At 54.1% G+C, this 66,571-nt stretch overlaps 16 protein-coding genes across 16 annotated transcripts in view; 12 read left to right on the top strand and 4 right to left on the bottom strand.

Moving 5' to 3' along the window:
- The window catches only part of LY79DRAFT_519274 (mRNA 3'-end-processing protein RNA14), a gene marked incomplete at both ends in the record, with an annotated part of 3,339 nt that extends 2,117 nt beyond the window's left edge, over positions 1 to 1,222 (top strand). The window contains 2 exons of the mRNA XM_060555118.1: positions 1 to 160; positions 210 to 1,222. The exon at positions 1 to 160 is cut by the window's left edge and continues 858 nt beyond it. Of these exons, the coding sequence (XP_060412208.1) occupies positions 1 to 160; positions 210 to 1,222 (1,173 nt within the window). The remainder of the gene's footprint in view (positions 161 to 209) is intronic.
- Positions 1,223 to 3,397: 2,175 nt separating this feature from the next.
- LY79DRAFT_519321 (piwi domain-containing protein) lies at positions 3,398 to 6,393 on the top strand (the record flags this gene model as incomplete). The annotated part of the gene is made up of 2 exons (XM_060555125.1): positions 3,398 to 3,843; positions 3,903 to 6,393. 2 exons carry the CDS (start codon positions 3,398 to 3,400, stop codon positions 6,391 to 6,393), a joined length of 2,937 nt encoding a protein of 978 aa, XP_060412207.1.
- A 1,242-nt stretch (positions 6,394 to 7,635) lies between these two features.
- Positions 7,636 to 11,065, bottom strand: LY79DRAFT_610710 (capsule biosynthesis phosphatase). The gene is made up of 4 exons (XM_060561940.1): positions 10,305 to 11,065; positions 10,001 to 10,194; positions 9,462 to 9,924; positions 7,636 to 9,391 (listed from the first exon to the last, which is right to left on the bottom strand). Exons 1-4 carry the CDS (start codon positions 10,647 to 10,649, stop codon positions 7,985 to 7,987), a joined length of 2,409 nt encoding a protein of 802 aa, XP_060412206.1. The 5' UTR covers positions 10,650 to 11,065; the 3' UTR covers positions 7,636 to 7,984.
- Positions 11,066 to 15,196: 4,131 nt separating this feature from the next.
- On the bottom strand, positions 15,197 to 15,682 carry LY79DRAFT_276220 (uncharacterized protein). Its single transcript, XM_060552073.1, has one exon. It carries the CDS (start codon positions 15,571 to 15,573, stop codon positions 15,250 to 15,252), a length of 324 nt encoding a protein of 107 aa, XP_060412205.1. The 5' UTR covers positions 15,574 to 15,682; the 3' UTR covers positions 15,197 to 15,249.
- Positions 15,683 to 17,635: 1,953 nt separating this feature from the next.
- Positions 17,636 to 20,505, top strand: LY79DRAFT_519355 (UDP-galactose transporter; the record flags this gene model as incomplete). Its single annotated transcript, XM_060555131.1, has 4 exons — positions 17,636 to 18,181; positions 18,242 to 18,382; positions 18,439 to 18,769; positions 18,821 to 20,505. The coding sequence occupies 4 exons, from the start codon at positions 17,636 to 17,638 to the stop codon at positions 20,503 to 20,505; spliced, it is 2,703 nt and encodes a 900-aa protein (XP_060412204.1).
- Positions 20,506 to 22,201: 1,696 nt separating this feature from the next.
- On the bottom strand, positions 22,202 to 25,135 carry LY79DRAFT_559373 (glycosyl hydrolase). The gene is made up of 2 exons (XM_060558254.1): positions 24,561 to 25,135; positions 22,202 to 24,037 (listed from the first exon to the last, which is right to left on the bottom strand). The coding sequence occupies exons 1-2, from the start codon at positions 24,835 to 24,837 to the stop codon at positions 22,482 to 22,484; spliced, it is 1,833 nt and encodes a 610-aa protein (XP_060412203.1). The 5' UTR covers positions 24,838 to 25,135; the 3' UTR covers positions 22,202 to 22,481.
- Positions 25,136 to 29,240: 4,105 nt separating this feature from the next.
- LY79DRAFT_591687 (uncharacterized protein) lies at positions 29,241 to 29,879 on the top strand (the record flags this gene model as incomplete). Its single annotated transcript, XM_060561313.1, has 2 exons — positions 29,241 to 29,482; positions 29,609 to 29,879. The coding sequence occupies 2 exons, from the start codon at positions 29,241 to 29,243 to the stop codon at positions 29,877 to 29,879; spliced, it is 513 nt and encodes a 170-aa protein (XP_060412202.1).
- A 5,030-nt stretch (positions 29,880 to 34,909) lies between these two features.
- On the top strand, positions 34,910 to 36,926 carry LY79DRAFT_671256 (H+ symporter; the record flags this gene model as incomplete). The annotated part of the gene is made up of 5 exons (XM_060563890.1): positions 34,910 to 35,167; positions 35,230 to 35,400; positions 35,461 to 35,571; positions 35,624 to 36,795; positions 36,851 to 36,926. 5 exons carry the CDS (start codon positions 34,910 to 34,912, stop codon positions 36,924 to 36,926), a joined length of 1,788 nt encoding a protein of 595 aa, XP_060412201.1.
- Positions 36,927 to 37,606: 680 nt separating this feature from the next.
- On the top strand, positions 37,607 to 40,724 carry LY79DRAFT_519305 (lethal giant larvae like, C-terminal-domain-containing protein; the record flags this gene model as incomplete). Its single annotated transcript, XM_060555122.1, has 3 exons — positions 37,607 to 37,725; positions 37,826 to 39,924; positions 39,985 to 40,724. 3 exons carry the CDS (start codon positions 37,607 to 37,609, stop codon positions 40,722 to 40,724), a joined length of 2,958 nt encoding a protein of 985 aa, XP_060412200.1.
- Positions 40,725 to 41,481: 757 nt separating this feature from the next.
- Positions 41,482 to 42,633, top strand: LY79DRAFT_276004 (uncharacterized protein). Its single transcript, XM_060552072.1, has one exon. The coding sequence runs from the start codon at positions 41,922 to 41,924 to the stop codon at positions 42,534 to 42,536; it is 615 nt and encodes a 204-aa protein (XP_060412199.1). The 5' UTR covers positions 41,482 to 41,921; the 3' UTR covers positions 42,537 to 42,633.
- A 616-nt stretch (positions 42,634 to 43,249) lies between these two features.
- Positions 43,250 to 43,552, top strand: LY79DRAFT_559350 (uncharacterized protein). Its single transcript, XM_060558253.1, has one exon. The coding sequence runs from the start codon at positions 43,301 to 43,303 to the stop codon at positions 43,535 to 43,537; it is 237 nt and encodes a 78-aa protein (XP_060412198.1). The 5' UTR covers positions 43,250 to 43,300; the 3' UTR covers positions 43,538 to 43,552.
- Positions 43,553 to 44,384: 832 nt separating this feature from the next.
- On the bottom strand, positions 44,385 to 44,966 carry LY79DRAFT_671254 (uncharacterized protein; the record flags this gene model as incomplete). The annotated part of the gene is made up of 1 exon (XM_060563889.1): positions 44,385 to 44,966. One exon carries the CDS (start codon positions 44,964 to 44,966, stop codon positions 44,385 to 44,387), a length of 582 nt encoding a protein of 193 aa, XP_060412197.1.
- Positions 44,967 to 49,682: 4,716 nt separating this feature from the next.
- On the top strand, positions 49,683 to 50,010 carry LY79DRAFT_519407 (uncharacterized protein; the record flags this gene model as incomplete). Its single annotated transcript, XM_060555136.1, has 2 exons — positions 49,683 to 49,729; positions 49,815 to 50,010. 2 exons carry the CDS (start codon positions 49,683 to 49,685, stop codon positions 50,008 to 50,010), a joined length of 243 nt encoding a protein of 80 aa, XP_060412196.1.
- A 4,907-nt stretch (positions 50,011 to 54,917) lies between these two features.
- Positions 54,918 to 55,354, top strand: LY79DRAFT_519315 (uncharacterized protein; the record flags this gene model as incomplete). Its single annotated transcript, XM_060555123.1, has 2 exons — positions 54,918 to 55,017; positions 55,212 to 55,354. Coding segments are annotated over 2 exons (243 nt in total), but the record flags the coding sequence as incomplete, so codon positions are not given.
- A 1,611-nt stretch (positions 55,355 to 56,965) lies between these two features.
- Positions 56,966 to 57,544, top strand: LY79DRAFT_559339 (uncharacterized protein). The gene has a single exon (XM_060558252.1). It carries the CDS (start codon positions 57,016 to 57,018, stop codon positions 57,514 to 57,516), a length of 501 nt encoding a protein of 166 aa, XP_060412194.1. The 5' UTR covers positions 56,966 to 57,015; the 3' UTR covers positions 57,517 to 57,544.
- Positions 57,545 to 59,076: 1,532 nt separating this feature from the next.
- On the top strand, positions 59,077 to 59,971 carry LY79DRAFT_559335 (uncharacterized protein). Its single transcript, XM_060558251.1, has 2 exons — positions 59,077 to 59,371; positions 59,568 to 59,971. Exons 1-2 carry the CDS (start codon positions 59,147 to 59,149, stop codon positions 59,835 to 59,837), a joined length of 495 nt encoding a protein of 164 aa, XP_060412193.1. The 5' UTR covers positions 59,077 to 59,146; the 3' UTR covers positions 59,838 to 59,971.
- The last annotated feature ends 6,600 nt before the right edge of the window (positions 59,972 to 66,571 follow it).

The raw sequence follows: 66,571 nt of genomic DNA, 5'->3' as shown, positions 1-66,571 counted from the left end.
ACCAGTGATGTCTATATCGCTGTTGCCAAGATGGAGGCCCTCATCTACAATGACCCTGCCGGTGGTAAGATCTTCGATCGCGGTGCCAAGCTGTTTCCGGAAGACGCTAGCTTCATGTTGGAGTATCTCAAGTTCCTGCACTCGAAGGGCGATACAACAAGTAAGTGCCAATCTTTTAATTACTTTGCTTTGTGCTAACTCTTGCTTAGACGCTCGCGTGGTGTTTGAGACATGCGTCAACCGTCTCACACAGAAGGATGACAAGAAGGATCAGGCCAAGCAGTTGTATTCCTACTTTCACAAGTACGAATCGCAATTTGGCGAGCTTTCCTCTATTTCCGAGCTTGAGAAGCGCATGTCGGAGCTCTGGCCGGCTGACCCTAAACTAACACACTTTGCGAACCGTTTCTCGGTCGAGACATTTGATCCGATTTCTTATCGCCTCATCATCTCACCGGCTGTCCAACTGCGGCCGAAGATGTTGATCCCGGCTATTGAACAACCGAATTCAGTGCGACAGACTCCAATGCCACCGCTGCCGGTCCGTCAGACGGCCAGCCCAGGTCCTCAGTACATGGGCAACACGAATTCGCCTAAGAGACCGTTCGCGGGCGATGAGTACGAAGAACTCAACCGGCCGCGAAAGCTTGCCAGAGGAGAGTCGCCCCTGAAAGGTGCCGCTGGTCGCCGTCTCGACCAGCAGAGACGGAACCAAGGAGCGCCTCTTTCTCGAGATATCACCTTTTTGCTGGGTATTCTGCCCCCGGCTCACGCTTACGCGCATTCGCCCGGCGCATTCCGCCTGAGCGCCCCCAACCTCGTCGGTCTCCTAAGAGAGACCCCTGTGCCGGACTACAGCGCCTGGAAAGCACAGCAAGAGCTCGGTGCTCGACAAAACAACGGTATGCAGCCCCCTTCCCATGGCCAGCAGGCATCTGGTGATTACGCTGGGTACGGACACGGTGGGCGAAATTCGCCTCAGAGGGCTTTTAGTTCGCTTGATGGCAGGGGTCGGCGCTTGGCGCCTTCCGGATATCGGAACTCCCCTCTACGGCCTGGTTCCAGTGGCGGAAATCCCGAAGCAGCAGCATACCGACAGGATGCGACGCAGCAGGGATACTACCCGCCAGCGGCTCCGTACGATGGAAATACCTCCTGGGCACTACAGCCTGCCGGCTACTGTGAAGCACCGGCACAGCAATATGAGAAATACCAGTATTGATTTTGAAGAGCTGACAAATGGACATTCAGGGGCCGGTTTCCGAAGGGGTTGGGCTTAAGAGTGAAGTTCGATACCAGAACTCACTGATTCCCCCTCATATACCACTTTCTTCTTCCAGTCATTTACCTTTGGGAGGCCGGTCTACAAAGCAGAGTTCAACACACTATGCTTGGCCCCATCCCTCCCAACCGAACTGTTTTCTTGTTGGGCCATTGACTTCCTCATTTTGCGTTTGCGAACTCAAGGCAGGGCACTCTTTTGGTCTCTCCCATCTCCGAACGGACATGACCGGCAGTATTCTGTATAGTATCAAAAGTTAGGGGGTTCCGCATAGATGGGGCGTTTAGGTCGGGGGAAACTTTACACGTGCGGCCGTCATGGCAGTAACATACTTATTTTCATCGGCAAGAACATAGAGTTGCGTCAGTAGCTCACTAGCGGCATGCAAGACGATGGAGAGTGGACGAGCAGGCGGGTGGAGGCTTGTATGGAAGGCGTCGTGTACTTGCCTAGGTTAGCCAGAGGCTTGAGTACAAGAAGCAGACGATATTGAAATAAGTGCGTTTCGTGATATTTGACGATGCAGTGCCAATGGGGTCAACTACGTATTTCAGGCTGGCAGGATGTAGCTAGGCAGCTCCTCCGCCTTTTGGTCACCTGAGAAACAAATCGATGCCAGTGAGGAGTTTAAACTCCAAAAGCGAGCGTGAGTATGTGGTTGAAGACAGAGGTAAAGTGCAGGCAAGGTTCTCTCCAATCAGCGCAAATGACCTCACAAGTCTGGTTCAAGGGCGATACATTTTCTGGCTCGGCCGGGGTTTCGCTCGAGTTTGTTTTGTAGTGACTGTCCTTACGATGTGTCGTACGATCAATAAATAGCGAAGTGACTCAGTCAACAGTCAACGCGAGCCACCATACTGGGAGATACCAACCTCACTTCTCATCTTTCAGGGGATTCGATGGCATCTTCAAGCAAGAACCACAGCTTGATGAATTGGGAACCAGATAGAGGTCACTGAAATTGCGATCGTTGAAAGATGTTTACTAATTGTGCTGGATTCTTCTTTTTGGGATTTCTTTTGCACATTGTATTGCCGTTCAAATTGGGTTGTTTTTAAAAACAAGCGTCTGCTGTATCCGATGCCACTGCCGTCTAGAAGCAATACCATAGCCGACACCATCGTGCTCATCACTGTCATTGTTTTTTCTGTATCCTTGATGTTTACGATGGTATTGCCATTATTGGATCTGCACCATCCTACCTCAACCGGCCAAAATGAGGGCGTTTGCATATAGAATGTCCTGCTGGTAGTACAGCCGACAACAGCTGTGTATATGCAACATTTAAATGATCTCCGATCAATACCCATAGTGAGGACAACAGGGTGCTCTTTTGACGGATCAGTTTTGAGTATCTTGTTAAGCTTATTATTTCCCGTTCCTGCCTTGGTGGCTCTTTCCTTCACCTGGCTTTCATACCTGCCTCACTTCCGCCCCTTCCTTTGGCATCGACGGCAAGGCCTTCAACCCATCAAACAGCCTCCTTCCTACTCTTCCCTATATAAGGGCACCTTTCTCTCCATCAAGGCCTTTTCCATTTCTTCCTCCACACATACACACACACCCTCAACCAAGTCAACCAACGTCAGTCAACCAACTTCACTCACACTCAGGTAGGTCAACCACATACCCATTAACCCGAACTACACACGCATTCCCACACCTACACATAAATGTATAACCCTCTTCCACTTGCACGCCCAATTATATTTTCCACCTTTCTCATAAATAACGAGCTATCCAACTGCACCGAAAACTTGACTCAGCAACCTTCACTCACATTTTCTGGTTCCTGGGTTAAGACTACCGTGCCTTCCCAATCTTGCTCCTTTCCTATCTCCGGCACCTCTTTCCCTCCTTTCCTCCTTCCTTCCATTCTTTCCTCTTTCTGTCACAATATCCTCCATTAAACCTACAAAAACACGCCTTCTCTTCCACAACAACCCACCTTAATCCTTTCACACCCAACCATATATTAACTTCTTCAGCAGCAACACCAGAACTTTCCGGATTCATATCCAGCGAGACCAGCAACGCGCAAGTGAGACTCAGCCGCTTCGATTTATCTACAAGATGTCTGCCAACGGTCGAACTCAACAGGCCCGTGCCTCTGGCATGAACTTGGATGGATCCAAAGACGGTGGCTCCCCCACCGGCGGTCGATCCCGCTCCGGCTCTCACGCTTCTCAGTCGAGACCTCAAAACACCTTCGGTCCGTCTATGGGTTTCGACCCGGCCAAGCCCGAGGGCGGCCCCGAGAAGGACCGCCAGAATACCCGCATTGACCCGCCCCCTGAGTCTTTTCTCAACCCGGGAATGTCTCCTTTCATTAAGAGACCCGGCTTCAACACCGCCGGCAAGCCGGTGAACCTGGAGGTCAACCAGTTCCGTGTCAAGCAGTGGAATGACAATGTGACGATCTATCAATATGATGTCACCATCTCACCTCCCCCCCTGAAGTACAACGTCGTCTTCAGAAAGTGCTGGGAGTCTCCGGCGGTTCAGCAGATGCTGAAGAAATACAAGTGTCTTTGGCTGCAAGATGGACGTAAGCTCGCTTGGTATGTTTTGTTACTTCTGATAGGTTCTTCTTCAAAACACTCTTCTAACACACTCGCAGGTCCTCTGTCCCCATCCAGCGTGGTGAAGAGCGTCTTAAAATCGATCTCGACGAGGGCAAGCCCGCTCGCCCCAACTCTAAGCCCCGAGACAATTCGTTCTTCTTCGTCATGAAAGAAACGAAGAAGATCAACCTGGCGGCTTTGGATGCCTATCTCACAGGCAAGATGGACTGGGACAATTCCGTTCTCGAATGCCTGAACTTCTTGGATCACCTGGTCCGGCAGTACCCCAGCGAGCGTCTCTTATCCATCAAGAGAAACTTCTACAATGAGCGCAACAAGAAGACCAGTGAGCTCGGTCCCTGCTTGGAGGCTGTGAAGGGTGTTTACTCTTCGGTTCGAATGAACCAGTCTGTTATGGACAAGATTGGCCGCGGACTTGGTTTGAACGTCGATGTTGCCAACACGGCATTCTGGAAGGGGAATATCCCGCTTCACATGCTTGTCCGGGACTTTCTGGGCACCTGTGACCGCAGATGGCAGGGCATGAAGCCCAATGATATCGCCGATCTTCTCAAGCCGGTTCGACAGAAGGACCAGACCGGCCGCACCGTCTTCGCCATGTCGGAGGCCTTCAAACATCTTCGCAAGCTGGTCAAGCTTCATTTCTCCCCCAAGCATCGTGGCAAGGAGAGTTGGGACAAGACGTACACCATCAAGTCCTTCGCTTTCGGTCAGCAGTACGGTGAGAAGGGTGCTACCGCAGACAACTTTAGATTCACCAACAATGGCGAGGAGATGACCATCACCCAGTACTTTCAAAAGACGTACGGTGTCCAGGTCATGTTCCCCAATTGGCCTGTTGTTGAGACTGCAAAGTCCGGCTTTTTCCCCATGGAGGTTTGTATCGTCAAGGCCATGCAGCGCTACCTCTATAAGCTTGATCCCGATCAGACTTCGGCCATGATCAAGGCCGCCGTCACTCGGCCCAACCAGCGCAAGGCTGATATCATTGATGCGAAGAATCAGCTGGCGTGGAAGGAGGACCCGTACCTTCGTCAGTACGGTGTTGTCTTCGATGATCAGATGGCTCGGACACAGGGCTCCCTGCTCGAGCCTCCCAAGATCCAGTTTGCAAACAACATCACAAGCCCTATGTTCGCTGGTCGCTGGGACTTGCGCGGCAAGAAGTTCTGGATCCCTAATCGTCAACCTCTTCAATCTTGGGGTCTTCTGATTCTAGAGAACGCATGCTCCAGGGCCACTGCCCAAGCTTTTGCGCAGACCTTCAAGCAAACATACACTGGCCATGGAGGCAAGGTGGCCAAGGACGCCATCATCATCGACAGTGAAGCCCGGAACCCCAATGTTGCCGATGCCGTCGCGAAGGCCTATGCACAAATCAAGGCCCAGACAAGGGCCATCCCTCAGCTTCTCTTCTGTGTGTTGAGATTCAACAACGCTGGCTCCTATGAACGCGTCAAGAAGTCAGGCGACTGCCGCTTTGGTCTGTTGACTCAGTGCGTTCTTGCACGTCATGTGGAAAAGAATCAGGGACAGTACCACTCTAATGTGGCCATGAAGGTCAACGCCAAGCTCGGGGGTATTACCTGTCGTATTCCCCACCCCTCCGGCCCTGCCACGAAGGCTCCGGCCTTTTTCAAGGAAGTCACCATGATGATTGGCGTCGATGTGTCTCACGCCACGCCCGGTATCGATGCGCCTTCCACGGCCTCGATGACCATGTCTATGGATCAGGACGCGACGTTCTACTCAGCAGCCGTCGAGACCAATGGCTACCGCGTTGAAATGCTGTCTCCTATCAACGCCAAAAACTTCCTTGCCCGCCTGATGCCCACCTGGCACAAGCGCATGAACCACCCGGCGCCGCCGCCGCATATAATTTACCTCCGTGACGGTGTATCCGAGGGGCAATACGCCCAAGTCCTTGAGTATGAGGTTGGGACGATGAAGCGTCTGATGGAGCAAAAGTACCAGGGACAGAAGCAGCCCAAGTGGACTGTCATTGTGGCTACCAAGCGTCATCATGTTCGCTTCTTCCCTCAGCAGGGCGACAAGAATGGCAATCCGTTGCCTGGTACTCTCCTGGAGCGGGAGGTCTGTCACCCGTTCTGGTGGGACTTCTACCTCTGCTCCCACGTCGCCATTCAGGGCACTGCTCGCCCTGTTCACTACACTGTTTTGATTGACGAGGCCAATATGAAGCCCAACGACCTTCAGCGCATGCTCTACGGTCAGTGCTACTCGTACGCCCGCTCAACTACTCCAGTCTCGCTCCATCCCGCTATCTACTACGCGGATCTTGCTTGTGGTCGCGCTCGTGCGCACGAGAACATTGCTACGTCCCAAGGCTTCCGTTCTGGCCCCAAGGCTGCAGAAATGGTCGAGGAGTACGGTGCTCGCGGCCAGTCCATGTTCGAGAATGACCGACCGACCGAGGCTATGCAGCTCCTGCCTTTGGGCGGTGGTGGCCCTGATTCCGATCCTCTGGCGACCGAGATGTTCAAGGGCACTATGTGGTACATCTAAGCAAGCAACGCGATGGATTATCAACGACCAAGGTATGAGGGACGAGGAACGACGTGAATGAAGCATGAGTTATGAACAGGGAGAGATGGCATTGGGAGCGAGCGAAAGAAGTGATGAGCGTGGCGATGGCGAGAGGATGACCGAGGTGAGGGAGAAGAACGATAGATCGCTCATGTCTCAGGGGGAGGATGAAAAAGGTTTACTAGTTCCGGGTCATGGTTAACAAGGCCTCAATCGTTGTAGCAAGGCGGCAGTGGCTTGGATGAGCAAAGTGGCTGCAGGCGGTCCCAATTAGATAGCGAACGTTGCCTTTCCTCCAACTGTCTTCTTCCTTCCTCCATGCAACGTGATGATTTGTGAAGTTAGAAAACAGAAGACACAACGTCGACTTCTTCTGAGGGAAATCAAGAATTTGGCTTCGTCTCAGGGAGGTCATGGTCATTTCCCAGATTTGACAACATGATGCATCCGCGCTTCTTCCAGCGACCCTTGGGATGGATGCCCGGACCATCTAGAAAGATTGTCAAATGATTATAATTGGTGTCGACATATGAAATGACTCAATAAGACACTGATTTCAAACGTTGATCTGATGGGGTTGGGATGGGTAATTGAGGTTCTCGGGAAAGAGACGAGCGCAAAAAGTTCGCCTGACGTCAAGGAGGCTCTGCTCCCGGAGCGCCCCTTGCTCTTTATAGGCCGTGCTTTGCCGTCCCCGCCGACACCGCCGCCTCTAGGTTCGCCACCCGCCGTCTGTTCTGTTGGCTTCCCGAAAGGGGGGGGGAGGAGGCGAAGGGGGCACACTCTTTAACCCTCCTTTCCCAACACACTACAAGGCCAGGTAGACCTTGTCCTCCATCCAAGAGGGGAGGACATTCGTACGTCCCGAATAGTTGCGGTAAAGACGCCCAAGAAAAAAGCCAGCTCTTGTTGTTGTTGTTGCTGCCGCTACCCATACGCATCGGACACTCCTACAAACCACGGAGTAAACGAAACATAGACCTACGGCGGGTTGACATTGGCGAGGCACCGACACAAGACCGCCCGGGACGGCAAGTGAGACACAGAAAAAGAGATTTAAAGATAAAGAGAAAAGAAAAGTCAAAGATCGCGTGGCCACGAGACTCTGCCCAGGAAAATAAAAAAGACAGACAAGGCGGTCGAGGAGGGTTGGCGAATGGCGAGTCAGCACACTTTCAGCGATACTCGCCTTCAAGCTCACCAACGGCGGCAACACATGGAATGCACTTTTCAATGTAATGTGATATCTTGGTATAGTCATACATGATACTCGTAGACTTGAGAGTAGAAAGAACCCAAGGACCGACGAAACGCTTTCATTTTTCCAACAACAAAAAAAAGAAGCACGTGAAACGTAGCAAATGATTCTCCCGTCAAGACGGACGAGTTCCGATGCGATGGGACTCCACACAAGCTCTCCGCTTTCCCTTCCGGGAGCTCTGCGCCCGTGATATCGACGCAACCCCACCCCCGCCATCGAAACCCACCTTTCCGACAGCTCGGCGCATTACGCATGCCCCGGTTACACCCCGACAATTACCTACACCTTACGACATCTCTCGCCTCTCACCTACTTCGCCGTGACGACGACATTAGGAATGGAGAGATTCTCTCCCTTGCCAGAAACGATGGGCATCTCACGGGCCTTCTCCTCTCCGCCAAAGTTGGAGCTGGCCCGCCGGCTAAGCGTAGCGCCTGCCGTGGATCGCGTGCCGGGGCCGTAGTTGATGTTGCTCGCCTTGTCAAGAGTCTCCTTGCACATGCGCAGGAAGACGGCGCCCAACTCCGGTCGGTGCAGGGGAATGAGGCTGAAGAAGAGAGAGGCGGTGATACGGAAGAGGGTCTTGCGGTGCAGGCGTACGGAGTACGTCTCTTCGAGGAAGGTGAAAAAGTGCTCTTGTAGACTCGAGAGTAGGTCCGAGTCGGCCTCGTCAAGAAGGGGCTGGTCGCTATCGAGAGCGCCGCGCAGGTCGTGGTTGTTGGCGCTCATGAAGAGGATGTGGTCGTAACCACAAAGGGACTGTAAAACCTTGCCGAGATCGTAGTGGATGTCACCCTCGGGGGTTAAGGTGTTCTCAAGCTGGCAGCGCACGTCGATGAAGCTAACAAGCTTCTCGTCCTTGGAGAGGATGGCGTTGCTGAAGACGGGGTCACCGTGGATGACTTGCGCATGAACACCCTTCTCCTCGGCCTCGTAGGTATCGAGGAACTCATTAATCCGGGCGAAAAGAGACGCGGCCAGGGGGCCAAGTGCATCGTACTTATTCTGGTTCTGGTAGTACCGACTACGCAGCTTCGAGCCGTAGTTCGCGTAAATATTGACGCGGTTGTTCGCCCGGGCAAGGGAGTGCTCTTCAAACTTCTTTTCCAGAGCACTAGGAATGTTGAGAGTGGCCTTGTCGGTGCTGGCTGTGGTGTGGACAGAGTGGAGAGCCTTCAGCAAGGAGATGAGGCGGCCCTTGGTAATTGAGCGTCCGACTAGAAGGTGAGAGAAGGTCAAGCCACGGCGGTTTTCCATGGTGATGTTGTAGGTGGTGGTGTCGGGGATGTAGTCGACGTTGTACACAGTCGGGAAGATGTGTGCGATTTCGGCGGGCATGTGGGAGTAGAAGAAGAGCTCGCCGAGGATGTTCTCCGACTTGCTTGACTTGATCACCTTATCACCAATGATCTGGATGGTGTTGAAGTCGCGAGCGGCGATCATGCCGGCCTTCTTCGCATCCTCGGCGGTGCCCGCATCTTGCCCGATCAGCGCAGCTGGGTCCTGCTCGTCCAGAAGCCAACCAATCTCCCGCATAGTATCCAAGTTGGCATTGACCGCCAGGTCATCGACGTAGACATCGGCGTAGGGCTTGCCGAAATGAATATCGTGGTAGGGAATCTCGTACTTGGCCAATTGGGCAAAGGTAACCGGACCGACATCCGCAAGGACCGAGCCCAGATTTCCGTGATGTGTCCGCATGCGACGCGCCGTTTGCTGTTGATGTCTTAGCGAGGGTATCTAGAATGCAACTGTGGTTCACGTCAGGCACCCGAACTCGACTTACAATGATAATATAGTGGCCTGCGTTATACAGCTGCTGCACGAGGCGAATGTTCTTCTCAATGGGAGGGCAGGTGGAATAGTCTCCGGCCACGGCAGGCACACCGACTAGGGTCATGTCGAGGTCGAAGCAGAAACGACGCTTCTTTAGCTTGATGGGGAGGTTGGAGGTGTCGGTCTTGAGCAGCTTCAGGAGGTCCTTGAGCTGCTCGGGCGTGCCGACAACGCTGAAGTCCTTGGTGCTGACGGGCATGCCCAGGTAGGGAACGCCGTTCTGGATCATGAGAGCGATCATCTGCGAGGTGTAGTACTCGCCCACTTCGGAGCCATCGGGCCTCTTCATGTCAAGGTTCTCGGCAGCCCACGACTTGAGCTGGGCAGCGGACGGGAAGACATACGCGCCCGTATTCGCCTTATTGGAAATAGCCTTCTTCTCCTGGATATCGATGATGCGCTCCAAGCCGTCCCTGAGGAGGTGCTCTGTTAGACATGTCGTTGGAGAAGCAGGAAGCATCCTGCGCCGCGCAGCCGAGTTTCACTCACTGGGTGGGTTCCGTCTTAATGTAAGAGAAAATGGGCTTGTCACCAATGTCGGGGAAGTAGAAGCAGCCGCCATGGCCCTTGGGCATGTTACGGATGTCCTCGAGGATGTCGGCCCAGTAAATGGTGTCGCAGTCGAGGGAGACGGTCTTGCGCTCGAGGTGCTTCTTGGTCATACTCTGGGTCACGATGAAGAGCTACGAGGGCGGAAATCCTTTAGCAACGCACACCCCATTTTGCTCCCCTACCCCTCTGTGGCCGCTCCGTGCGACAGGGAAGCTCGCGAGGGTCAGGTTCAGAGGCTTACCGTCTCACTAGCACCCTTGGTCTGGTGACGCAAGCGCAGCAGTCTGAAGTCGATCTTGGAGAAGGTCTTGCTCACGAGCTGACCGATTCTGAACTCGTCGTCGACCTCCTCGTTGATGGCCATCCATAGGGTGTCGCCAGGCTTAAGGCTAAGGTTGTCAATAAGCCACAGCAGCATAGGCCGGCCAACAATGTTGATCAGCGGCTTCGGGTAGCGGTAACCCTCCTTTGCGAAGCGAGAGCCAATGCCGCCGATGGGAATAATGACGTTGATGGGCTCGCGGTTGATGTCGCCGTTGGTAGCAGCGGCAGCAGCGCCGTTGGCGGCTGCCTTTGATGGGGCCATTGTGACAGGAAAGAGTCGACGATCGGGTTCTGTGTGAAGGTGGTGTTGGCCGTTTGCGAAAGAAGATTGGCGGGATGGGGTTGGAATGTGTTGCAGAGTCCAAGACGGGACGGGAATAGCAGATTGTCGCGAACGATGGAAATATCACTGGACCCTTGGGGTAGAAGCTGCGTGATGGCGCAGCTGTGGTTACGCGACGGATAAAGCACCGGTGACGTGCTTTCTATTTCCAGCAAAGGTTGGTGAAGATGGGCAGAATGCGACACTACGGGTTTCCGACCCAAGACTTCAAGGTAGAGAAAGAAGGGAGGCTTAAGGAGAGGATTTGTGAGTTTGAAGTGCTCAAGAGAAATGGCCCGGCTGATGAGGGGGGGTAGGTGTCCCTCTTTCCCACCTTAAGACCTTAAGGTACCCACCCACCCAAGAAAAAAGATACGTACACAGTAAGGTAAGGGACGGAAGGTGATGTTAGGATTCTAGGGTCCATATCCTGGTAGCAGCGTGGAGACACCCCTCCGACAAGCAACAGTAAGTACCTATCCGTAGTAGCGAGTGGATGCGATCTCGCCCCCTAAAGCAGTAAGCAAGCACCTCGGCCGAGTCCTCTGAAAGTCGAGATACAGTAGATACGTGGCCAAGGCGGCTCCCGTAAAGGCTGCACAGGTACGGATGGAACCCAAATACAGTCGGAATACACGGCAAGACATTCGCAAGGGAAGACAGGGACTTGGAGGACATCAGACAGTATGCGTGAGATGGAAAAATGGATAGCTGAAACCTAGAACTATAATTGATTCATAGTGGGATTCCAGGGTTACACTTGATTCAGAAAAGGGAGATGCTCATGAAGCGGTCACCATAAAGGCCGGCGTAGAATTCTTTTGTCCTTTTTTTTTGTTTTTTTTCCCTGAACTATGAACAAATGGTTGGCCGCGGTGCGGCAGTGGGCCCCCAACCCTATCCCATTAGGGGACCGACAAAGGACACACTCCGGTAGCGGTTAACAGGCAGACACATTGCGGGGCAGCACTTGAGTCATCAAAGTACCTCTTAAAGTCTCTCGCTTAATTCTGCACAGACCTACGCACAGACCAGCTTACCCTTTTCCTACAAAAGAAAAAAAGAAAACAGAGATAGCTCTATTAGCTTAAGGTGCATCTAGAATTTAGTAGCATAAATTAACTTTTTAGAGAAACTTACCCCTAGAACTACTCTCCTAAATATAGAGGATCTTAGGTATAGTATAAAAGGTGTAGTATATACTATTAAAAAGGCTTTTTTTTTCTTGTTGACTTAGTGTTAAAAATTTGAAGTTAGTGGTGTAGAGAATTTGGAGTTGGTGGTGTGGGGACAAAAGTGACTTAAGAGGAGGTGGGTCAGTACTTTGAGATAGTCTGAGATGCTAAGGTTTGACCCGCAAAGTGTCTGCCTGTTAACCGCTACCCACACTCCCACCCACTCGACGCCTCTTCTAGTGTAGGCCTGTCAGTCTCGGTTTTCTTCCCTGTCCTCGCACGCCCTGCATCCGTACCTGGACTACGGTCCCCTGCCTTGGCTAGTTTACCTCCCCAGCTTGTATTGCCAGGAAACATGCCATTTCCCTCGTCTCAGGGACCTTTTCTTCTTCCTCACGTCTATACGGTGGCATTTTTTCCTCTACTCCATCGTTGCTCCGTTCATGACTTCAAGGTAAGTGACAGCCGTGGTCCGGGTAAAAGTACCAGGTGATATGTGGTTGATGGACAGGGAGGGAGTAAGGGTCCCTTCTGTGCCGCATCACTAATAGTGGATCAACGCGGCTTAGTACAACCCGGGTTGATTGCTGAATCCGCAGGCTCTGCCAACGGTGGCGCCAGCTGTCAAATATGTACCGACCCGGGGAATACCTAGCCTTCTAGGCCGTCGTGGTGAATTGTACCGTAGTAGTGGAGCCGGTCGAGCGTCCCGACCGGAGACAGTCGGCGCAGTACGAGTTGGTACTGTGCTGCGAACCCCTGCCCAGACCAGACGCCCGAGCTACCTAGGCCACCAGGAATATCAACCCTCTTTTTCTTTTGTCTTTTTGGCGGAGGTTGGCCTCGTGGGCTTGTCCCCATGTCCCCCACACGAAGTCTACCGGTAGTCTCATCTAGATACGATGCTGAATCCCAAGTTGAATCATCAGGCCACGATCACAGCTTTTCTCGTCTCTCCCTCCATTTTATGTGCCGCTTACGACACCCTTTTCCCGTCCAGCCAATTAATGTCCGGAACGAAGCTCCTTCTCTTGCGCAGATGTGTACCGTAATCAAGAGGAGGCGAGGCGCCTCTCCGCTCAAAGAGCCACGCATCTGTCGCCAGAAAATAGATAAATAAATGATGAAGATGAAGATAGATGAATAAATGGACGGGCAGAACAAGAGATGGGTTTGGTTCATCGGCCAAGGCTGGCTGGCGGCCGTTGGCCCTCAACGGACCATTGTTTGTTTGGTCTTCTCTGCCTGGGCAAAGATGGACAAGTGTGATTGCAATCAGATTGTTGCGCAAGGAAAACGCTCTTTCCAAACAGCCCGAGCGCTATGACAAAGGACCTCACCTCTGATAGATATGACATCACCGATCGTACAAGTTCGGATAAAAAAGCCCTCGCTCTCCCTGCCGTACACTAGATAGTGAGCACGTCTCAAATTCGGGTTTCGATGCCAGACTGTGCTGTCTTACCTCTTGGTCGTGGTCTGGATACCACGGAACTCTAAGTTGTTGATGGGACAGTCCTGGGGGCAAAGGTCAAGGGGCTAGGTATGGTGACCAGCAGTGTACCTACAGATGTCTTACACTAAGGCGCCTACTGTGGTCGCTGTGGTAGGTGCTAGTAATCGGACCTGCCCAGACTTGCCCATGCTATCAGCCTTGCGTGGGATTGGTGGAGATGCAGGGGCAGGGGCAACTGACGCGGGAACAGGGATTTGTTCATGTGCGTGCACGACAAGGCTGTGGCCTTGATTGGCGGCACGTAGCGCATTCAGAGCAATGTGAATCAATCAGCGGTGCTGTGGGTGGCCGAGATTGGCGTGTGCTAATGAGCTGACAATGGATGAGCCACACGGTGTCGGCGATTGGCTGGCAGAGCTTCCGGGGCTGCTCGTTTCGGCTTGCAGCCGCTTGATAATGATAAGTAGAGATAAAAATAAAATAAAAATGAATAAATAGTGAAATACAGGACTATGTACAAGGTTTGTACGTCGAGGGTTGGTCCTTGACTTGGCCGTGGCAATCCCGTAGTAGACTTTACTGCCACTGGGGGATGAAGCAGCATGTCACGAAGTCTTGTTTGACCTTGGATACGGTACATCGCACACTAGTTGATGGGATCGATCCGCAGCCTCAAACACAATTCTAAACCACCCAAGGTACCTTCGTAAGGGGGGAGACCAAAGTCAGACTGAGAAAAAAAAAAAAAAAGAAGAAGAAGAAGAAGGATTATGATACTGTACTGTGCCTACCCGTACGCCGATGGCTATTGGCGTCTGTACGCTGCCGTTGCTGGGCGCAACTGGGCGGGAGTCTGTACGAGATGGGATAGCTGGGGGAGATGCTATGGAACGAGGACATCTCATCAGTCAGACGGGCCGGATGAGAGAAAGAGCGTGTGAGCGCGTGGTAGAGTAGCGGTAAATCGCCCACGACATTGCGTCAGATGCCGGCGTCACCGATCCTGAAACAGCGTGCTTGACTCGTCGAGGCGCGCTTGCCGATCATCGCCAAGGATACACTGACAGACGGATAGACGGATAGACTCTGTAAAATAGGAATGGGCCACCTTTGATATGTCTGATTGACCCCGGAGCTACCGAGCGAAGGGCGTCTGGTCGAGGGAAGATGCTTGGAAACCCCCGGGAGTCGTCCCTTTCAGATAAAGTTTTCTGCTGTTTCATGCCCCGAGGTTGTTCCTCCTGCCTCACTTTCCCCCCTGTCAAGGCCCGTACCACGTACAGGGACATGTTGTGCTGGATGCGCGTCGAGGGTGAGCAAGCTGATGAGTGCCGGGAGGAGACAGCGTGGCCTACAATCTGGGGCCAGGCAAGGGCCGGAGAAAAGAGAAGACGAACGAGGCGTCCGAATCTCTTCTACCTTGCGCCGAAGGAGGCTCTGTTCTGGCTGGCCGATGATGGGCGCATGCCATCGATTAGCTCAAGGACAACTGGAAACGCCATGGCATCTATGAGGTCATGCCCACACACGGCAGGGCTGTGAGCTGACGACGCGGAGTATTTTTTTTTTCTTTCTCCATGGTATCGACTCCAGTGCACTGGAACGGTTTGGTGAGGATGTCCTGAAGATTCCAGCAATCTTTTGCTTCTACGCGACAGAAGGGTGCAGGGGTGTGTGTGTGTGTGTGTGTGTGTGTGTGGCAGGGATGGCTGCGTAAGGCAACCTAGTGCCCGGATACGAGAGGGAAGCCGTCTTGAACATCCTTCGGCCGCAGATGAGCCAAGAGGTTGCAGAGCGAGAAACATTGGCACGGAAAGTATAAAATATTGGGAGCGGGAACCTACCCACTATCGGCTCACAGATTGAGAAAGTCGATAAGAGTTACGAGTTTCTACATGCAGCCCGTCAATCAGATTTGCGTCGCTGTGACACCCCTTTTCGCCACGTCCTTTTTTTGGTTGTCGCCAATCATTGCTGGACATGTCTGCCCAGCGAAACAAGAGGAGCAATTCTTCAATCGCTTGGCTACATCGAAGCTGTCTGACCTGGCTTCTTTTGGTGTCCGTCCTATCAAGCCAGAGCATCCAGAGACAGGGGGTGGGGCCTCTGTACGAGCATTGGAGAGATAAGCATCTCGGGCTGTTCCAAGCGAACCAATGCGCCGTGATCCTCGAGTCTCGGCTTCGGCCTTACTGAGACAGTTCGTCAAAGCCGTGTCCTGAGATGGTGGCATGTACTACTCATGAGGGTTCGATTCTCCTTCAAGGTGAGCTGGTTGCTCATCCCACTACGAGCCCGATGCTGAGTGAGACGCATTCCGACGGCCCCGTCGTGCGGAGGATCGGGTATAGAGAGAACACTGTGTCGTACCCTGGTGGCGGAGTGTGGACCCACCTCACAGTGTGTGGGAACGCGCGCGAACCTCAACCGGAAATGGTTATCAGCCATTCGCTACGTGTAAGAATAGACCGAAGGTGAAGAAGAGAAGAGCAACCGGACCTGAGACAGCACATCGAAGACGTAGTCATTCATCCACCCACCCATCCATTGGGGGACAAATGAGATGAAAAGAAAGAAGCTACTGTAGGTGCGGAAGCTGTCGAATCCGTGGCAACTCATCGTCGTCTTTACCAGCCGTCACCATAGGCAGCCACTTTACGAGACATTAGCAGGATTGAAATGGGCCAGCCGCACACGCACCCTTACATCGAATCACGGGGTTTGTTTCCGTACTGTGGTGTACCTAGGTACAGGTGCTGAGTGGCCATTGGCACCCTTTTCTTACAGCGGCATACTCACTTCACAGCATGAATGGGAACAATCAAACCGGAACAGCGATGCCTAGCATTGGTTTGTGACAATGGGCGAGAGGGCTTGCTGTGCCCCAGTTACCCTTGCCGGTCAGAGCATCATTGTAACTGTTTTCGAAGTAAGGTTTGATTAGCTACGACTTCCATTGCAGAGCGCAGCGAAGAACCAGTCAGGACGAGCCGGGCAGGCCTGTCCTAACTAACCCCCCCAGCAAGCCATTTATCGGGAGAAAACTGGCAAGGCTATCACCATCTCCCAGTCTCGGTGCCACCACATCTTCTGGGGCCCCACGGTAGATTCGTCGGATCTTTGTATGGCATGGCGTGTCTAACCGAGCCTTGCAAGGTATCAGTGTCCAGTGCATAGAAGCCCAGACCAGACGATACCCGGACCTTGACTGACGTCGGTCGTGCCGACATCAGAGCTGGGCCACCTTCAAATATAGACACAGTGCGGCGCCTCCAGTCATCTTGAAAACACAGCCATGCTGATGGGCTAGCCCGTTCATGCCCCCCTTGGGTCCCCCGTGGCTCCCCTCATGGTCCCTGTACACTATGGATACAGGTACCTACTACTAGAGAGCTCACAGATTGAGGGGGCGCGTTCGAAAGGGGCCCCGACAGTGCTTTAGTGGCCCTCTACATGTCGCATACAGCCAATGAAAGGCGATCCTATTGTCTCCCAATGGCCCCATATGCACCCGCACTTTTCCCCTTCTGCTGGAACCGCTTGGCTGTTCGCCAAATGCTCCTTGCCCCCCCCCCCCCCCCCCCCCCCCCCAACCGACAAAAAAAAAAAAAAAAAGGAGGGAGCTTCAGAAAGTACATTCTAGGCAAAGACTGCTGACACTGTACGTGGACCAGGATGGGAAAGTCACCATCTAGGTGGTACTTGTGTAGTCAGCACCTCGACCAGGCACCTGCCGGGATCCGCCCCTACTGTACTACGCCCCTCCCCCCTTTAGCATATCCCTTCCCTTGCTTCGACTGTGGACACTGCTTCTTGCTCCCTCTCCCCCGTCCCTCCTGCTCAAGAATTGTCAATTTTATTTCCCTTCCCTCCGAACCAAACCCAGCGACACTTTTCCACCCTGCTATCCTGTAACCATCGCAAACGGAGACGGAGACTGCATCGACTGCGTTGATCCACCCTCGAAACCACCACGTGCGAGTCGGTCGGCGAACACAGAGAGTCTCGATGCGCGTAACGAACACGACGGCTCAGCGAGTGTCATTCCCCCGCCCTTAGGAAACTTAAAGGCAAGGCCTTCTTTTCCTGCACTACCACAGCACCACTATCCTAGTCGCCAGTTACTGCGCGGCTCCCGAACCGCTGCTGCTTCTTTCTCCTGTCCGTTGCCAATTCATCGAAGTTCGCCATTCACCATCCTCGCCGCGACTCGATCGAAGTCATCTCTTGACCCATACTGAGCAACCGACCCGACTCTGACTGAACCGCCACCCCAGCGGCTGGCAGTTGTCGTCATGCTACGACACGGTAGCGTATTGGGGTTCTTCCTCAAGCCTCTAGGATGGATTCCAGGTGGCCCTCAACAAGCCGCTTATGCCGCCGCCCTCGGCTTGGTCGCGATCCAGGTCGGCATTGGCATCATCATGAAGATCTCCCAGACCGGCGGTTCTTACTCCTTCTCCCCCTCGGCGTCCGTCACCATCTCCGAGTTCTTCAAGATGGTTCTGTCCACCATCTTCTTCTGGAACGAATGCAAGCGTAGAGCCGCCGACGGCGTCCTCCCGTCGACCCGTGGAGGCGGTAGCGGCTACTCCTCTCTCGCCACTTCAGAACTACTACCTTTGGCCGAGCGAAGCAGTTTGGAAGAGAAACGGGAAGAAGACGCGCTGAACGGTGGCTCCAGCTCGTCGAGTAATGCCAATGGCGTCGACAAGCACAACCGCCCGCTCCCCCCGCTCAACTTCAGAACCTACTGGCGCTATGTTCGTGGGGAAGTGACCAAAGACGTCAGATATGGCTTCTGTAATTTGGCCTTGTTCTACGTGCTCATCAACAACTCGGTATGCAGTGCCGGCTGACCGACCCTTCTATCATGTCGAGCCTTTAACTAACATGCCCAGATCTTCGTCAGCTACAAGATGGCCGATCCCGGTACGATTCAGTTGACCAAGAGCGGTGTCACCTTTATCACCGCCCTGGTCATGATTGCAACTCTGAACACCAAAATTTCCAAGATCCAATGGATCGCCATTCTGATGCAGGTGAGTGCCACCGCCGTGATACTTGACGGTCTGTTCCCACTTCTAACATGGTATAGATTTGCGGTTTGATGGTGACCCAGTACAATCCCCAGACCGGCACGACATACCCGTTCAGCACCTACTTCATTCTGCTCTTCCAGGTCTTCTTGAGTGCGTCCTCGGGTGTGTATAACCAGGCGCTTCTCAAGACGGACGACTCAAGCTTGCACGCCGATAACATGATTCTCTACGGCGCTGGTGCTTCGATGAATTTACTTTGTCACGTGGTCATTAGGACCCTGAAGGCCGACGAGCCGGGCTTCTTTGAGGGCTACAACAGCTTCGGCGCTATCATGGTCATTGTCAGCAACGTCTTCATCGGCCTTGCGATTACTGCTGTCTACAAGTGTGAGTTGCTACAACACAGTTTGCCGCTGCGCACCTGCTAACTCTGTTCAGACGCCGACGCCGTCATCAAGTGCTTCGCCACGGCAGTCGCGACCGGCATTCTACTTTACGTCTCGCCCGTTCTGTTCGGCACCAAACTCAGCTTCCTGGTTCTGCCTGGTACTGTGGTCGTCTTCGTTGCCTCTTGGCTGTACATGGACAACCCGCCTCCTAAGGACCCCAACCCTCCGGCCAATGAGCCCCAAAGACTGTCCTTGTTTGGCAAGATGGCAGCTGTTGCAAGAATGTTCAATAAGATCTTCCTCGCTGTCGCCACCTTTGTTACAGTTCTCATCGTGGCGTTCCTTACCATGTCGGAAGCCAGGATGCCCGAATTCGCCAAGGAGGGAGGCTCAGCGTCGTCGGCGTCGGTGTCTTCCGGAGCCAAGCCCGTTACCGGCAGCGAGAGCACGGTCGAGTCTCCTTTCAAGAACACCATGGCCATGATCCGATGGAACTCTGCACACCCTGAACGCATCCCCTTGTTGCAGAAGTACGAGCCGTTCTTCCACACCGTGCACATCTCCATGCCGAACATGTTCAAGGATGAGGACCCCGAATTCCACAACCTGACCCATGACCAGTTCCCCGGTACCTTCACCGTCTACAAGCAGGTGTCTCGCACCATGAAACTTATCCTGGACACTCAGCCCGAGATCGACGGGCTCATGTATTACCATTTCGATGCCTGGGTCGATCCGCTCGGCTGGACTGGCATGAATCCCTTTAACATCCATTTCCCCGCCGTCCTTGACACTGCCCCGCCATCCCATGGCGGACCCGAATACATGTGTCTGACGGAGATCAAGGGCTACAACTGGTGGGGGTGGGGACAGGACTTCCACCGCACCGCCATGGCTGCGGCGTCAGTGGTGGACAACTTTGGCCTCGAGTACAAGATTCGCCGGGACGAGTTTTGCGTCGGGTGGAGTGACATCTACTACATTCCCCGACGGTTCTTTGCCGATTACATCTTCTTGTCCGAGATCTTTGCCGGCTTTGGTGTCTTCCACGAGGTTGCCATTCCTACGATCGTGCACATCATCGACCAGAGCCGCCGCCGCAACCCGTACGTGTCCATTGTTGAGCGTATAAGCGACTGCTGGGGCAACTGCTGCAGCTCCGACCCCAAGATTCGCGACGTGCTCGGTGCTCGATGCGGTCACCGTCTTAATTACCTAGAAGAGGGTCCGATCAATGCATTCTACGGCAAGCTCGACACCCAGGCGAGTTTGCTCGGTCAGACTCTTAACTCAACCAAATACGCTATGACGAGTGGCGATGCCGCTCATCTTTTCGACAGCGCTGCACTGGCGACCCTCAACGGCGAAGCAAAAAAAGTCTCGCCCGCCAAAGACGACGCTTTGGAAGACGACCAGCGAGCGGATAAGCTGGCCGCCGAAAAAATCAAGCAGGAAAAAGAAAAGCTGAAGGATGAGCATGCACCCGTCGACAAGACAGGAAAGCCTGGTGACCCCAAGGCCGATCCCTCTAAAGTCCCTCCCCCACCCCCGTCCGGCGAGCATACCCCAAAGCCGAAAGACGACAAGCAGGGCGCCACGAAGGAAGGAGGAAAGAAGGAGGGCGACAAGAAGGTCGACCCTAACGATGCTCTCAGAGATGCCGACCGCGATGCTGACGTGAAGCGGAGATTCCGGCGGGAGATTGTGGCTGCCGGCGCTGGACTCGGCTATTAGATACCCTCATATACCCTTTACCTTTCCCTCATTTTACTCTTTATTATTTCTACCTGTCGATGCTTCCCCTTGCCTATCACAAAGCGTATTCAGTGAGAGAAGGCAGAGTTGAAGCCAGAATCAACACACGGCTCTGGCCGGCTCGGCGACTTTTTCGGCTCAGTCGTCATGGGGCACGGGACACGAGACATGGCACCCGGAGCGGTGCTGATGGGCCGGTTAGTAAATAACTGTTTTGATTGTGGAAGCGGCCGGCAGATGGGCGAGTGTATGGTTTTTTCTTGTTCCCTCCTGGCATACATGTATATCATCTTTGACCCGGATTTGGTACGATATAGACGTGTTTAACATATTTACGGAATGGGGCGGTTGTTCTTTTTGGCGTACAGAGATGGGAAACACCCTCTTGCGGTTAACTGGGTTTGAGCCGAGGTTCAGGCGCCTCGACTTGAGAATTGGTTTATTGAGCTCAAGATACATATATACGAGTGTAATTAAAAGAACCTGTTTCACTCTCGACAACCACCTACCTTTCCGGGCGATGAGATGAGTGGACGGGGCCGGGCCTACATGGAATGTTCCACGGGCCAAGAAACCGAGCCTTAACATTGCAGAAAGGCTAATGCTCACGGACACGTCGGATCGGGCGTCAGGCCCAGTTCTGATGTGGACGAGGACGTTTTTTCATGCGAGCTTTTGGGCGTCGATGGTTACACTTTCTCGGCATCGCAAGACACGGCCGACTGTTTATCGAGGGGGGGGGGGGGTTGGACAAGGGAGGTCGGATGAGAGTGTCCTCCCCCCCCCCCTCCGCGGCGGGACGACTGGGCCCGCCGTTCTTTCTCTTCTTCTTTTTTTTCCTTGGCTTTCCTCCTGACCGTATGTATGGAAGGCGGTGTGCCGTGCTGTTTGGGTTGCTTGAGTTTTGCGTGTAAAGGCTCGTGTGTTATATAGTTTCCATACGCTCTCTCGAGGGGGTTAGGCGAGCAGGGACGTGGATGTAGCCCAGATTTGAGGTTGTGCGGGGGAGCAGGCGAAGTGCGGTTTTATAGGCGTGCGTGGTGAGACGAGTCTGAACACTCTCCGCCCCCCCCCCCCCTTTTTCCCCGTTTGTTACGTGTCGGACGATAGTTTGAAAAGGGCTTGAGAGGGGACGAGGATGTGAGACAAAAGATTATCTGGATAGACGAGTGAGTGGCGGGCTGTCGTTCATGTTGTTGGAGGGTTGTTATCGTTGTTGTTGTTATCGTTGTTGTTGTTGTTGTTGTTGTTGTTGTTGTTGTCACAAGGGCTCGACGACGTCTTTGGAGGAACAGCTGAGCTGCAGGTAAAAGTGGCCGAGGGGTGATGGAGGCCGACGTGGCGATGTAGGATCTCTCCTACTTGTGCGATCCCGGCCCTTCTCATGATCGCAAACCCGATGGCTTGAAAGCGGAAAGCAGGCCGGGGAGGTCCCGCATGAAATCCCGTGGTGAAAGAAAGCAATCGGATAAAGGTGGGCGGAGAGAAACTCCTCCCTCAACCGCCCCCCTAATCCCCCGGGCATAACAACCGTATCTGCAGGTGAGCTCAAAGACGGGCGCTTGGTGTGTCGCTGCGGAGCCCGCTGGCTTCTGATGTCTGGTAATCACGGAGAAGAGCCCGTTTGCAGAGGGCGTAGGATGCAGCATGGGAATAAATGAGAATGATTAATTTGTATGGATACCAGCTAGCAATACGGGTGGATTATGTACTCGGATAAATATAAATCTCCCTTCACGCTCGAGGGATCTCATCTCGTGTGCCATGTGTCATGCCTCATGCAGATGGGCGTCGAAGCCCTTCGTAGAAAAAAAGAAATATACTCCTATATCACCAGGGGGCTCAGAAGCGGTCTCATGAGCCCCCCCACAACAAAAATCCGCGAAGGAGATCACCGTCATCAAGCCCGTCCAGCACCGCGGACCGCAGCGTGCTAACGGAAGCAGGGCCTCTCATTACAACTCCTCCGTGATCCACTTGTCCTTCTGGGGAACGGTCTTCTCCTCGTACGTGCCCCACGAGCTCTTGAGCGCGGTAGCCTTGAAGTCGAAGGTGATGCCCTGGTCGCTGGTGCCGGAGCCGCGGGTGAGAGTAATGCTGTCGAGAGGCTTGTCGGTGAAGTAGAGCATGGTGCCGGCCTCGACGCCGCCGTTGACGTAGACCTCGAGGAGGGAGCGGTCGAGGATGCCGTGCAGCGTGAACTCGACCTTGGGGTCGGCGCCTTCCCCCGAAGCGGCGTCGAGGGCCTGGACGCCGGAGACGGCAAAAGTGCCGGCCCGGTCCCATGCCGTGCTGACGCGGCCGATGTTAACGCTCGCCGAGGGGGCGCCGCTGCCAGAGCTGCCGACGAACTGGAGGCCGAGAGAGACGGACTCGTTGCCGGCGGACTGGGAGGCCTTGAACACTAGCTGGGCCGAAGCGGTCGAGCCCTCCGTCAGCAGGGACTTGGCCATGCGGACGGTCAGCGTCCACTCGACGGCGGGGTTGTAGTCCCGGATGACGGCGCTGCTGCCTTCGAGGCCCGAGACGCCCTTCTCCTCGACGATGGGGTTCCAGCCGGGCTTCGTCGTCTGGAGCTTGGAGAGGTCGCCTGCCGGCACCGACATGAGCCTGTTGGTGCTGGCGTCGAGCCAGTGGCGGCGCACGCCGCCCATGCAGTGACGCCAGCCTTCTTGGTCGGTCGGCGTGCAGCAGGCGTACTGGCTCGCGTCAACGGCCCAGGCGACCGAGTATGCATCCTCGGCAGCGTCGTTGAGGTGCTGGGAGTGGAAGAAGGCGGTGGCGTACTTGTCGGGGCCGAAGTCAAAGTCGTACAGGGTGAAGGTGTCCTGGCGCGCGTGGAGGTCCCTCCCCGCGGCGCGACCGGAGGGCGCGTCGGGCGTGAAGGTGGTGCCGTCAAAGTCACCGGTGAGGTACCTGACAGCAGCGCTGCCGCCGGGGCCGCCGCCTCCCAGGCTGAGCGTCAGAACCCACTTGGCGCCAACGACGCTGCCGGACTTGTCCTTTCGCGGGATCTGCAGGAACTGGGGACACTCGATGAGGCCGATATTGCGTTGCGGGTTCCAGATGGACGACTGATCCCACTTCACCAGGTCCTTGGAGGTGTAGAAGGCGACCTCGCTCTCCCGGGACAAGACCATGACCCACGTGTTTGTCTCGTGGTGGAAGGAGACCTTGGGGTCGCGGAACCCGTGCCTGTTGAGCGAGATGATGGGGTTGCCCGCATACTGGTTAAACGTTTGGCCGCCGTCGTAGGACCAGGCCACGTGCTGGGACTCTTGATCCGGCTCCCACGAGGTGTAGTAGGCGATGATGTTGTCATTGCCGCTGGTTTTGTTGGAAGGAAAGAAGCCTGATGAGTTGTTGCGGTCGACGACGACGCTTCCTGACCATATGGAACCGTCGCGTGCGGTGGCCGGGATGGCGACAGGGTGGTCAACCCAGTCGTAGAAATTGGTGGCCGTCGTGTGGCCCCAATGCTTGACACCGTCACCAGCGACGTTATCGGCATCTATCACCGGATCAGTAAAAGTAACAACAGAACAAAACAAAACAAAATAAAAAAACAAAAAGGCCTCCCCCGGTGACGTTGGAGAACACGGGCCAGGCCAGACTTGGTATAGCCTCATGGAAGCAGTGGCGCACGAGACAAATGCGAATGTGGGTGGGTGCGGGGTGAATGCACTGTCTCGTTTTTCGCCCGAGAATGCGGGGTGAGACTACAACGCTCATTCATCGTTGCGCATGTGATGCTTCCCATTTTTGGCAGAGACGCAACCACCACGCTGACGGGAACTAGCACGGGTGCAAAAGACAGACCCAATGAGATGGACGGCAATGCGCGAGTCACAGCGCACTGGCAAACGTGTAGGTAACCGCTTGTCCGGAACCAAGCTGCACATTGCGTCGCACAACTCAAAAATGAACCGGGCTGAAGAGGGGAAGGGGAAACAGAATTTCAGGGAAGGCAAAGGTAGAGTGAGACCGGGGTAAGGGGAGGGGAAAGGGACAAGACGAGCAGGAAATGGACTCACATTGGTAATACATGTGCCACACGCCTTCGGAATCGATAAAGAGGCCGTTTGGGTCATTGAGCCATTCGGAGGGTGGTGAGAAATGGATCTGGGGCCGCCAGCGGCCGCTTCTATCGGCTGCTTGTCTGGCCATGTGTGCTGCTGTTTCCGAGCGTCTGAGATCCGGTTGGTAATAATGCGGGGCCGGTTTGGGGCCGGAAGAGAAAGCTGGGAGAGCTGATGCCGGTGCGACGAGCAGTGTCGACAGGAGCGAGGTGTAGAAGAGAGTCTGTCTCATGGCTGAAAGAGTCCGGCTCCCCCGTTCCTTAAGAGCGAAGCGAACCAGTGTCAAACTCTAGGGGCAAACGGTGTGGCGGCTGGGGACCGGGGCACGCCAACGCCGTCCCTGATCGACAGACTTGGGATGGGATGTAGCGGCGCAGCGTGTCAGCGCAAAGGCAAAGCGATCTCGGGACGAAGCGCCTGTGCAAAGAAACTTTGAAATGACCTTGGGCCCAAGCGAAGGCTGCGCTGCGCGTAAAGAAGCTTTCGAGAAGCGAGATGATTGCGCAGTTGGTTCCAGCTAGAAGCAACACACACATACACACATACACACACACACACACACACCAAAAAGGCGAGGTGAGAAGACCAAGAACCGTACGGTTCAAGACAAGATATGGTATGTTTTGTCAGCCGTCAAGCTAGGAGAGCGAAGAGAAGACGGGCTCCAGAGAGAGAGAGAAAGAGACAGAGAGAGAGAGAAGACGGCGGGTATTTAATCAAGATGATGGAAAGAAAGGTGAACCAACCTTGGACAAGTCCCTCGAAACATGATGCGGCCATGACGGCGGGCAGCGCTGGCGAAGCAAGCAGAAGGGAGGGAAATTTCGATGACCAGATAGATACCTAGTTAGCTGTGGTGACATGGGCTGGGCTTGGCCTGCGAACCTCGCTCCACGGATGAGAGAAGCCAAGGTCATGCCATGCATGATGCATCTCGTAGACGAGAGCGAGCACAGAGAGAGCGATACATCGTGGGTCAAAGGTGGAAACGGGTTGAAGCAGCAGGGGGACGACGATCAATCGCACACCATGCGTCCAAGACGGGCCGCATGACTCTCGGACGGGTTGGCAGGTGGTTAGTTCTCGTGGCCTCATTTTTTCTGCATTCGCAACCACGGTGTGCACTTGGGGCCCGCGCCAAGTTGGTGTAAGTACCATCAGTAGGTAGCACTCTTCTCTAACTACTACCGTAGTAGGTAGGTAGGTAGGTAGGTAGGTATTTCTGCGGTTGGGGTAAGTAAGTGCAGGGGAAAGGTGCGGTGGGTAGGCACACACACTCAGACAAGGCAAGGCAAAACAAAACAAAACAAAACACAACACAACACAACAGCGGAGAGCAGCACAGCCATGTGCGTGACGATGGGCGGCGGTCTGGAACTGCCGAAGGCGACTAGGGGTGTTGTTGGTTCGGTGTGATTGCAGCGAAACAGGCCAGGATGGAGCCGTGTTTCTGGGGAACTGGTGCGGGGTTTCGACGGAACTGGAACTTGGAGAGTAAGAAAAAGAAAAGGGACAGTAAACAACAGCCATGTGATGTGAGCGGGTCTGTTAGACTTGGACGGTGACGTTGTCTTTAGTGGGCAGCTAGCAAGGGAGCTACGTAAAGTACCTGATCTAGGTACGCTAGCTGACCTAGGTAGGTAGAAAGAAAAAGAAACAAGTGACCTGGAACTGAGATGGATCAAGACAGAAGGAGAGAGACGAACGAGAAGAACGGCCAGAAGGGAGGGGAAAGATTGTTTACACCGGTTGGCTGAACTGAGGCCATTTCCCTTCTAACCTTTTTTTTTTGTTACTCTTTATTTCATTTTTCTTACACAACCTACCTAGGCACCTACCTCCATTATACACTGAGTACTTACTTACCTACCTAGGTATAGGTAGGTAGGTAGATAGGTAGGTAGTGAAGCCCATGAGAAAGTAAACCACCTACGTAGGTAGGTGGTAGTTTAGTTTGCCTTGGGCCCATTTTCCCGCTTCCCGCCTTTGAGACACTGGCGGGGCTACACAAGTGGACCCCTCAACGTGGAAGGCGTGCCCCCTCACCCGCACCTACCGAAGTGGGTACCTAAGTACCGAGGTACAAAGACAAAGACGGCAAGGAAAGGGAAACAAGGCCCCGTCACTCACCCGCTTGCAGATCAGCCTAGCCCACGGCGAAGAAGGCACTACCTACCGATGTAATGTTTTGTTTTCCAAAGGAAGAGGGGGGGGAAGGTGGCAGTTTCCTCCTGCCGCGACCTGCCTGCGAGCGTTTGTTTCCGACAACAACAAAAACCAGCTTCATCACTCGGCCAACATCATCTTTCCGCATCTCTACCTACCTACCTACCTACCTGACTGACTGACTCACTTCATATGAACGGCCAGACCGACAGATCTCCAACAGTTTCGGATCCGCGTCGTCTCACCACCAGAATTCTCCCACCTGGCGGGGGCAGCTACCAGCTTGTTGTCGGTGCAGACCTCGGGAGGGAGGGGGGCGAGCCGGCTGGATCACCTGCATGCGGCAACGGAGTGCGCAACCCGGAAGAGGTCAGGGCACGAATCCGCGCCGAGTCAGAGGGAGCCGTGGCCGCCTTCTCGTCTCCCTAAAAAAAAAAGATCGTCCGAGTCATGATGCCTTGGTCACCAGTCCCAGACACCTGGTCTTACGTTACTTGATAGATGTGTTGCAAGTTTGCTTTGGGCCACGAGCAACCATGATTTCGTGCCCGCCCTTTCTGTATCCTGCCATCGCCGTCCGCATCGAGCAGGGCAAGTGACCACTGCGCTGCCTCTTGCACAGCATCGTGCAGCAAATTGTCACGAGACGATGGCAGTTGGGTCGGCATCGGTGCAACGTCCGACCTACCCAGCCTGGCGCCCCTTCAGCATTCCCGCGCTCAGCGCAAAGTCCAAGCAAAGGGTGCCTGCCAATCAAGCAAGCAAGCTTATGGTGTCGACGAGGTGTGTTATCGCGCCCTGAAGAGTTTCGATGGAGCCACTATCTTGAGTAGATTGATATCCATCGCGAACCAACCCCATCGTCGAAAGGTACCGAGCATCAAAGGCGAGGCGGAGCCTTGCTTCCAGAAGACATCTACGGATGGTGTGGCGTGGCCTCGCCAGATGCCTATATTGGATGAGCTTGATTCATGCCCAGGAACCGGACAAAGCCAGCGGCCGTTGAGGTCTGTTCCTGACAGGGCTGACCGTGGCTGACCGTGGATGACCGTTGTCGCCAAAGGAGCCATCGGGGAGGGAAGAAACGTGAGGTGCTGTCGGGCAGCAACCAGTCGCGGTGCACGGAAGAACCAGCCAGACGGTCGAGATGGAAACTCAGTGTTTCGCGGTGCCTGATTCCCGCAGTCGGTTTCTTCAACCTCGCCTGCCAGGATCTTGGATTTTCCGCCGCCGCCGCCGCCGCCGTCTTGTGTTACTAAGCTTCCACCTCCAACATCTTCAGATTGCTTTCTGCGGCTCTTGGAAGGTCTTGTCTGGTCTGGTCTCGTGCCCACCGACACGGCTTGGTACCATGGCGGCCGGGGCCGGGCTGGGCGAATAACGAGGCTCGAAGCCCAAAGGTTGTACGGAGCCCAACACGTTGGTGCTGGGCATTCATGCAGGTTGCCCAAATCGACAACCCGCGGACCCCATATTCGAAGCCCTCAATGACATTCAATTGGTCCATCTACTCGAACTCTCCCACACTCGCCCGTCCTGCATTATCAGACCAATGCTAGTAATTGCTAGCCTCTGAATTTTGAGGCCCCCCTTCCGAAGCACCGCCCCGCCAGATCCAGGACTTCAAATCTGCGCTCAACTTTACTTAAGTAACGCAGCGGCCCGGCTTCGTTGTCCGTGAGCAGGGGAAAAAAAAAACCCAAAATTAAAAATTAAAAAGGGTCTCGACTCTCCGCTTGCTTCCCTGTTCAATCCCTGAGCACTCCCGAGAAGCCCTGACAATCAAATCCAGCCACACCGCGCCGACCATCAGCCTCATCCGAGAAGCTTGTCTCATTCCAATATCCCGAAAATCAACCTCAATCAAATACTCTGACCCTTTGTATTTCGACTCACTGCCGCTTGTCGAATTGTCTGATTCGGTCCCCACCACCTTGCCGTAACCAACTCTCTGGGCAATCCGCTCCCAAGAATATTCTCTCAGCTTCACATCCGTCTCGGAATGGCCCGATAGCATCACCGCACCTCAATCTCAACCGCCCGTTACCAAACACCATTACCTTTCTGGTAAACTCACCGGAGAATCATCGTCCATTCTGAGAGCCGCATGCGGGGAATTTCCCCGCCTACTCTTTGACTCGGTCAAAGCACCCTTTCCGTCAGGGCTCGCTGTTGCCTCTTGGAATCCTCACCCGCTTTCCACACCCATACGTTGCGCCCATTCAAACGGGCCTCTCCTGATCACCGGATCAGGCTCCCAGTCATTCCCAGGAACCCCTTCATTTTTCCAAGGTGGCGTTTTACCTAGACACCAGCAGACAACCCAACCTTGTTGATTCTTGTTATTGTGTGTTACTTGGAAACGCCATTTGCTACTGCGAGTACTACTCCGACAACACGACTACCTCTCTCAAACTCGACTCCGTCGACGACCCACCTCCTATCGGCTTGCCGCCATGGAGATCACCTATGGCACTTGGTGTCATGGCGTGTCCACTCGACACCCCCTCTTATTCTTCGGAAATCATGAGTCCGACTCTAAGCCCCTTAAACCCCGGGAACGAAAATGAAAGCGATAAGGCCAGCGACAGCGGTTTCAGCAACGGAATTGCGACTCCCGCCGCCGCCGTCGGTCTCGACATATCGCGCATACGTTTCGAATGCCGCTGGCAGAACTGCGCCAAGGTCTTCCGCAGACCGAGTGATTTGACGTAAATCTCACTTCACTTTCCTTCTGTCTCGAGTCCTTCTTCTCTTGGCGAGGCTGAAACATTGCCTCGACTACCACGTCTTTCAGTATCTGGTGAGAACCGTCGACTGACTCTGAACCAATTCAGCAAGCACGAAAGGTACCATATCAAGGAGTACATATGCGACGAGGGGGGCTGCGACAAGGCCTTCGCAACCATGAAGGACCTTAGGCGGCACAAGAAGACGCACGGGACGCTCGATGGCGACAGCTCGGGGTACCGCTGCCGTGTTCCTGGGTGTCGGAAGGCAAAGACCGGACACGTGTATAACCGCCGCGATAACTTTGTTCGCCATCTTCGGACCAAGCACGCGGGGATGGACTTCGATGTCCGGGAGGAATATGACGTGACGTACTGAAATGTACAGCTTCCAATGTTCGGTCCCCAACGCGGTTCTTTCGGTGTTTGACGCTCTGCCGCTAAGCCTTGGGAATCTTTTACCCCTGAAACCTCAACGTACACGATGATTCGTGAGGCAGGGGTATGGGACGAGGAGGACGACGGCGGAATTTTTTTCTTCTTCTTTTTCATTTTTTAATCACACGTCTATTGACGCGGGCGTGCTTCACAACCAGGCAACGTCGGATCTATCTTGAGCCTTTTGACTCGGCCGGTCTATGGAACGGTTACCCACTTCGGTCCAGGTGGTCGAGCAACGTTCGGGATAGGTTCGGGCTCTATCTATAGGCCAAAGGGGAAATGATAAGACTTGGGAAAGCTACACCTGCTCTCTTTCTTCTTGTTACCGTTGTGTCAACCAAACAATAATTTGGCTGACCGGTGGTGCGCTTTTACTGCGTCGCCTTGTCTTTTCTGGACATTATCGATGTCTGATGATGAAACATGGACAGCTTATGAATCGACGGCCGCTGGACTTCTTGGGGGAGCTTGAAGGATTCTAGGGTGGCCAGTACGAATGCGTGTATTTTTTGGGGGGGGGCAGGAGCCGTACTGATACAGAAAAGTTTGTCAAATTCTACTGTTTGTCTTATGAATCCTGGTGAATGAGATGCATATCTTGATTAGGTGAGAAAGGGGGGAGGTACATGACAACGATATTTCCAAATCCCTGCCTTTCAGGTTTCCAGAAATAGCAGCGCGGTATGCGATCTTCGGGGCCCGCGCCCAGCGGGATGACGATACAGGTTGAATCCCAACCTGTCTCAAGCTTTCTGGCTCAAGTTCGACTTTGCTGAAAGTTCGAGAAATGTTCGGCCGGTTCAAGTCGGCGCGAACTGATTCGTGCTTTCGGCATTTGAAGCCTCTAGGATCCCCTCCGAAGTGGCGTCCTTGAGAAAGCACATGCACGGCGAGTCTCTGGGCGTGCCTGATTTGGTGATCTTGCGAAAACACCGAAAACGAGACGGGATTTTCTTCTATTTCCCCCCCCCCTTTCCAACATGATCTCCCCATCGCTGACCAGACTTCCTCCAGGCGAACTGCAATATGCCGTCCGGCCCCAGCGCAGTCCCCATATGGCACCGGGCATTAAATGACATGTGGGCTTTTCGGTGTAAGGGAAGGCATGTGGGATACGGGGAGTGTCGGGAAGCGAGTGGGCGCGGTCCTCAATGCTCCTCGGTTCGATTTTTTGATAATCATTATTTTTTTTCCGTCTCGGCCGGAGTCCGTCGCAGATTTGGGAGGGAGTCAGTCCCAACAGCTTGACTCAGACGTTCTCGAGTGATGGAGGGAAGGGTTCGGGCGATTCAGACTTTTGCCCGAATGTGTAACCTCCTTGGAATCAGAAACACCAGCAGCGCCACAGGCTCTTCCAGGGTCAATCCGCTCGCAAACCGACGGCGTCGGCTGTAGTTGAACCGGCTATGAAGGGAAGGCCACTTCGGCCGGGAAGGTGTGATTTCGGCCCTTCAATCGGCGGCACATCATATAGGCAAACACAGCAGAGACAGACCCGTGAATGATTCGTGCGAACAGGGCATGGGTTTCGGTGTCCTCGTTCAAGTCTGCGCTGCTAGATTGTGATTGTTGTTTCGTTTTGTTTCAAAGCAGCGCGTGTCGACCCAAGCATATCCGAGACCTTGAAGATGGGCAAGATGGCAAAGTTCGACAACCTCTGGGAACCTAGCCTTCTGCCGAGCACGGTCTCGGGCGGGAGACGGAAGCGTGTGGTAAAAACGGCGGTATCGATCGTTGGCTCACCAAAAATGCCAAGCTCCTTGTGCTGAGGAGAGGTATCCTGGGAGGCGGCTCGGTCGCTGTGCTTTTTGGTCGTGCGACCTTGTGAACTGGCGATGGTTGGGATCAGCGCCAACTTCAAACCTCGAAGGCATTGGCAAATGTCGTGCTTGCTTGCTTACTCACATACCCACCCCCTCATTCGTTGGACATGCAGCGTCGCCAAGTCTTTGCGCGTCATGATGTTAGACGCCGCCACGGCGTTATGGCGCGGAATATGTTGCGGTCGCGCTCGAGGCGGACTTTTCCGATCATCGCGCGGGTTTCCGGACGGGAAGCCGCATACACGTGGCGCATTGGAAGAAAAGCTACCACCCCGAAGGAACGCATCGTGGCATGTGAAACCATGTTTTTATTGCTGCTGCGTCGTGACTCGGCATAGCAAGTTACGTTCGTTCGACGAGTGTTAAGCTGGTGTGCGTCTACGTCGATCGAGGGGGGGGGGGGGCCGCTAGCAGGGAACATAAGCTCAAGTTGCAGTTCCCCATGCAGAACAAAGTACTACCTAAGCTAGCGGCCGGAGAAGACTCCTGAAGCGGCAAGCATCGGCCCGGAATTGCTGTCGAGCTTCGCCGCCTGCAGGAGGCCGTTCCGACGAAGGGCAGCGAGTGGTTTCGCCCACGTGTGCGAAATCTGGGGATCCATTGGCTCCGATGGGGAGACTCCATTCCGGATCACACCCCAGAGGCAGCTGCCCGTCCCTGCGAAGGGTTCGAGAAGCTCCTTAATCCAGCTTTGCGGTAGCGAGGGAGACAGTGGAAGAAGGGAGGAGGAGAGCCATGACACTTCGTACAGGCGACACGGTGTGACAGAGAAGGCCAGATCGACCTGCATGTTCGGGCTCGAGAAACAGCGATGACACAGATGCGCGAGTGGTGATCCGGACACGCTCGATGAGTGTAAAACGTGACCGGATGATGGGGTCAATGACAGATCAGACGGTTGGTCACCGACGAACACGTCCTCTTTCAATGGGTATCAAAGTACCAAATAGCCGGAACGGGCACCCACGAACCAACGCGCAGTGCGCGCGAGGCAGCGCGCCATCGCCGCCATCCTTCTACCCTTGATGATGATATGATAGAATGGTCTTTGGACCTGCCAACAGGAAACGCAGACACGAGCACGTGGGCGGCGTCTCCGAATTAACCGCGGAGGGGGGCCGTCCTTAAGAAGGCATCGAGCACGCGACAGCTGCTCTATGCAAACAAATCTCGACATGCCAGACGGGCGTTGCCCCGGTCTTGGCTCCCTTCTTGGCTGTGGCATCGCGGCTCGGTCTGACGGAGAATCGCAGTCTCTGCCAAGTGCCAAGCGGCGGGATGCCCAAGAGGCTTGATGGCCCCCGAGAGCCGCACTGCGACAAGTCATCAACGACATATCATCGTCTTGCGCGGAGCAGCGCCGCCGGCCAAGGCTACTTGGAGCTGGAGTTTCCCCCCCCAAGTTTTTTGGCCCATGAGAAAAAGGAAGTTGCTGGACCAAAGTGCGCAGTCGCAACGTGCTCCAATGCCGTGTTCTGATTGGCGGGCTCTGATGGGGAGAATGTTGACGACTTCTCCTCGGGCTGAGTCGACGGGTGGATCGGCAGCCCCCTAGGCTGACACTCGTTCAATATAGAGAACAAGTACCTTTTGCCTGAGAGGACATGTCGGCCGGGGGCACTCGCGGTACCATTCATCATTGCTGGGATGGATCGGTCTGGTCCCGGGCGTTCGGTAGCTGAAAGCGGCTAGAACACCAGCTGTCCATCAATCACATCCGTTGCTCCTCGAGCCAACGTGCTGCAACGATATGCCAGCAGAGAGTGGCCGCTCTGTGAGCCAACAGTCCCCGGCCCTCGAACCATGTCTCAAGGGATTGGGGTCATGCGTGTGGCTTGGAGACGGGTGCTTAGTGTGGTCCACGAAGCTTGTTGGTATCATTGTGGTATATTGAACGGTTATCCGAGTGTCAACCTGCCAGTTCAACGTTGCTGCAGCCAAGAATCCTGCTCGATGCGTCCGCAAAGCTTGATCGGATTCTTGTTGGGTAGCTATCGACTCGATAACCCCCCCCCCTCCCCCACTTAACGTCTTACCAGACTGTCCCAGACATGGGAAGCAAACACTGCACGGGTCGTGGGCCTCGGACTTTTGACTTGATTAGTACTACTATTCCTACTACTATGTAGTAGTAGATACCATCATCCATCCTTCTCCGCGTCCATGTTTTCACAGTGAGTAATCCAATTGGTTCCCAATTAACTTTGACACGAGCGGGCCGCTGCTACTCTTCCTTCGTCTTGAACCACGACCCAGCTCGTGTCGCGTCAGCCCGTACCGCCGTAGGAGGCGTACCAGCATCTTCAGGTGGTAAAAAGTCTGATGAGGCCGTAAGTCTCGTTTGAGCCTGCAGATGCCGGTGTAAGAGCAAAAAAGCGAAAACGAAGGGCAGCCAGTCGGGAGGCGATAACTGATCTTCAGTCCAAGTAGAGACGAGAAATAGAGTCTGAGAAGAAAGTGAAATTGCGCGCCATTCCGAATTCGTCGCCGAGCACCGCTCCACCCAGCCACACCCGGCCGGCTTCGCCTAGGATACACCCCTGTTGCATATCATCTATCGGGAGACGTCTCCTCCTTCGCCGACGGTGTCTTTCCGACAGTGAGTCGCTTGCTTGCTTGCTCACTCGCACATCTCTTCTTGTGGCCCTTTTGATCCAAAGTCAAGCTCTCGGTTCCGTAACGGGGTTAGCTACCGCTAAAAATAAAAACAAATAAAAAAACACATACTGCTTGCTACCTTGGCGCAACCTGGCCGAATGTCATTCGCCTCGCCTGGGTACAATGACACCCCCCCGTCGTGTCCCGTCCGTCCATCACGCCAGTGCGTAGTCTTCGAGTTGGATCCCTACCGGTCTCGAGCCATGTTCCCTTCGTGTCCCCAGTCGTCTCATCTCTTCCACTCCCCTGCCAGTACCCCCCCACCGTTCCCATGCTTGACTTAGATGGCGTCCACTAGGTTAATCTCCTGCCTGTCGCTGCTGTTTGGCATATAAGCCGGACCCCTCCCGATCCCCTACGCATTGGCCTTGGTTGTCGTCGCGCTCCCCAAGCTACCGAACAGGACCCCAAGGCCACCGGTTCTGCTCCCAATCTCTCGGCTTCGAGCTTTCGTCGTTCTTTTCTTCCCGGGCTCAGAGTAGACATCATGGCCAGCGTCATGCAGCCGTCCGAAGCCGCAGGCTCGAACGCCAACACCCCGAGCGCGCTCACCTCTGCTGAGGTGAAGCTCAACAAGACGTCCGGCGGAAACGCCGCTTTCCACAACTTCAACAACGACTTCGCCCATGTTGCCGATGCCAACGAGCGTCGTCGCCTGGCTCTAGCCGAGATCGACAAGGCGCCTTTCGGCTGGTACCACGTTCGCGCCATCGTCGTTGCTGGTATCGGCTTCTTCACCGACTCTGTATGTTGTTGTTGTTCTGGAACCCTACCTCTATGGCCAAAACTGACTTTATCACACCCCAGTACGATATCTTTACCATCGGCCTCGTCACTTCCATGCTGGGTATTGTGTACTTTGGTGGAACCCTGCCTGCGGAACACGACACCGCGATCAAGGTTGCCACCTCCGCCGGCACTGTTGTTGGCCAAGTTGGATTCGGTATTCTTGCAGACATTGTCGGTCGCAAGAAGATGGTAGGCCGCCCGATGACGAACAAACCCTCGATACATACAACTGACGAACGCCGACGATAGTACGGTGTAGAGCTCATCATCATCATCATCGCCACCCTCGCCCAGGCCCTCTCGTCTTCCTCTCCTTCGGTTTCCATCGTCGGCCTCATTGTCTTCTGGCGTATCATCATGGTGAGTGTTGGATCGACAGTGGTGACCTTCTCAGCGCTAACAGGAGCATTAGGGTATCGGCATTGGCGGCGATTACCCGCTTTCTGCAATCATTACTTCCGAGTTCGCCACGACCAAGTGGAGAGGCTTCATGATGAACGCCGTGTTTGCCAACCAAGGGTTTGGACAGCTCGCTGGTGGCATTATGCTCCTCATCGTCACCACCGGCTTCAAGGGATCCCTCGAGACTGCCGCCAAGCCTGCTGCATGCTCTACCACCGAGCCTTGCCTGATGGCCGTTGACAAGATGTGGAGGACCATGATCGGCTTCGGCGCCGTCCCCGGATGCATCGCCTTGTACTTCCGCCTCACCATTCCGGAGACCCCTCGATACACCTTCGACATCGAAAACGATGTGCAGAAGGCCGAGGGCGACGTCGACTTCTATAAGAAGGGCAAGTGGGGTGAGGCCCAGGTTGATGAGGCTGCTCGCGTCATCGCCCGTCAAGAGGCCCAGACGCAGCTGGAAGTACCCAAGGCTTCTTGGAGGGACTTCTTCCGCCACTACAGCGTCTGGAAGAACGCCAAGGTCCTCATCGGTACCGCTGGTTCTTGGTTCTTCCTCGACGTTGCCTTCTATGGTCTCGGTCTGAACAACGCCATCATTCTTAATGCCATTGGATGGTCCGGCGGTAAGGATGTGTACCACATCTTCTACAAGACGGCTGTTGGCAACCTGATCCTCGTCCTCGCTGGTGCTGTCCCAGGATACTGGGTTTCCGCCGCACTTGTTGACACAATCGGCCGCAAGCCCATCCAGCTCTTCGGCTTCTTCGCCCTCACCCTCCTCTTCTGCGTCATCGGCTTCGACTACTGGAACCTGTCCGGATCTGCTCTGATGGCCCTGTACACCCTCTCACAGTTCTTCTTCAACGCCGGGCCCAACTCGACGACGTTCATCGTCCCTGGCGAGTGCTTCCCGACTAGGTACAGGTCCACTTCCCACGGAGTTTCCGCTGCCTCGGGCAAGATTGGTGCCATCATCGCGCAGGTTGTGTTCGGGCCGCTCAGGACCATCGGAGCCGACAGCAGCCGGGCCAAGACTGACCCCAGATGGAGCACGCCGTGGCTCAACCACATTATGCAGATCTTTGCCTTTTTCATGCTTTGCGGTTTCTTTACAACCTTGCTGATTCCCGAGACGGCGAGGAAGACGCTGGAGGAGCTTTCTGGCGAGGACGACCTGTGAGTATTTCCCATTCCCGTAGTTAATAATGCTTTTGCTGACAAACATTCGCAGTGCCACCAGTCTCGTGCCTGTCCATGGCCATAACGAGGAGAAGCGAGTTGAGGAGGGCACCGCCGGATCTGCCTGAATCTGATGACTTTGGAGTAGGGAAATGAGCTTGCGTAGCCAGTCTGGTTTGGAGAGCGATCGATACCCGTAGCGCAGAAATAAGGAATCAGCTGAGCAAGATGGAGGAAAATTTTTTTATAATAGGTGTTTTACATACTTAATATATAGCATCTGTTACTTTGGACACTATCGGATTAAGTTTGCCATGATGAGTGAGTGTTCGGTTCAGGAGGACGCATGCGCACTGCACTAATCAATGTCAATGCTGTCAAAGGACTCCACATACTCTTGGTTTATTACCTCTCTCTCTCATGCTGTTCACGTCGTCATTTTAGACGTTACGGACCTCGGAGACATCTCGTTATCGTAGAGGAATTAGACGATGCTTCGCTTTCCAAAAAGTGCAGCTCTTCTGCGCGTATTACATAATGCGTCGGTCGTTCACGTGCATGAAGGAGCTTGGACCACGTGCGACCGACCTTAACTTTGGGGCGGCGGCACACGGGCCCGGCGGTAGCCTCCATGACGTTGGTGTGCTGCAGGGTCTTGGATAATTACCCACTGAGCCAGTGTCACCCCGCCAAGCGGACCTTGGACCGCCCTAAAAGTAAGTTGCGGGACCGCCCCAAGCCCTCCCAGTCTTCCTCCAACAACACCTCCAGATCCAACTTGCACCGCTCTCTCTCCCTCTCAAAAGCCATGGCCGCCTTTCTTCGACAAAAGCAGACAGGCCTGCAAAAGGACCTGTCTGCGTCCATTGTTCCCGACCTCTTTGCGCCCGATTACCAGTCCACATACGGCATCAACTCGCAGGTCAGGTCAGTGCTCGAGCTACCCCACGTGGACGCGCGTCTACTACCGGGCATTCGGCGATGTGCAGCGCACTTCGAAGACTCGTACTGACGGGAAACGCTGCAGCTGCTTAGCCTACGATCCGATCCAGTCGCTTCTCGCAATCGCTACCAACGAATCTAAATTTGGCCCTGGCAAGATCTTCGTTTTCGGCCAGAGCAGAGTCCACAAGGTCATCGAGCCGCCAAGACGCACATCTTTTCGTTCGCTCCACTTCGCCGCCAACCGACTGGTCTCCCTTGACGCCAAGAACGAGCTGGGAGTATGGGACCTCGATACTGCAAAACGCATCGCCGGCCTCGTCTGCCCTGGTCACGTCGCCTGCCTCCTCACGGACCCCATGCTTGACTGGGCCTTCCTTGGCCTAGCCACCGGAGAGGTCTTGGCCTATGATCTGGACAGGGAGAATATCACGAGGTCATTCCGGTTACCAAATTTTTGGAAAGAGAAGGATCCCAACGCTCGTGTGGTTGGGCTGGTGAGCATCGCGCTGCACCCTAGAGACATTGGCCAGATGCTCATCGCGTACACGACGGGCGCCGTCATCTACTCATTCAAGCAGAACAAACCAATCAAGTTCTTTGAGTATGTCCTGCAACCCGGCGCACCTGGCGGAGGAGGAGAGTCCGCGGACGCTGTTCGCCGACCGAGGCTTTCGCACGCCCTGTGGCACCCCACGGGCACCTTTATCATGACGGCCCACGACGACGGGAGCATGGTGTTCTGGGACCCCAAGGATGGTCGCATAATCATGGCCAGAACTATAAATGAGATGAAGGTCGACCAGCCATCACCGCACGCAGACCATGTCGGCTACACGGAGCCATACGCACGCATCGCTTGGTGCTGTAAAGATAACCCGGACGACACTGGGTTGCTGATCGCGGGCGGCCTGAGTCCTGATGCTCCTCAAAAGGGGCTTACCTTTATCGAGCTTGGACAAACGCCCATCTATGCCACTTCATCATGGCAAGTCCTCCAAGATCACTTACACGGAAAACGCCAGATCACCTTGCCGACACCGCCGGGTGCTCAGGTCGTCGACTTTTTGCTTATTCCTCGCTCCTCGCCCTACTTCGCGGGCGCACAGGACCCCATTGCTGTAATGACACTCCTCTCTTCCGGCGAGCTTCTGACCATGAGCTTTCCCTCGGGATACCCCATCAGCCCGACGAATCAACTGCATCCGTCCGTCTCCTTTGTTCACCCGTATGTCAACAGGTTCGCTGTGCAAACCCTAGACCGTGGACGTTGGCTCGGCATGGTGGAAACCAGAAACCAGGGTGAACCACTTCTGAAGGGTGGCGCCGAGGCGGCGAAGCCAAAGCGTAGGTACGAGGGTCGCACCATCTTCCAGATAGCCCATGGCGACAGTACGGTGCGGTTATGGGATGCCGGCCATGCCGATGAAATCGAGAACCCGACCATGTTGCAGGTCGACGTTGCACGATCGCTTGACCGCTACGAGGATATTGATATCATGGCGATGAACCTGGCGCCAAACACGGGCGAGTTCGCAGTGGGGACTCGCACTGGTGAGGTGGTCCTCTACAGATGGGCCGGCAACAGATTTTTCGGCAAAGATCACCACGAAGACCTTCCGTCGAACCCAGGGTCTCTGACGGACATTAGTTCGAGGGCAGAGCCCGGTCTTAAGGAAGGCCTGCAGCCGTGGCAGCTGTATGAGATGATGCAGGGTTCCATCTCGGCCATTTGCGTCTCGGATGTTGGATTTGTGGCCGTTGGCTCGGAAGGCGGCTTTTTCAGCGTCATCGACTTGCGAGGTCCTTCGGTCATCTTCCAGGCCTCCATGGCGGAATTCGCCAAACAAGAAAAGAGATCATCTTTCCTCAAGGGATCGCATAACACTAGCCAAGGAAAAGAGTGGCCAGTAGCTATTGAATTCAGTGTCATGACACTCGAGGGCGATAACTACTCCAGCATCTGCTGTTTCGTGGGCACCAACCTGGGACGAGTAGCCACCTTCAAGATTCTGCCCTCTGGAAACAGCTACACCGTCAAGCTTGCCGGTGCCCAGCAGTTCGACGGCAAGGTCGTGGCCCTTTGCCCCATTCAAGCTGACACTGGCAAGCCTGCATACGCCACGGGACCCATTGTGGCAGCGCTCAGAAATGGCCAACAGGTCAATGGCGTTTTGGTTGCTGGTAAGTTTCTTGCACTCGTATGGGACTGCTGTTTGTAGTGTTGAGATTGACATAACCCAGTGACACAAACCGAGATCCGAATTTTCAAGCCTGCGAGCTCCAAGGGCGCATCCAAGACATTCGACGATATGCTGTGCGACTCGGCAAGTGTCACGGAGTTTGAGCTTCACGGTGTCGCCATCGTCGGTGTGTTTGGCGACCGCACGACCCGTGCGTTCTCTATCCCTGGCCTCAAAGAGATTGGAAAAGCATCACTTCCCATGCTCGATAGCAGCCGTAGTATCTCATCAGTGGTGACGCAGACTGGTGATATCTTCGGCTGGACCGGGCCCAGTGAGATTGCCATCCTCTCCGTATGGGGGACTGGTAATGACCTTCCGGTGAGCGCGGATGTTCTCATCAACCCAGAGATTGTGACGCCGCCACGCCCTACTATCTCGAACATGCAGTGGCTTTCGGGAACGCAGCACGTCTCCCCAACCGACCTCGACTTGCTCATCGACCCCAACCGTCCTCCCAGCAAGCGGATGATCGCAGCAGCGGCGGCAGAGGCGAGAGCTGCACGGGCTGGTGGACAAGCCGGTGCCGGCAGCGCCGGTGCTGCTGGGGGCAGCAACGAGGGTTGGGGCGACTATTTGACTAGACAACTCAACGAGCGCACCGAGAAACTCAACATCATGAGTGACAATATGGATCACCTGCAGAACCAGAGCCAGGGGTGGGCAGACGATGTGGGCAAGTACCTCAACAAACAGAAAAGGAACGTCGTTCTTGGCGGCCTCAAGAGCAAGTTCTTCTAGACATGTGTTACGAAACGAGTAATGGCTGCGACGGCCGAGAGCGGAAATGTTTCCGGCGCACTTTTCTTATAATCAGGGCGTTCGTTCATCAATTAGGGCTATTATGGGTTGAAAATTCGGTCCACTATCAAAAAAGAAGCTCACTGCAGCTGAAGATGATTATTTTTTGTGATTTGTGGGTTCTTCTCTCTTGCGTTCATCGTCCGGCTTGTCTGTCTCGACTTTGTCTCCCCTGCCATGCTGTCTTCATCAATCACCCCCACCCTGTCCTTCTTGGCTCGATCCGCCGTGCTGATCTCTATCGATATCAAGTGCATGCGCAAACCCAACTCTTGATAGTGTGCCGTCTTCACTTCGGTCCGGATATTTGTGGCGGACGGTACTCCATCGGCCGCGGCCTCCACCGTGACGCGGTGGCGAGGTGTAGGGGGCGGTCCTCTGATCGAATTGACGGTTCGCTGGAGTTCAAACAGAGCCGTTCGAGTTCCTATCGCGTCAGCCTACTAAAGTCAAACCCGTGGGGAGTACTTGCCTGGCTTGAAGAGCTTCGGCTGAGATGGTCCCGAGGTGGCTGGCGCACAGCGGCCAGGTCGATGGGCCTTGTCCGAGTCCTAGCTTCGATGCTCAGTAAGGATCGTGGGGGAGAGCACGTACCTCGGACGCGCCGTGTGTGTCTCCTTTGCGGGCTGCTTAAAGGCAGAGAGGGCTACATGATTAGAAAGAGCAAAAAGGAAAGGGAAAAAAAAGGAAGGGGAAAAAAGGGGAATAAGGTCGTACGAGTGGGAAACTTACAAAGAGAACTTAGTCGCGCTGGTTTTGTGAGCGCGAGGTTCGTGCGCCTGTTGCCAGCCACCCAAACAGGGAGAGGAAGCTGCTTCCATAGGTAGCCCGTAACTTCACCGGAGAGATGTTCCTGGAATCAGTCATTTGAGTCGAACAAGGGGGACTTACAGATCAAAGTGAAGGGCTCCGTCGCATGGCGCTGCAATGATTCGGTTTTCTGTCCATGTCAGTAGGAATGAATACAAGAGATCACTCACAGCAATGCAAGCAGAATGCGTTACGCTGATTCAGGGAAACCCATCGTCAGCGTCTCGCAACATGATCGGAAACCCTGTCAAAGGCCTGGGTGACAACTGCTTTGGCGTGTTTTGGACGGGCCGGATTGCCTATCCAAACTGAGTTAGCAGAAAAGGAATGGCACTTACCTTGGTTCCGGAGATTAGGTCAATGAGGTATAGGGAGGGCCCTTGGAGTTGCTGCGATCGGTCAGTTGAGGGAGAGGAAAGAGGAGACTTACGACGGGTTCCAGCTTGGTATTTTGAGGACATCTTTACGTCTGAGATCCTGAATCTCGTCAGCGTATTAGCGGGCGGCGGGGCTTACCTTTGGAGGGATGAGGAACGCCCAGGCACCTGCGGACAGTTGGGAGCTCCGGCTTCTGGCGGTTATGAGTCTCGCACCTTGCAACACCAGTCGTTAGCACACATGAGAATGTCTAGAACTCACCAAGGGGAGAAAGGGAGGTCGTCGGGAAAGATAGAGTCCAGCTTGAGATCAGGAGTGGCATCTGGAAAGACGTGTGGCACGGGATATATAGATCCTTCGGCTAGAGTAGAACCCTCGATGTTGTCCCATCTTTCCGGTGACTTTGTCCACGGGATGTGGCTGGACAGGAGACCGCTTTGTTTCGTAAGAGGAATCAAGGGCTTGCAAAGACCGAGTCATCAGTCGCGCCTTAAAGAAGGGCCTTGTACCAAAAATGCCGTCGAGGCAGTGGTTCCCCATTGTGCGTCTTTCCATCTATTGTAATGGAACAAGCATGCCGATTGGCCTTTTTCGGGTTCGACTCGTTTTCCTTGGTTCCTGAAAGCGACCGCTTGGGGTCTCTTTCTTCATGTGGCAATCAATAAGATGCTCGGCCTGTGTGCTTGAAAGAAAACTCGGCGAGCCTTTCCAATGACTCGAGCCACAAGGAGCTCGAGGCAAGATGGACCACAACCGCGATGTGTATGCAGCAGGACCTGTTCAATCAGGCTCTACGCCGCTATGGGTTGTTGGGCGAAAGTACTACCTGCGGCAGAGAGTGTCGGTCCGCTAAGTGTGCCAGGTGGGGAAACGGGATGCACTATTTTCGATTTATAGGCGGTGTTTCCCGCATTCACTTGATCCTCTCGGTTCCTCGTCTTGCGGCTCTCTGTATAACCCTCACACGGACGGAACGGTCGCTTCGAATCCAAATTGACGGTCCACTGGTGTCCATAGAAAAGCTTTTCCCGGCGATACAATGGAAAATCCCCCTGTGCAATACAACAGAGTACTTTTAACCAGCCGGCCCTATGCTTGTAGCACTAACATATAAGCATCTCTATGGGAAGGAGGCTGAGGATCGTGCTAATGCCTCTGGTGATTTGGTGATCTGGGATGAGTACTTGGGTTAGGTTCGACATAAAAGGTAACAAGACAGGTTAGTCTTTGTACTAATAGGGGATATACTAATAATAAATTATTAGTTATTATTTATAGGGGTATTAACTATTATAGCGTTACTTTCGACCACCTGGTTCCTGCTGACAATGCCGACCCAGAGGTGCTACAGATCAACAAATATTATTGAGACAGAGGACAACAACAGTGCGTATGCAAATAAGTATTTACTGTTCCCAGTAGATGCTAAGGATTACACGGGGAAGAAGCTTCTCGCCGTACCAAGGTGCTGTCAGAAACGTAAAGGTACACAAGACCGCGGCAGAGTGAACGACTCGGTACGACGATGGGAGGAAGCAAGGAAATTAGAAAGCCAAAACGCCTAGGGTATACTTATATAGGTCTATTAAAGTGTCATAGATGGTGGGATCCTGGTGTTTGACTGTCTAGAACATGACCAATAGGGAACACTGTCGAGGAGAGGAGGCCAGGCACCTGCGCCGGAATGAATGGTACACCACGAGGTGCAGCTGCGTTATAGATTCACGGTAGCATACAAGCTTCGATCAACATTCGGAGCTACGTCGGCCGGGCTGAAAGCTTTACTCGCAGAGATTGTCGGGGTCTGGGGAAAGGGGGGGACCAGAACAGCGCGGCTGATGTGGTATAGTGAGGAACTAGAGGGTGTGCTGCTGATATCTCCTCTAACAACTTCAACCAAGTACTCTTAATATCACTCCAGTTGTGCCAGCTGAGACAGCAGCAGCAACAGCAACTATTCTACCACGTTAAACGACTGACTCTTCGTAATCGAAATGCTGGCTTGCTTAGACTCTCGCGGTGTTGGGATTGTAAAGAGACGCGGCAAGACTTGAACATTAATACGGATTCCGGAGTTCTCTGCCATACAGATGGTCTCAGGCCCCTCCGTCTACAGCCATGGCCGAGGCGATGGCGTTGCCTTTCGACAGAGTTAAATAATACGCTTTTCTATGACCAGGAGACCGAGGTCGTCTCCTATGGATCCCTTGGATGACTCTTATTGCTGTTTGGTATTCGATAATGGCGACCAAGACGTTACACCCCTCGGCAACGTGACCGGGGATGTCCTGGTTGTTGTCGAATATCATTCCGTTGAGAATACTTATGGCATGTTCCTCATACTCGAGTCTTCCGTTGCGCATTTCTTGATGTTCAATGCACGCTCACTATTGAAGCTCTATCTAGTGTCTGTCACGGTGCTTTCGGAAGCTCATGCAGCCGTTCCGGCTCCGGACCTTGCAGCCAGGCAGCGGTGCGCATAACGCCGATCGTCGCGATCCTCGGCGCAGCCGGGTCCGTCTCGACCCTGCTATCGTCCGAGACGAGCGACTCCCGGGCCCGTGTCTCGTTCTCCCATTCCTCGTCATCACTGACGACGAACTCGTCCCCGTTCTCGGGTGACGGGTTGCCCTCCGGCACTTGCCCGACCTCCGCCGCAACCTGCTCCAACACGGCTAGCGGGAGCGGTCCGTGCTCGACGACGTATCGCGAACTGATATTGTGCAGCTGCCGGATGTACCTGCTCTGCTTTTCGTGTAGTTCGATCGCCTCCGCGAGCTGCTGCTTGGTCAAGGTGAGCGATTTGAGCATCTCCCTGTTTTCCGACCTGGCCTTGAAAACATCCCTGCGCCAGAGCGCAATGGTGATCAAGAAGGCCAAGAAGAGGGCGACGCTTGTCCCGACTGCGAAGGGCGCCAGGTAACTAACGCGCGAACGATCACTTTCGGCGGAACGGGGAGAAAGTCTTGCGTGGTAGGCTTCGTGGGGAGGCATTGCGAAGTTTATCTGACGGTCGTTAGTGAAGGGTGCTATTCAAGGTTTGTACGTTACCGTTTGTGTGTAATTTTTGAGGTTTGATGCGCGTCTGGTATGTTGGATGTACTGGGAAGAAGCGGATAGAAGAGAGACGGGGAGCTATCCCTTATACGGAAAATCCATGAGGACCTCAAACGTTCGAACAACGGGGTGACAACGCATTGTTCATGGGAATCCGTGAAGAACATGTCTGCTTCTTCGTGGGAAAATGGCATTTGTCTGCATGAAAGGCTCTGGCGAAGACAAGGTACCACAAAGCAACTGTGAGCCCGAGGATTGACTTGTTCGAAGCATACTCAACGGAAACCAGAGAAAGGCGTGCCACGAACAAGACCTGTGAGACTGCGGACTGCCATGACCCCGAAAATCGTTGACGATGAGGCTCCCTCATGAGTCGGCCAGACAGCTGTGTTCCTAATTAGGGTTTCCTGATTGGGTTGCTGGTGCAGAATCTGGCAGTGTTGCAGCGTTGATCTTGCTGGGTGGCGAGTTAAGGCAGCCGGTATCAAGAGCGCATAAAGGCGGTCAGAACCTTTGCTGAAGGATGTTACTTGCCGTTGAAGGAAAGAAAAGCAAATACTGCATGTACCAAGCTCGGTCTGAGATTCGGAGTGAACACCATCGAGCCCTCCCTCCCCCACCTCTGACAGCACATCAACAGGCAAAAGCAATGTCATTCGCCATAGCAAAAAGTCGCACACCCTTCTGGGGAAGTTTGCATCGGGCATTGACTGGAATGTCACCAAATGTATTTGGGTTTCGCATTTCAAGGGACTGGTTCATCGATAGCTATGCCGTCGGGAGGCGGCCCTCCCCGTACATTTGTGATGTTTGCTTAACCGATCCCGCACCTGTCCTTTGGTGATACGAGCCACAGTATCAATCAAGGGCTGAGAAAGGGGGCTTAGGACTATGGGTGTCTGCACGTATGATGTGCTTTTGATGTTCAGCGTCGACCTCGTGTCACGATTTCTTCTTCGTCAGCATGGTCTCTTAAACATAATTATGGGGCAGAAAAAAGATCAGCGTGCCCGCACATGGTCTGCAGCTTTTGGGATTTATTCTGCTCTCATTGTCCGTGGCATGAGTGGGTTTCTGGGGTGTCGATAGAGAAGAAACGTTCGCCCTGTGTACAAAGAAACAAGAACAGAAAAAAAAGAAAAAGAAAACGGAGGCCAGCTGTCGATCTGCGACTGCATATGGTGTAGTCCGAAACAAGTATGCTGCAGAAGTCGGTCTGCAGAAGGACCTGGGACAAAAGGCTGCGTCTCTTCACCGCCGTGGCGTCCGAGATACGAGCTCCTGATGGAACGTCCTGATTTCACCGCTGTGGAGATTTGGTTGGTGACCTTGAATGGTGAGTACAACGAGTTTCAGGCCATCAGACCGGGTCATCCAGGAACGGCATAGCCTTAGTATCGATGCTGGGTAGGCCAGTTTGCGGTTGGTCAGGACAGATAGTAAGTCCTGGTTCGCAGGATTGGTGGACTTCATCATGTTGGAGCGGCCGCATGTTGCATGACCCAAGTCTCAGTACAGGTTTACTGATAAATGAGATATGTGATGCACAGTTGATAGTACTTTGGGTGACTGGTATGCGTTAAGCAGTGGACCGTTTCTGAATTCAAGGAGGTATTGTCAAGGCCGATTTGGTAGTGAAGATAAATGGTGTCGAGGGTTGCGGACGTAAAGAAGGTGACTCGACAATGATTTGCATTTTGGCGAGCAAGGCGTCCTGGTGTCAACTCTGTCTGGTACTCGCCAGCATCGAATGTCGTGCCAAGCCGGCACTTCAAACGCCGATATGCTGTCAAGTATGTACTCCGTCCAACTTTAGGAATTAGGACAAACACTTGTGGGTAGGTAGATAAGCCACTCACAATAGGCGATTTTAGATGTTGAACATCTGTGCGAAGAGCATTAAAGTACTGTCATAGCGGGAGAGGATAGATGAAGATGCACCAAAGAAGCTGCAATATGTCATGGAGAATGTGATGAGAAAGATTGACCCGATGCTCGCGGTTGTCAAGGGTGTTTGTGTGTGGCGTGAGGCTCTATGTTGGGAGATATATTGGCTGGCGACTAGCTGCATGCTGTCACCTCATGTCAATCTTCACGTCCGATGTGCGTCTCGAAAAGAAAGAAGCTAGAGTCTTGGAACAACTCCACCGTAGTGTTCGGGAGGGACGCAGCCGTTCATCGCATGTTCTGGCAATAGAAACGCTGCAACATCCAAGTCGGACATGGGACAAGGATGAAGGTGAGCAGGGGATGAAAGCCATGAAATCAATCAATGGATGCCTTGATCTACCATACCGGTATAGCAGGCTATGGCCCTTGCTGCTTCTGCTGCTGCTGCTGCTGCTAGGGCGGGTGCTGCTAGTGCAGTCTCTTCGGGATCAGAGTGCGTTAGACGATGAGAGGCATGACAGGGCTAGTCGTCGGCCCGGCAAAGAGATGCACAAGTGTACTGCATGGTACTTTTCCTCGGATGACTGGGAACAGTCTCTCTCATCTTGGGGGAAGCAGGACAAGATCCCCTGTCTATTATTTGAGATATTCGGCCATGTGCTGTAGTGTAAGGCGGATGTGGTTGTAGAGTTGCAGGGTGTACACTTACACTACATAGTAGTTCAGCTGAGGGCGGAGATAAGGTGTCGCCATTGCCGTCGTGGCAGGCAGTACGTACTTGCCTGCGAGGGACCTGGTAGGTAGGCAGGTAGGGTACCGTTCTGACAGGGGCCAAAAGAAGAAGCAGGGATCGAGCCTGCTTGTCACGTACCTGGTCCGATCTTTCCCTGCCCATCACTTCAAGATAGGTAGCTGCACTTTGCTTTCTTTCCCCCCTCTTCCTTCCCCGGCCGAGCGATAGGAAATGACTGGAAAGAGCTATCAGCCCACCTCCCCTTCGTTACATACATACCTACCTACTACACCTTCTCGGTTACCTACTACTTCTTACTCACCGCCATCTCCCAAATCCACTTCCGCCCTTCTTTTTCCATGTCCTAACTTGGCCCAACCCGACACGATTGACGATGATGGGCGCCCTCTTCCTGCACACACCTCTCTGACAGCATTTCCTCAGCAAATGTCATCTGACGCCATTGCTTCCCCAGCGCACTCTAAGACAGCTGCAGAGTACAAGCACCTGGGTACCTTTCTCTCCATGATCCACACCCGTCATGGCCACGACTACTAGCGGGGACGCTAACAATCCTTCTAGCCTCCAACGACACCCCGCCGCCGTTTCATGTGCCGTCTTCTGATCGTGAGTTGTTCATCCCCTCATATCCAGGTCTCGATAACAGGTACTCATGTCCTTCCAGCTACGCTCGCTCGTTTCTCTCGCCGGCCGCCCCTTTCTCCCTTCTCCGTCCAATCATCCTTTGCGGTCTCTGAGGCCCTCCGGTCCTCACACCTACCTCGAGATGGTGCTTAAGCCAACAGTTAAGCACGACGTCACAATTCTCCCATAGCGGCCATTGGCCTATGAACGAACGCATGTCTCTCAAGCTGGGGCACCACAACACACGCTTCACACCGCAAAATTGGCCCTTGACCGAGAATACGCCATTTTCCATAATAACTCGATTCCGCGTGTGTGAAGTTCCGTTTTCCGTCATCGCCACACCCCATCCACCCTCTTCAGCTACACGGACGCGTCTGCTTTTCGAGACGGGGCAGCCTGCCTGTCCTGTTCCCCTCCTTCGGCGGCTTCGCGCTTGTCAACACCCTCTCCGTTTTGGTCCATGATGCGTTAATCCGCCCACAGCCATAATGCTTACGAATTTGGCGAAAACTTTTCTTGGTCATTCATGGCCGCTTTGGGGGCGTTTTTCATGCAGTCTTGTGATCACCCACGCAACTCCCTAATATTCTTTTAGCTCCGAATCGTCCCTCACATCCTCCTCCAGCCTGCTTCTTCATCTCCTAATGCCCCACCGCCCTGTACACTGACCCAATACTGAGAACCGATTTAGAGTCTGACTGATGCATGGGACAGACTTTGCTCCTAGAATCGACCACCCTTTTCCCTTGTATCCCCTGTTCCTGGCCCTATTCTTGTTCCTGTCGGACCGCCTTTTGATAGAAAAGAGATTGGTTATTGCACATAGGTGCAGTGACGGCCGAATCATATCCGGCACGGAGGAAGAAGTGAGGCCAACGTCAGACACGACGCAATGATTCGGGGTTGTAATTGCACTTTGACCTGGTCGTCTTCTTGGCGATCTTCTGTACCCTCGATATCCCAACCCAGTTGATCCGACATACATTGAAGTGGTGGCATCGGTACTCGTCGCCGTGCGCCAAGGCACACCTCGGTTGTTTCCTTCACCCCCGATTTACTCACCACCACGCCGCGCTTCATGAGATTCGTGACCCAAGCAGGCGTCCAGCATCTGGTTCGCATATCATATGTGTCCGCCGTCTCCTTCGTCGGCCTCTTCTACTAAAGACGACCTTGGTAGCCATGCCGACTCGCGGACCTGTCCCCATCCATCTCCTTTCTTTCCATCTCGTCGTCCCGGTAGTCGTTGCTCGGAGCAAGACCCTCCACCTTGTATCATTTGCTCGCTTCTTTGCAAAACGACCCCTTGGCCGTTCCCCGATATCCTTTGCACAAAAGTACTTCTTTCTTCACTTTACGTACGATACCCTTCATCCTTCGCCATGCCTGCCAGCCACACCTCCTCCATGGATAACAACACCGGCCGCCTGTAAGTCTTTACATTATCATTGTCCCCCCTCCCCCGCCCAGCACCGCAGGCAACCACTTCCGAGTAGCAGCTGATATGAAACTAGGAGCAGCTGGTCTGCCAGTCGGCCTGCACCCAACGAGAAGCCCTCGAGAGACGTCCGCCTTGACAGGTTCATGAGTGACAAGGACTACGGCCTCGCCCACCGAGTTCATTCGGGCGAACAACGGCCTACGTCGCTCGACGAAATGCTTGGCCAACACCTCGCCAATCTGCCGCAGACGGCTATGAACGGGCATTGACGCCTCAACGGCGCTCCTCTCCCTGCATCCGCAGCTGTGTATAACACGGGACACAACTCCTCTCTTTTTTTCGACGACACTGTATCATTACTACCCTGTTACAAAACTCTTTCTTTTCGGGATTCTTCTTTACACATTTGGTCACGGATATAGAAAAAACAAAAGTGTCTATTTTGGTAGGACGATGGCGGAAAAATCATTTCAGGTGTTTAGCCATTGGTTTCGGTAGGCGGCACTCGGCGCACAAATGCATGATATTCGGTTCTTCATCACTGCCCGTGATTTTCGCACAACTCGTGATGTGATACCGGACATCATCTGGCCGACGGTTCTTTGCTATGGCTTCTGCGTCTCTGCTTCGTCATCGCTCAACGTCGTCACGATCCAGCTCGACGGCAGTGACGCACACGGCGTCGATGATGTATACAAAGAATACGCGCGTCTCGGTTCGGCCCCAGTCGCACAGGGCCATGCCACGAGGTGAATGACGCGTCATTGGTCGAGCATCCGCCCGGACTCAGTGACCGGCGCTGGGCCTTTGTCTACTTGGGTACCTCAGGTGGGATCGCGGGGTGACTGGGGACCGCCAGCAACGAGGCCAGGGCCCCCGAAGCGATCCAGTTTTTGGGCTCCCTCTTCCCTAGGGGCCGAACTTCTCCCCACAGTTTTCTGCCGAGTGCAAGGTAAAGAAGCTAGTGGAGGGATTACAGGGGGGGGGGGGGAGGAGAGGGCGGGAGTTTTAGTGTGTGTGTGTGTGCAAGGAACAACCCAAGGCGTTCCTGTGAACCCGACAAAGTGGACTGCTGCTAGTGGGCGCCCTCCCTGCACGTCTGGTTGGTATGTGGTGGTGAGACCGGATAAGGGCTGGTACACCATGGCCAGTTGGGAAGAGCCTCCGAAACGCATCTCCCGGGCTGGGGTCCGGCTGCCGTCAACTGAGCTACAAGCACTGTGCCAGCTCACCTGGCGAGCGTTTAAACTCATGAAGAGGCCTACCTTCTCAGCCGTCGCGTAACAACAAAATATGCTAAATCCCCCTCCACTCCCAATCAGCTGCGCTCGAAGATGGAAACCAGGGGCTTCCGGCGCTGTCGACGGAAAAAGAACAAGAAAAAAAAAAAAAAAAAAGCACGGCCCGCCGCGTCTGTGTGACCTCACGGACGATGCGGAAGGGAACACGCCATACCAGCCATCCGGCACGGCATCGTTGAACGGATGAGAAATAGCTTTGACGGGTGGGCCGAGCGGTCGAGGTCTAACGGGCTTTGGGCGTCTCGAAGCCACGAGGTTGTGGGCGCGCGGGTTGGATTAGTAGCGCCACAAGCGAGAGTCTTTTGAGACCGTCCCTTAGTCCCGCCGCTGCCGGGGCGCAGCCGTCTCACTCTCTGAGAGAAAATACAAAAAAAAAAAAAAAGATTAAGGAGAAAAAAGCAGTAAAGACGGCCATGTTCTCAGTCCGCCTGATTATATGCTCGTTGGCAGATGCATAAGCCGTCCTATCCAGCCCCGGCCTCCTGTTCGCTGGTTCCGCCGGCGGAATCTCGCATTGCCAGGTCAGCGGAGACGGCATCAAGCTGCAGCCTGCCCTCTTAGGACCGGACAGAAAAACAGAAACAGGTATCCGACTAACACATGTAACTTGAACGACGCCAGTGAAAACCCCTTACCAAAAAGCTTCCATAAAAGACTGGTGGTTCTCTAGCGAAGAGGATGATGAACTGCTTCTTCTCACCTCGTTTACAGTAGTTTGACTGCTCCGCTCCTTTTTTGTCGGGGGGTTTTTTTTTTGTTACTCAGCTTTGAGGCTGGTCTCACTCGTTTGTAGCAGCAGAGCTTCGGCTCTCCACGGCCGGGGACCTGTAGCTGACAAGTGGCGGCGATCTGGGAAGAGCTGGATACTAGTTACTGACTATACCCGGGTACACATAGAGAGCATTAGGATGTAAGGTCACCAACGCAGTGTCCACAGGAAAGTTGGGCGTCAACGATGGAACCCTCTCGCTTAACAAAGTGACGGCGAAAGAGTGTACCCCTGGGCTGCAGCATGGGATCGTCTGGATCCGTGGGTTCTGCTCGGTTCCAAGCTTGACCTTCCTCAATCCGGACTGCAATCGCAGGAGCCGAAGGAAACGACATTCCGGACATTTTCTATAGCCCGGGGTACAGCGCCAGGATGAGGTCCGACTCAGACACTCGGACGGACGTTTTTGTCCAGCAGGCGCACTCGGCCCTTGCGTCTATGTGCTAGATATCTGCATGGGTCCAGATCAGAACAGGGCGGCGTTGACCAAGGAAATAGGTTAGAAGAAAAAAACAACCTAAAAAAGAAAACTGGTGACATGGGGTTCTATTCAGCGCGATATCGGGCAGTAAAGTAAACTCCTTGGCGTAAGCGACGATTGGTGTCGCAAACATTGTCTTTTCGCTCAACGGCCTGCAGAATGCCATAGTGAGGCCCATCGTGATGATACTGAGCGGAAGGTCGGCAATAGTTGCTGAAATGCGAGTGGAGGTGGAGGAGCAGTGTTTGCTTGATGATCGACGCGAAGCAAAACACCGAGGGACGTGCCCTGATGTGAAATCTGATATCACGACATGACCCTGCCGGCTTATATGCGATTCGGCCCTTTCAAAGGCCTCATACGTGCGTATGTGTCAACTCCGCCTATGAGGGAACGCGACCAGCCACAGAACCCGCAGGCGCGCAATCTTGTTGCACGCCGGCCGATTGCAAAGCGAGGCTAATGCCACACCGGCAAATAGGTGTCGCCTCACCGATATGCGCCATCTCACCGGGACGTGGTAGAAGGGCAAACTGCGCGAAGGAGAGTCTGTGGGCAATCTTATCGTAGGCCTGGGTGTGAAGCAGGTGCCTGTCATCCGATGCCAACGAGGTGTGACAAGGTTAGAACCCGTCAATGCAGCCGTCGTGACAAGGGTGAACCGGAACTTCGTGGGAACAGACGAATCCGAAAGACGCTAGGGAATCCCAGATCCCAGAGAGCATCGGCCATCAACGGCTTTCGCAGACCTCGGTCTCTGGGGTCGGCTCGCAGAAGGCTAACGCCTGGGCCGGTCGCACAAGTAGAATGGTCGAGGCGCGCTTTGCGCGGAGGCGCCAGTCATATTCGTTGGGTTGTACACGGGGAGACTGGTCGAGGGATCCGTCGGTTGTACAATGCCCCTGTGCCACACACCGTCCCTATGGAGCAAACAAGAACGCTATACAATGGGTACGGGTAGCCTGTTCTTCCGACAATATCCTCCTCGGCCGTAATACTGCCCTGAATTCGTTTCCCTTTTCGATCGACGTGTCGCCAGGGGTGTGGTACGGGCTCCAATGCTGTGCTCGCCATGCCATGTCCTCCCAATACAGGGTGGTGACGAAATGACGCGTTGCTTACTATTGTGCTCCGGTACAGAAGTTTGTTGCTAAACGGCTCAAATCCGACTTCGATAGATGTTTTTTTTTCTTTCTATCAAGATCCTGCTATTTTCTCATGGCTCTTTCGTCGGTTTCGGTCTTCATTCGGGCATATTGCTGTTCTATGACTGCAAGGCTCTAGATTTCGACCGGCACGTTATCAATGCCACCGCGGTGAGACCATGTCGGTCAAGGAAGCAGATAGCCAAGGCCTCATACTCCATGCCTGCGAAGAGACGCTTACTAGAGCAAAGGGCGGTGGACGAAGGGCCGGCCATCCTTGGCTTCTGATTGCTGACACCAATGGGAAATAGATTCGCTCGGAGCCGGCGGGTGATTGGCCATGTATATGCATGCTCTCTCCCCCGAGTCGCATCTCCGTGCATCCAACTGATCATGCTGTTCTCCCACACGCGCGACACAGGAAGGGTAAGTGCGGCGCAGCCACAGCGAACATCTACCTCCGAGGCAGAGCGTGGCCTCTCGGCATGGGCCGTTCCACTGGCGTTGATTTTGCCGATGCAAGACGAGGCCGAATGCATAAGGAGCGGCTTGGGCTGCAGTCCGTGCTTTTCATTCCTCGTTCTTGCAGGGTGACATCTGGGTTGGCCGTCAAATGCTCAACACACCGGGTGCCGGAAGCTGTTCCTGACTTCCCCGGAAGCTTGGTAGAGACTGTGTGAGCGCTTTTGACGAGGGCTGCTCCGCTCTGTTCGTGGCCAAGGAGCTGGAACGCTGGCAGGGTGCGGATCCTTGTGAGACACCCACAAGTAGAGAACATCGGCATAGTCAGGCAAGCCCCAACTGGTCGTCTACCCAGTGTGAGAGTCGATGACGCCGAGCCACCCTCCTATGAGCCCTGCCGGTCGTTCTCGGTGAGACTAAAGCCCAGTAGTACTTCACAGCGAGGAATGCCGCGGATCTTGTACGCGCTTCCCTCTACATGGTCTTGGGCGGGAGGCTCGTCAACGGCCGAACAACCAATGGGAACTGTGCCCTGTGCCGCCTTCGAGTCCCTCGGCACCTTTGTCTTTGGGGCCACAAAGAGAACACATCAGTGTGCAGTTTATTACACTTGATACCATGGGGTTTTGTGTGACTGCAAGCTTCTCGTTGTGGGGTGTCGGTCAAGATTGCGCTGGAGGAAGGGGTGCGGCAGATGGCTTCACGAGCCCTCCGCGCCCATAAGTAGTCACCGCTGTCGGCCTGGAGCCACGTACTCGTTCGTTTCTCGAATCAACAAATGGAGCTTGCGTCTTCTTTTTGCGCGACATATGCAGTCTCGCAATTCACTTAGTCGACAAGCATTCGTCAAACACCGTCTCAATTCGATACCAAATGTCGACTTCCCAAGCGTCGGTCGTAATGAACGGTAAATCTATGAAAAGGTCAGTGAAATCATTGGAACTAGATACAATAACGATTAAAATGCTTACTTCTTACCAGATCGAGCTCGGATCAGCAGTCCGATGCCGCCGAGACACTATCCTGTGTTGCCCATTACCTGGCGGAGCATCGAGACCTCTACGAGCGCCTCCACACCGACAAGGAGGAGCACGATAGAGTCAAGGCGCACCAAGCTCGTGCCATTGATGCTTCTCGGAAAGCTGATGATAAGCTGAGACCAAAGACAAAATGATGGCCGAAGGCTTTGTGCTGTGCTGGAGTTCTCCACGTCGCTTATCCGGGGCCACACCTTCGTGAAGGCGGCTGATCACTGCACCCATGTTTCTGTTCAGACCGGGGTCGAGAGCTTGTATGATTTAAACGATTCAAGATGGAGGCGTGGATGGCCGAGAAAGTTCCAAGTCTTGGCGGCCTGGCCTGGAAGCGGTTTCCTTTACCGAAAAGGGTCGATGCCACAAGCAAGCGCTTTCAGCCCCTAAACGAACTTACTTCGGCAACATGAAGCAACAATAGTTGTTCAGTCGCAAAGAAGCTGAAAGGCTCTCGATTAGTTCCTTCCAGGAGACGTTTCATAATGCTCAACCTCGAATAAGGGAAGGAGCACAGTGCCTGGGAAGGTGCGAACGGAGACGGGGTGCCCGTCGACGATAACTACGAACCGCGCGGTCTGTGCAAAGACAGTACAGCAGGGAGACGGAATAATCGGTTGGTTTCCATTGCTTCTGTCTCTTATGTCCAGTTTAGGGGGTCCATAAGCCGTCTTTTCATCGATAGCATTACGGTCTGCCCAGCAACCACAATGGTCATGGAGGGGGGCAACACATTACTATGAGCTTCTACATATGCTTTAGCTTGACTTTTGTTACAGCCTTACCAGAAATTTTCCAGTAAATGTAGTCCATGTGGTGGTTGATTCTCTCGGCTTGGATCTCCGAGCCGGGGTGATGTTATAGCAGCTGGATCTTCCATATTGTGAAGTCTCATTCTGCGGAAATATGCATGGTAAAACATCCGGCTTATTCGAAGTCGCCCCGCTATTCGGATTGACTTACTTGATGATGACACGAAATCAGCTGAAATCCCGAGCTGAAGAGCGGTTAAGCTACTCATCTTCTTTGCTCGCAACCCTGCGAATGGTCGAGAGTCGACGCGAGAAGATTTCCTAATCTTTCCGTCAACCAACAGAGATCCATTTCATCGTCCCATCCAAACAATAAGATGGTGTTATCTAACAATTTTATCTTATGTCTGTTCTTCAGACACTTGCAAGTTTTACAATACTTCCACACTCATCTGTCTGTGGTTTACCCCACAGGCTTTCAAAGACTCTGGCAGACCCCGTGTATATGTAGGTAGGTGCAGATTTCTGATAACCTACAGCCGATGCGGCTACCGACGGCATGCACTGTGCTCACTGTTTCGAATGCGCCGGACAGTATCAACGTTCTACCGGATATGAAAGCAATCGAGGCGCGACAGAGTCGGCCCCTCCCCGGCTTTGGCGCCGCCGCGTAAGGCCCATCAGAGCCTCAACAGTGTAACATGATTGGTCAGTCGCAGATGACGTTTGACGAGTACGTACCATTTCTGTCTGTTTGATCTCTCTCACCTGTGTTGGAGGCAAAAACGGCACCCGCAAATGAAACCACGCCTGACCTTCACGCCAACAGGGACAATAGGATGACGCACACTGCATACTGTATAAGCAAGGCGACACAGATGCCGAGGCACGCGATGGCGTTTCGCCAGATCTGGCTTCTCCCACACATGCTCCACTTCTGCAGTTTTTCGGCCGTTGCTGATGACCCCCCTGTACTGACCCTGCACTCTGCTCTTCTGCCCATTTACGAACCACCCCGCCGCCACCTGCCGAACCAGTCCCACGTGAATCCAGACCTACTACGTAGCAGACCCTAAAACACAGAGCCCATGCCGCCTCGTAACCCTAGGCTCAAGGCGGAAAAACGACGTCGGGCCAGGCCCGCAAGGTGCCGTGGTCGAGGGCAGCAGGAAACTGTTTGAGCCGGCAGCTCCAAAAACCCTTGTCTCCTGCCTCCCCTTCCCATCCTCAGCTCTATACGTAACTCTTGGTATGCAGGCCAATTTCTGGATTGGGCAGCATACGTCTTTATCTTGTACGACCTGACCACGACGTACGCTCATCTCTGGCCGACATGGGCCTCAGTAGGGAACGTCTCTCGTTAAACCAGCAGGGTCGAAATCCTTACTCGAGGCACCGTTCAACAATGACCAGTACTAACTCTCATGTTTATAAGGTGCCATCCCCGCCGTTGGTTTTCCACCCCATCATCTTATTTTGTATGGCCGCGTCAACCAAGAACATCCAACTGCCTCAAATAAGTACGCTCTACCTTGGCCAAGGGTTCGTTTCTTACAAGCAGCTCGGAAAGCTCGTTGGTGTCGATTCCTTGCCGAACTCATCCAGGATCACTCCTCTTCCATACTCCTTCTGTACCACCCTCGGTAACTTACCACGAAGTCTACTCGAGCAATACAGTCAAAAGTGTCTTTCTCAAAGAGCAAAGAAACTTCCCACAAGGTTGCCCCGAGTTTCCATCTGGGAAAACGTGTTGAAAGCATCAGTTCCCCGTGCTGGCTCGAGTAAGATAGCGATGCCCTCGACTACACCTCTGAACGGTAGTGCTGCGAGGTAAATCCTGGGTCCCCAAACATTGTCGCCTCCTCCCTTTAATCTGCCAAGACTATACCGGAGTACCTTCACTGCTGACACACCCCGCGCACCCCTGTCGCGTACCGGCAAATCACAGCACCTCCACCCCCCACCTTCATCGTGTGTCTGCCGTCCGTCGGGCACTTGAGCTAATCTGTTACCCAGGGAATCAGAGCTGGAGGCAGAAGCTCCTCGGGCGGCTCGACTGGGCACCGCTTCAATCAACACGCATGCCGCCGCCAATATCCCGACCGCCTGCGTCGGGAACGTTGAAGATGCTCAGCGCCGCAATGATAAACTCGCGGCGGAGATCAACAGCATCGCGAGGCGTCTGCAGCGGGTTGCGCCCATTATCGGAGCAGACGCCAGGTCACGGGTCTACAGCGTAGACGCCGAGTTGGCGGGGGTCGGGGCCCAGTTTTGGCCGGGACGATGACTCGGGTTGCATCACCTTACGAGTCTCTTGGAGCCGGGCTGTGGGAATATATTGACACTCACGATTTCTGATCACCATCACGCAATTCTGGAGTGTGGCATTCGGCCCGGAACGGGAACGGAAGTCGCGAAGGGTGCGATGTATCGGGAAAAAGAGAAACCCACCTTCTCAACGTATCCGTTCTCCGTTGTCCATCCCCAGTTGCGACTGAGACCCGCCCCCACCTGCCTATTTCGGCCGCGGGGTAACCACCTGACCAATTTGGGCATAGACCATGCGATGCGGGAGGTTAATGGGACGGTGGTGTGGTCATGGATGGGAAGTCGATGCCGTGCCAGTCTTATATGTTATAAAACGATACGAAGCATGTGTTTTCAACCCAAAAACTGCCATCAACGCACCAAGTTAAGCTACAGCTCTCATTTGTAGTTGTAGTGAGCCCTGCTGCTTGAGTGGGTTGACAGGACTTGACTAATCCCTGTTAACGGCTAATGCTTGCATCATCGCCATGCGCATTACCAGCGGGCGTCAGTAGCCTTGACTGGTTCAGGTTATGTGTGGAATATCTGAAGTGATAGCAACACGTGGGTCGGGCCGGGATTTTCGAGGTAAAAACTTTTGATGTCTTGGGGACAGAGATGGCTGAACTAAGGATCGCAGTATTCCAAGACTGACTGGAACTACGGCTGGCAGGCCATGCAGGTCTTGCGCTGAGCTAATCTCGAACCCCACCACAAGATAAGAGCCTGCACCATACCAGACAACGGGTGTCCTAAATCGTCGGGCTCGCAGCAGCCAGCCCCCCCGGTCCGCCCTGCCTCGGAGCGGTTGTGCTTCCGCCAAACCCGCGGCTGCACGTCTCTTCTCACCGCATTGCAGGTTGACGCACCGGACCATGTCATTGCATGCCCCGGAAACCCCTTTCCCCGCCCAGGAACGCTCGTTCTACTTTTTTATGCTTGCTTTTTGGTGTCTGCCGTCCCATGCGCTCAGTGTCCGGATCGCCGGAGTTCGATCCGGTGGATGCGATTTCTGATAATGTAACTCTACACACCAGTCAACCACCTCCGCAGTCCCCCCCCCCCTTTAAGGACCCAGGAAACGATGCGATATACGATTTGCCCATGTTACTTGCTGGGCTTTTCCTTCCAGATCCCCCCAGCTTATTACGATTTTCATGAAACGCCATCACGAATGCGCTTCGCCGGTACGCTCGCATGCTGACCAGACGGGGCGTAATGGGCTCCTTCTCTCGTTCTTCTTAAATTCCCTCCTGCACAAGCTGCCTCTCCAAAAGAGGTCCCGCCGCGGCAGGCAACCCATTATACCTGATCTGAGCCGTCGAAACGATGCCCAAACTCTCTGCTACTCATTCAATGCTCGTGATAAACGGCAGTATAAGGTGACATTGCCCCTCTCAAAAGCCATATACCATGTTTCTTTATATGTTTTCTCGAGTCCCATTCATATCACATGCCATTTGGTGCGTATCAAGCCAGCTTTGATGGAGTCATCCGATCAGGGCCAGGAGGCAATGAGGTTTCCCGTTCGGCGGATCGCTTCACGATCAATGGCCCACTAACTTGCACAGAAGCCAGACCGAGGACTCACAGGGAGACCGCGACTCTCGAGCATGCCTTACGCCCGCTGCAGAAAGCGCCCAGACCAGGGCTGCGGTTCACATACCCGACCCGGTACTTGCCTTTGACGGACCGCACACTCACTTGGCTCGGGTTCACGGAGAGGTCGGCGGGATATTGCAGCGCCTCGGAAACCCTTCGGGTCGCGGCGAGATGGCAAATGCAACGCCGTTGTTGAGGCCAGATATGGAGCATGATCTGAAGGGTGTCGGGAAGCAGTTCGAATAGGGTGATGGCGGAGTGACTGCAATGCTGCCGATATTGTAACCGCAATTCAATAGAAACCGTACTTTCAGCAATTAATCAGGATTTCAAGGTGAGGAGTTCAACAGAATAAGTCGTGTGCTCGTGGACTGCACTTTCGCTTTTGATACTTGACAACAAACAGCGGCAGACCCTTTCAATTGTGGCTGTGGGGTTGGAAATAGATAGATACCTCAAGTAGGTATGTAGGTACCGAGGTAGTGTACAGGGCTACTACCCCACTGTAGATGGGCCAGTCAGTTCTTTTTCCTGGCGCATCTTCATTACCATTTCGGAACCTGATCCTGCCCGCCCGGGATTGGACCGATAGCAGCAATAGGTAGGTAGGTACCTACAGGACCTTGAAATCTCGGTCCCGACTTTCGACTGCCCCAGGTATCTTCGGTTTGTACTGTACCCAAGGTACCTACCTACCCAAGGCAACGTTGCAGTTGCCATGGCCAGGGATGCCGTGGCAAACGCCCGCCCGTGCGTCTCCGCCAAACTTTAGGTTCCGCAGTCAACGTGCTGTCCTGTCTGTGCAAAGTCTCTTTAGTGGAGCTTAACCACATCTACGACCAACGTCATTCGGCTCATCCAGCCTTTTTTATTTCTTATTTTCTTATTTTCGTTATTTCCCAAGCCATCCTACAGATGATCACATGTGGAGATATGAGAGACAGAGACAGAGACGACGACGAAGGGATGAGGCCCACAACGCGGCTCTGAAAATTTAGGCTGCAAGATGTTGCGTACACCAACGAGGCACGTGAATGGATGCCTTTTTTTTTTTTTTTTTGCGCACCATGGCCAAGGCTCGGAAAGATACCCATGGCTGACGAGGTTGAGCGGCCTTGCGCGACAGGACCCGGCCCGAACCGTCTAATTCCACAATCCCAAGGGTGGCGGTGAGTGTTTGTTGTTCGATGCCGCTGGGTTCTGGGGGGGGCGAAACAGCCGGTCACAGAGCGCTCCACGGGCCGTAATCCAGAAGGGGGGGAGGCTCATGCAGGGGAATTCGAAGACACCGTACCGCCCTTTTTTGCACGAGAGGGGAAATCAAGGGCCACTGGGAAAGGGGGGTCCAGACGACAAGCAACACCTCACCGGCAGGTTCCGAGAAGCAACGAACAAGTACTGGTCGGATTCGCATACACCTTGTGTGCCACGTCATTAGAATCCGACGGCACCGGGTTCGATGGTACAGGATCCCATGGAGCCAGAGGTACGCCCGGCTCACAATGGTAACAGGTAACCTCAATCTCCCGGGGGCCGTAGTGCGTTCGTGCTCCTCTTCTCAGCGTTAGGGGAGGGTGGTATTCGCCACCCGAACGCCCGCGCGCTCATGGAAGCAGCCAAAGTGGAAAAACACGCCCTCCGAAACAGCAATTACCCTGAATTGGAGCCCGACGAATTCATCCCCTAGAGCCACGGCGGGTACGGTCGAAAAGGTTGGAGAGTCTGGACAGGCTTTTGGCAGAGGTCCCAGGTCGACGCATTTGTGTCACCGTGTCACTGTGGGCCATTACAGTGCCTCGCCTACTCCGAGCCTGGTTCGCATATGGCGGATGGGATACCGATTGGTTGGTTCAAAGGCGGCAGAACTGGTGGTAACGCAACTATCAGTCGCAATCGCAACGGATAGTTGCATGGGTGGGAACAGTCGGCAGCTTGCAGGCGAGAGAGGGACGCGCCCGCTTGGTCTGGTCGAGTCTCGCTCAGTCTGGCCGAGAAAGGGACTCGCCTTGGCACCCAAAGGTGGCCCTCCGATTTGCCCGGTCAATGCAAGGAGCGGCAAATTCAAGCTACCGTGAGTGTATGGGGTGATGACGAGGCACCGTGTTCTGGAGACCTAGATTCACGTTTTTTTACTGTGCAGAGCCGCAAAAGATCGTCCTTCGAGGAGGTACCTTGATCCCGGTCCAGGTGGATGTCATGGGAACGACCGGGGAGCTGCAGTGTCTTGATGGCAAAGCACTCTCAGTTGTGTGCCATTGGACCTACCATCACCCCGTGATTCATCAACTTATGACACCTACCCGGCGCGGCCGCTGACGAAAAAGCTCACATGCATGCCATATATATGAGAGAGGTTCGCTTGACATCATCATAGCGAAGCTAAGAATGCCAATCGGCCATGGCAGGCCCTCACAAAAGTGAAAGGCGACGCGGCCGAGGCTTGGTGAAGCTCATTCATTGCGAGAACACTGCTTATTCAGCAAGCCACGGAAACATGGACCGAAATCTTGAACCCTGCAACTGAAGGGCTTCGTGGAATCATACGTCATTCAGTGTGGTGGGCCAATTCAAACCCGACTCGGTGGGCATTTTCACGTGCGGGATGAAGGGGAAGCTCGGTCAACAGTCCAAATGACTTTAGTCTCCGGTATGAGCTCATGGCCTTGGTTATTTTTAGCTGCGGCTGCCAGCAGATGAGTTCCTCACTCCCTTGGCTCAAACATCATATACGAGAAGCGGTATTTGCCTAGCGTTGAGCGGCACAAGTGCTCCGATCCAAAGTAAACAACAAACTTCCGCCATCAGTGCTTTGGGGGGGTGTTCTTGGTATATATCGAAGACGTGTCAGTTGATTTCGTCCCAACTGGTTTCCGTGAAGGAGATGTTTTGAGCGCCGCGATCTTGGCCGAGTAGTCTCCCACGAACCCCCTTGCGTGAGCGTTCGTCTGCTTTGCTTTGCCAATACCGGGAGCCGTTAGGGCCTGGCGGCGCTGAGCTCGCCTGGGAACAAAGGCCCTTCAAATCTTGTACACACGTTTCCTGCCATCCCACTGCGGCAGTTGGTGGCGAGCCCTCAACCGTGACTTCGAGCGCACATCATGTCAGTGAAATCTTCAGCGAGCGGATCGAGAAGGAAGGGGGACAGAGCTGTTGGTCTTTGGTACAAACCTACGTACCTTTTGCGCATACACGGTAGAGTGAGGTACGTACTGTCACAAGGCGGTCCCTCCTGAGGTCGCACAAGTACACAACGATGGTCCAACACGACCGGGAAGGAAAAAAAAACAGAAAAAGAAAACAGCAAAAAAACAAAAAAAAAACAGGCATCATGCCCAAAAATTCAAACACGATGGAAATACGATACCATTGAATCTCGTAGCTAAACCTCCCCTATCAACCAAGGCAGAGCTTTCGGAGCACACGCAGCAGATGTACGAGCAAGCTCCAAGTACTATCTCCCCCTTGTTGTACCTTGACTTGTTGCTGGCAAGGTGGGGGTGGGGGTAGCTGCGTTTTCACTCTCTTCACCTACCGTAGACACTGGTGAGATCCGGTAAAAGCTAGGAAACCTACTAACGGTAAGGGGTATCGCGGCCGCTGTGAGAGGTATAGTGCACTGGCAGAAACAGGGATCTAGAGGTGGCAGAAGCAGGGGTTAGTTATTTACGTCAGCAGTAGGCAAGTAGGCAAGTGGGTGGATAGGTAGGCTAGTAGGTTGACCGCTTTATATATTGAGATTAGCGTGGTAGATATCCGCTAGCTGCTCTAGGATATCTGCTAGCTTTTTCTGGCTAGCGGGCTTCCTAGCTTTTACCGGATCTCACCAGTGTCTACGGTACCTGCCGCCCCATCATCCGTCAACCAGGATTCCCGAGCGACGTCCAAACCCACTTCTTCCCTTTTTTCCCCCTCTCCCCTCCTACTCTTTGGACGGAGTGACCACTGCTCAACGGTTCCTACTCGCACACCCTCGGCATCCACCCCGGCAAGACCACTTCTTTTTTCTCTTTTCCACACCCTCCCCTTCCTTTTCCCACCCCTCTGACCCCTCTCAGCGCCGCCAGGTACCTGACAGGCTTCTTCTGCAGAAGACAATGACGCTTGCCGGCGACAGGACGGTCTGCTCTCTGGGTGTTTCCCAGTCCCAGTCCCTCCGTCACACCCTACATCCATGTGTGTCGGCTCTGCTTTTCTCCAGGAACAGACAGACAGACAGACATGTACTCGCTCCCACCCCTCCCCCTTCCCTTCTGGCCCTTAGCCTTCCGCCCTCTCACGCTTACCACCCCCCCCCCCCCCCTTCTTCTCTTCTCACCCTATTCGCATCCTATTACACCAGTGTTTCTCTATCGAAGGGGTCGAGGCCGTGAGGGTGTGCGACAAAACAGGAGGTGGTGTGTGGTTGCGGACGGCACACCCTGATCTAGAGCCGGCACTATTTACTGCCCGCTAGCGACCGATAACAAACAGACTTTGGGCTTGACTGCAACGCTGCTGCTGGCCCATTCGTCGTCGATTCGCACTCGGGCGTCGTTTGGCCCCTCGATGGGAGTTCCTTTCACCTTGTTTTGCTGTGACTGCATACTCTGGTACCCTAGTTTGTCACGCAGGACAGCGGTACAACCCCAAGTCGGAGAAGAGCCACAAGTAATCGCCGCCATTTCGGCAGACGCGGCGCGGCGCAGCGCAGCGGCACAATTCCCGACCAAGTGACAAACGACACGAGAGTAGCGGGCTTTTGGATCACTGTACGGGCCTAAAACGGTGGTTACCAGATCGCTTGGGGGGGGGGCATGAGGCTCCATGCGAAGTTGTCCTCGGAGGGAAAGATCGACCCAGGGGAAGGGAGGATGCGCAATTTAAGACGTAATCCCGGAGCAAGTCGAGGCATGGCTGGCTTGATGGCGTTGCTTCGTAGAAACCTAGGAGTTTAATAACAATTAATCCTTCCGCTTCTCGTTTGTTGTTCTTTCTTCTGCAACCATTTCAGGGCGGAACTCCCGCCGTAACCATCATTTCAGGTCCGGTCCGGTCCGGTCGGTGTGGTTGGTTACTAAATGACAGGTCGTCCGGTGTCGGTCAGATCTCACTATCTCTCGGCTGACACCTGGATCAGAGAACGGACAAAAAAGCACACTGCAGATAGACGCGTCTTCCGTCCGCCGGTTGAACCGTCATTTTCCATCCTTCTTCCTTGCCTAGAGGCGGCACGACGTGTGACCGAGGACAAGCACCTCGACTCGACCGGCCCTTCTTGGCCGCTCCTATGCGCGCTTTGCAGAATGTGACATGCAATCCGAAAAAAACACAAGCCACTTGGGTTTTTTTTCTTTTTCTTTTCCAGCTCTGGTAGCCGCAAAAGATGGTAGGGGGTGAAGGGGGAGGTGTTCAGTTACCAAAACTGACCAGGTGGGTGTGATGCTGGCCGTCGAGCAAGCAAGCATCATAGCCCTAGAACTATGATTAGTTGCTTGCTTGCTCGCCAGGCCCCAGAAGATAGAACCGAGTCTGGCCACCCATTTTAGCTACTAATAAGATAAGACAGGCGGGTTAGGAAGAAAATAACGTGCGTATGTAGTACTTTACAGATGTACATACATAGAGAGGGGGGGGGGGGGGGGGGGTGCGCAAGTTTCCGTGATGTCTTTGGGGGGGGGGGGGGGGGGGGTGTTCCAACTCAACTCTGACCAGGGGCCTGCAGCTCCCTTTTACGGTTCAAAGGGTTGGGGCTGGTGCGCCGGGTGTACGAATATGTTGTAACCTTCTGGGGGGGACACCCTGCCGCCGTTCATCAGCACCCGACTGTTCGGGTCCACTCCAACCTTGCTAGCGGGTTACATTTCCGATGGTGGTCCTGGGGGGTCTATCGCGCGCACGATTGCGAGAAATGATGGCGTTCCTCCCCCCCTGGCGGTCGAGCTGGATGACCCCAATGCCACCGCAATCGAGCGGCCGAAGTGGCCCTCGGAGCGCCAAGGGCGACACGCGCAAAAATTCACTGAAAGTCTTGGAGATTTGAGAGGTGTAGGGTCGGCACATCAGGTCATGGACGCAGGCAGCTGCCGTCGCCGTGGACGCGGGAGCATATGGGCGGGCGGAAAGGGGCCGGGAGGTCGGGAGCCCGCATCGCCCACATGTGCAAAGACGGGCGGCGTCGAAGAGCCACCTCGTGCGCTGAGGATGGCGTGCGGGGTATGGGTCGGCTGGTGGTGGTGTCGTGCTGCTGAGCTTGTCGACAGAAGAGAAGGTGGCTGAAGCAACCATGTCTATCCCCCGGCTTAGTGACGCCAATTACTGCCGTACCCAATGTCAGTTGTCACATTGACTTGGGGTTTCCCCCAACCCTCTTTACCTGAACCGAGATGCAAGACTGCTGTACAACCGTCCATTCTTCTCATCATCCGGGTGGTACCTCAGGTACATGACTACCCAATAATGTAAGGCCGCGAGACTGTCGACGCTATCCTCACTCATCTATCGTCCAAGTTTTCAAGTGCAAACGGGCCCGGGGGGGGGGGCTATTGAGCTCGTCCCCTGGGACGTCTTGAGAGCGGGTAGGATTGGCTGAACACACATTAGCGGTGGCTCAGCTACCGAAACTGCTACGGCTTCCTGTATCGGGGTTGAAAACACGCACAGCAGTTAAGGCAGGTTAAGGCGAACAGAGGCTTGCTGTTTTAGAAGCAATTCGGTCAATGTAGAACATTTGAAAACCATGACAGATGACAAAAAAAGCCGGTCAGGGGTCAAAGACTTGGGGCACATGCCAACCTATTGCCCCTGGTGGATTTTTCAATGACATGGTCCCCTGCTGGAGACTTGCACTGGGACGGCATGCCAATCCAAAGAAGCCACCGTTTTATAGAGGGCCGGCGCGTCCGCGACTTAGCGATATCCCCTAATGGCAGAGTGATGCGAAGAAGGGGAACACTTGCACCTGGAGAGGTTGAGCCGTAATCTTCTTTTTTTCTTTCCTTTTT

The sequence above is a fragment of the Colletotrichum navitas genome (genome assembly GCF_030913465.1).
Source record: "Colletotrichum navitas strain CBS 125086 chromosome Unknown LY79scaffold_47, whole genome shotgun sequence".
Lineage (NCBI taxonomy): Eukaryota > Fungi > Ascomycota > Sordariomycetes > Glomerellales > Glomerellaceae > Colletotrichum > Colletotrichum navitas.
Note: the sequence above shows the minus strand (reverse complement) of the source record. Positions and strands in the feature narration are given on the sequence as shown.

What these genes read in the sequence shown, in the direction of transcription:
- LY79DRAFT_610710 (XM_060561940.1), bottom strand. Translation starts at nt 10,649, where the DNA reads ATGGCCCCATCAAAGGCAGCCGCCAACGGCGCTGCTGCCGCTGCTACC. An exon ending in ATTAAGACGGAACCCACCCA is followed by an intron (nt 9,925 to 10,000) that starts GTGAGTGAAACT and finishes GCACCTCCTCAG; the next exon opens with GGACGGCTTGGAGCGCATCA. An exon ending in CAGGCCACTATATTATCATT is followed by an intron (nt 9,392 to 9,461) that starts GTAAGTCGAGTT and finishes AGACATCAACAG; the next exon opens with CAAACGGCGCGTCGCATGCG.
- LY79DRAFT_276220 (XM_060552073.1), bottom strand. Translation starts at nt 15,573, where the DNA reads ATGCCACCATCTCAGGACACGGCTTTGACGAACTGTCTCAGTAAGGCC.
- LY79DRAFT_559373 (XM_060558254.1), bottom strand. Translation starts at nt 24,837, where the DNA reads ATGAGACAGACTCTCTTCTACACCTCGCTCCTGTCGACACTGCTCGTC. An exon ending in GTGGCACATGTATTACCAAT is followed by an intron (nt 24,038 to 24,560) that starts GTGAGTCCATTT and finishes ATCCGGTGATAG; the next exon opens with ATGCCGATAACGTCGCTGGT.
- LY79DRAFT_276004 (XM_060552072.1), top strand. Translation starts at nt 41,922, where the DNA reads ATGGCACTTACCTTGGTTCCGGAGATTAGGTCAATGAGGTATAGGGAG.
- LY79DRAFT_559350 (XM_060558253.1), top strand. Translation starts at nt 43,301, where the DNA reads ATGCCGACCCAGAGGTGCTACAGATCAACAAATATTATTGAGACAGAG.
- LY79DRAFT_559339 (XM_060558252.1), top strand. Translation starts at nt 57,016, where the DNA reads ATGGGCCTCAGTAGGGAACGTCTCTCGTTAAACCAGCAGGGTCGAAAT.
- LY79DRAFT_559335 (XM_060558251.1), top strand. Translation starts at nt 59,147, where the DNA reads ATGAAACGCCATCACGAATGCGCTTCGCCGGTACGCTCGCATGCTGAC. An exon ending in GTGATAAACGGCAGTATAAG is followed by an intron (nt 59,372 to 59,567) that starts GTGACATTGCCC and finishes CACAGAAGCCAG; the next exon opens with ACCGAGGACTCACAGGGAGA.